Source organism: Musa acuminata, chromosome BXJ3-1 (genome assembly GCF_036884655.1).
Source record: "Musa acuminata AAA Group cultivar baxijiao chromosome BXJ3-1, Cavendish_Baxijiao_AAA, whole genome shotgun sequence".
Taxonomy (NCBI): Eukaryota; Viridiplantae; Streptophyta; class Magnoliopsida; order Zingiberales; family Musaceae; genus Musa; species Musa acuminata.
The window spans coordinates 35,518,989-35,591,077 of record NC_088349.1 but is presented as its reverse complement, the minus strand read 5'-3'; the positions used below and the strand labels follow the sequence as shown (position 1 = coordinate 35,591,077).

At 36.4% G+C, this 72,089-nt stretch overlaps 3 protein-coding genes across 4 annotated transcripts; 2 read left to right on the top strand and 1 right to left on the bottom strand.

Moving 5' to 3' along the window:
• Positions 1-20,291: 20,291 nt before the first annotated feature.
• Positions 20,292-28,510, top strand: LOC108951865 (uncharacterized). The gene is made up of 4 exons (XM_065136434.1): positions 20,292-20,309; positions 22,662-22,937; positions 27,732-27,794; positions 27,900-28,510. The coding sequence occupies exons 1-4, from the start codon at positions 20,292-20,294 to the stop codon at positions 27,921-27,923; spliced, it is 381 nt and encodes a 126-aa protein (XP_064992506.1). The 3' UTR covers positions 27,924-28,510.
• Positions 28,511-29,613: 1,103 nt separating this feature from the next.
• Positions 29,614-32,378, bottom strand: LOC103972888 (pyruvate decarboxylase 1-like). 2 transcript variants are annotated; one of them, XM_065135391.1, is made up of 7 exons: positions 31,794-32,378; positions 31,546-31,709; positions 30,776-31,426; positions 30,574-30,691; positions 30,306-30,494; positions 30,092-30,239; positions 29,614-29,810 (listed from the first exon to the last, which is right to left on the bottom strand). In XM_065135391.1, exons 1-7 carry the CDS (start codon positions 32,310-32,312, stop codon positions 29,794-29,796), a joined length of 1,806 nt encoding a protein of 601 aa, XP_064991463.1. In that variant the 5' UTR covers positions 32,313-32,378; the 3' UTR covers positions 29,614-29,793. The 2 variants fall into 2 exon arrangements, with proteins under 2 accessions (XP_064991463.1, XP_009385546.1); XM_009387271.3 differs by lacking the exon at positions 29,614-29,810 and having other exon boundaries at positions 30,069-30,239.
• A 532-nt stretch (positions 32,379-32,910) lies between these two features.
• LOC135628647 (protein DOUBLE-STRAND BREAK FORMATION-like) lies at positions 32,911-40,596 on the top strand. Its single transcript, XM_065135446.1, has 5 exons — positions 32,911-32,973; positions 33,090-33,297; positions 34,174-34,317; positions 36,941-37,079; positions 39,711-40,596. Exons 1-5 carry the CDS (start codon positions 32,915-32,917, stop codon positions 39,899-39,901), a joined length of 741 nt encoding a protein of 246 aa, XP_064991518.1. The 5' UTR covers positions 32,911-32,914; the 3' UTR covers positions 39,902-40,596.
• Positions 40,597-72,089: the final 31,493 nt, after the last annotated feature.

Genomic DNA, 72,089 nt, shown 5'->3' with positions numbered 1-72,089 from the left:
ATCATGTTGTATAGAATTTATCATGGTTTCTTTAGGAACCCAAATTAATTTGTTCGGACTAATTTTCTTGAATGGACAATAATGTGTTTTGTGTCCAAGTTTGCAACAAAAGTTACATTTGCTTTGGTGTCGAACATGTAAGATGGGGCCTTTTATGAAGGTGGTTGGATTTTGGTGAGGACTTCTCACAAATCCGATTCCACTTCTTTTGGGAACGTGACCCTTGTTTGCAAGGATCATATTCAAAGACTTGCTACCAACCTCGAATTTCTTCAAGGTATCTTTAAGTAGCAAGTTTTCCTTTTGAAGAGTTTCTAGATCATGGCATTTTATGCATGAACCTAAACTATCATGATATTCAGTTTTTAACTTATCAAAATTACAAGTAAGACTATCATGCTCCTTTTTTAGCAATTTGTATTTTCTACTAATAATCTTGCATTCATCAAATAAGTCATGAAAGGCATTTAATAATTCGTCAAATGATAAATCTGCATCTATTAAATTCGTTACCTCCTCCCCGATGGCCATTAAGGCGTAATGAGCAACTTGCTCGGTGTTGGACTCCTCTTCTTCGGACGCGCTCGAGTCATCCCACGTTGCTTTGAGCGCCTTCTTCTTTGATGTTCTAATTTTGACTTGGGGACAATTACTCTTGTAGTGTCCCAGCTTTTTGCACTCATAGCAAATAACTTGGTCCTTCTTGGGTTCAAATTTATTTTTTGTTTCATTCTTAAACTTGTTTCTTTTAATGAATTTTTTAAATTTTCTTGTTAGAAGTGCCAAGTCAACGTCACAGTCCTCATCACTTGAGTTTTCTCTCAAGTGGTCTTCTGAAGTTCTAAGTGTCATATCCTTCCTGTTCTTTGGAAGGATGTCTTCTTGCTCTTCATGAGCTTTGCAAGTCATCTCGTAGGTCATTAATGACCCGATTAGTTCTTCAAGAGGGAAGTTGTTTAGATCTTTCGCCTCTTGAATAGCAGTGACTTTAGGATCCCAACTCTTAGGAAGGGATCTTAGAATCTTATTTACGAGCTCAAAATCCGAAAAACTTTTTCCAAGTCCTTTTAGACCGTTGACGATATCCGTGAAACGGGTAAACATGTCGCCAATAGTCTCACTCGGTTTCATCTGGAAAAGTTCGAAAGAATGTATCAAAAGATTGATTTTTGACTCTTTCACTCTACTTGTGCCTTCGTGAGTCACTTCGAGTGTGTGCCAAATATCAAATGTGGTTTCACAAATCGAAACACGGTTGAACTCGTTTTTATCAAGCGCACAAAATAAGGCATTCATAGCCTTTGCATTAAGAGCGAAAGCCTTCTTCTCCAATTCATTCCAATCGATCATTGGAAGAGAAGACTTCGAAAATCCATTTTTGACAAGATTCCAAAGTTTAAAATCCATAGAAATAAGAAAGATCCTCATTCGGGTCTTCCAATAGGTGTAGTCCATCCCATTGAACATGGGTGGATGTGTAATAGAATGACCCTCTTGGTTTCCGGCGTATGCCATCTCTCTTGGGTTTTAATCTACTTGAGAGTTAACCCCGCTCTGATACCAATTGTTAGTTTCAAGAGCACTAAGAGGGGGGGGTGAATTAGTGCAACGGAAAACTTTCGATGATTAAAAAGGTGTTCGTACGATAAAAGCGATTTTGGTAGAAAAGTTGATTCGTAAATCTCTTTAACTTGTAATCAAGTGAGATGTAGTTAAAGGAAATCTATGAAGGCAGTTTGCAGTTATGATGAAAGTTAAAATGTAAGTGCAAACTGAAATATGATGTTCGTATGATAAAACTGATTTACGTATAAACGCCGATTCGGAAAATACTAAACTTTAAAACACGATTGTAAATGTGCAGAAGGTAGTAAGCTATTGAGGAGGTTTGCAGTAAGGATAAGATGCTCAAAGTAAATGTAAACCGAGATTTAGAGTGGTTCGGTCAATCTTGACCTACATCCACTTTTGGCTTCCTCCACCGACGAGGTCACCGACGTCTACTAGAGGCCTTCCTTCAATAGGCGAAGGCCAACCACCCTTTTACAGTTTCACTCCTTTTGACAGGCTTAGGAGACAACCCTTACAGAATTTTCTCTCCTCTCTTTAAAAATCAGAACTTGGAAGAAAAGAGGGAGAAGAACTTTTGGCCTTTACAACAATTTTAAGCTCTAAAAATCACATAATAAGATCAGGATTTCGGTGTGTTTTTGGTGCTCTTTTAGTGCTGAAAGGGTGGGGTATTTATAGGTCCCTACCCAGTTTGAATTTTGAGCTCAAAACTGTCAATTCCCGAAATTTCAGGATCTGGCAGTTGCACCTCCTGACTGAGGCGGTTGCATCGCCTGGCAGAGCTCGAAGACTGAGCCTCTAGGCGGTGCCACCTCCTGTCAGGGGCGGTTGCACCTCCTGCTAGAGCTCGAAGACCGAGCTCAGGCGGTGCCACTGCCTGACTGAGGCGGTTGCACCTCCTGCCAAAGCTCGAAGACCGAGCTCAGGCGGTGCCACCTCCTGGCTAGGGCGATTCAACCGCCTAGCAGAAATCAGGGTCCGAATGAGTTGATCCATTAGGCCCAATTTGGGTTTTTCAAGGGCCCAATTGCCCCAAGATTAAGTTAATGGGATCACCTCCCATTTCCAACTTAATCATTGTGCTAACTATGATATTTCCTAAGACATTTACTGCAACTTGCTCCAGTGCGTCAATCGCTTCTTCCGGCGAGCTTCCGGTGAACTTCCGTCATCATCCGATGAACCCTCGGTGATGCTCCTACGGACTTCCGGCAAACTCCTGGACTTGCGACGATCCACTTGGCGAGTTCCGACGAGCTTCTTTGGCAAGCTCATGGACTTCTCGGATTTGTTCCCGCAGAACCTCCGACGACTGTCTGAACTTCCGTCGAACTCTCGAACTCCCAACGTGATCATTGTCTTGATTCCGGCGTAACTCCTGCTGCATATCTTACTTTCATCGTAGTTAATCCTGCACACTTATCTCAACATGTAGATTAGATAACAAATGACAATTGACTTCATCATCAAAATCCGAGATTCAACACAGTAGAGGGACGTCGGCGACGCATCACGATCCTACGATCGAGGATGGCTTGTGGTTGAGCATGAATAACTCCATTCTCAGTGGTGTTGGGTAGTTGGATTTGGGGTGACTCGTGTTCTCCCAATTTGGGCTTCAAGCATGACACGTGGAAGACAGGATGAAGTTTGGCATCCTTAGGTAATTTAAGTCTATACGCCACTGCTCCAATACGCTCTATGATCTGATAGGGCCTAAAAAATCGTGGAGATAGCTTCATGGAGGTTCGAGTGTTGATGGAGAGTTGCTTGTATGGTTGTAGGCGAAGATAAACCTAATCTCCTACTGAAAATTCTCTTTCGCTTCGTCGTGTGTCGGCTTGCTGCTTCATTCTGGCTTGAGCTGTAGAGAGATTATCTTTTAACAGTTGTAGGAGTTTGTCCCTATCAATCAATTCTTGTTCAACCTAATCTACCTTGGCCAAGCCAATTACATACTTTGGAATCACAGGGGTCGGTCGACCATACAATACTTCATAAGGGGCACATTTTGTAGATGAATGATATGTATTATACCACCATTCGACCCAGGGAAGCCTTTTTGCCCACTCTTTTGGTCGGTCGCTAGAGAAATACCGAAGGTATGTCTCTAAACACCTGTTTGCCACCTCTGTTTGGCTGTTAGTTTGTGGATGATACGCTGTGCTTATCTTGAGTTTGGTGCCTTGTAACTGGAATAACTCGGTCCAAAATTTACTAGTGAAGATCCTATCACGATCACTTACAATGGACCTTGGCATCCCGTGCAGTTTAATAATATTTTCTATGAAAACTTGGGCAATACTAGCAATAGTGTTGGGACTTCTCACAACATAAAAATGAGCATATTTCGTAAGTCGATCAACCACCATGAGAATTGTGCTTTTACCTTTGGCAGGTGGTAGCCGTTCAATGAAGTCCATGGAGATGTCAGTCCACACCGAGTCCGGTATAGGTAGTGGTTGTAGTTTCCCTGGATTTGCCACAGTTTCACCCTTGTGCTGTTGACATACATCACATTGTGCCACATATTCAGCAATAATTTTTTCATCCCTCTCCAATAAAAATTTTGCTTCACTCTTTTGTAGGTTCTTAGGAATCCAGAGTGCCCTACTGAAAGTATGGAGTGCATTTCATGCAGGATGATTGTGATACAAGGGGAGTCAGGTATAAGCACAATACGACCTTTGTAGCATAGATCCCTCAAATCCCAAGTGTAGTGGGCTATTGCACTTGGATCCTCCTCCAATTTTTTTATAATGTTGCTGATCTCTGGATCCTTCTTCCATTCTTCCCTAATGTCCACGAGGAGACTAGTGGTAGGAAGGGAGATGGCTGAAACCTTAGCTTGCTCAGGTAGCCGTGAGAGTGCATCTGCAACAACGTTTTCTTTCCCCTTTTTGTAAATAATTTCATAATCAAATCCAAGAAGTTTGGTTACCCATTTTTGTTGCTCAGGGAATGATATCTTTTACTCCAAAAATACTTGAGGCTTTTATGGTCAGTTTTAATTTGAAATCGCTGGCCAATCAGATAGGGTCTCCACCTCATTACTACGTGTACAATGGCGAGCATCTCCTTATCATATGCTGACATATTTTGATGGGAGGGAGATAATGCCCTGCTAGTGTATGCGAGTGGTCAACCATCTTGCATGAGAATGGCTCCAATTCTGACTCCAGATGTGTCGGTCTCAATGATGAAGAGTCGGCTGAAATCTGGTAGTGCTAGAACCGGCATCGTTGTCATGGCTACCTTAAGTTTGTCGAAGGCAGTAGAGGCTTTGTCCGACCATTGGAAAGTATCTTTTTTCAGTAGAGAAGTGAGTGGTGCACTGATCTTCCCATAGTCCTTAACAAATTTTCGGTAGTAGCCTGTTAGTCCAAGGAACCCGCGTAGCAATTTCATGTTTGTAGGTTTCGGCCAGCCTTGCATTGTCTCAATTTTTGTTGGGTCTACCGCCACTCCTTCTTCTGATATTATGTGCCCAAGGTACTCTACTTTTTGCTGGAGAAAGCTATACTTTAATTGCTTAACAAAAAGAGTATTCTCCCAAAGGATCGTTAGAACAATCCATAAATGCTGAAAGTGAGTCTCAAGAGAAGGGTTGTAAATGAGAATATCATCAAAAAATACTAGCACAAATTTGCGAAGAAAGCTCCGAAAAATATCGTTCATGAGACTTTGAAAGGTTGAAGGAGCATTAGTGAGTCCAAAAGGCATTACCAAGAATTCATAATGACCATCATGTGTGCGGAATGCAGTGTTTGGAATGTCATCTTCACATACCCGAATTTGGTGGTAACTGGATCGGAGGTCCAACTTCGTGAAGACTCGAGCTCCTTTTAATTCATCAAGAAGTTCATCCACTACTGGTATTGGGTACTTGTCCTTGACGGTGATGCAATTTAAAGCTCGGTAGTCGATGCACATCCGTCAAGTTCCGTCCTTCTTGTGTACAAGTAGCACTGGTGTGGAATAGGGGCTACAACTTGGCTGAATCACCCCTGTTCGCTGGTGGCTTGCCCGAAAGGATTGGAATTCGATGGGCATGTTGTCGAGAAGGAGGAAGACCGCATGGTTCAACAAAAATATCGGCAAATTCAGTAAGCAATTGGGCAAGATTTTGATCTTCAATTTCTATTTTCTTCCCCTTTGGTTACTGTTGGAGGTGCATCAAAAAGCCACCATGTACCTTGTGTAAAACTTTCTTCATTCGTTGGGTCGAAACAGTGGTAACGTTGCTTCCGCGCTTCCCGCGTAGGATGATCTGTTTGCCCTTGCAGTAGAATTTCATAATTAATTTAGAAAAGTTCCAAGAGACATCACCTAGTGTAGTCAGCCATTCTATACCAAGCACTGCCTCATAGTCATCAAGTGGTAGGAGGAAGAAATCGGTGATAATTTCTTGGTCTTGCAGTAATAGTTTCACCTGCAAGCATCTTTGGTCGCACTTTAGGATTCTGTCGTCGGTCACCTTTACATCGAACTTGCTGCAACCTTCAATATGCAGTGCCATCCGAGCAGCAACCTTACTATTTAGGAAGTTATTAGTGCTAGCCATGTCAATGAGAACAGTAATCGGCTGTTGTTTGAGAAGGCCTCCAACTTTCATCGTTTGCGGGTTTGAATAGCCGGCTAGTGCGTGTACCGTAATGTTTGTCGGTTGTGGCTCTTCTTCCATATCTTCTATTTTATATTCAAGGCTCTCTTCTAGATGTTCAATGACCTCTTCTTCTACTGGTTCAATCATAAGAAGTCTCCCTTTTCTACAGCGATGCTCGTGGCTTCACGGCTCGTCGCAATGCCAACATAACCCCTACACAGATCGCTCCCGAAGTTCTTCTCTTGTTAACCTTTTCGGTGCAGGGACTCGGTTGATAGTAGGGGGGCTGAGGGCTTTAGTATTGTAGGTCGAGGAGTGATCCTAGTCCTCCGAGCTTCATGGTTCAATCGCTCCTCTTGAAGTCATGCGAAAGAGATGGCTGCCATAAGCGTGTATGGTTGTCGCGCCTTAACTTCTCCCTGGATCTCCGGCTTTAAGCCCTCAATAAAGGTCCCCAATAGCTATTTTTTAGAACAATCACGAGTTTGATTAGATAACCTTTCAAACCTGGTTTGGTGCTCCTGAATGGTGGAGGTTTGTCGGATCTTTGCTAGTTGTCCGTCAATGTTCTCATAATAAGTTGGTCCGAAGCGGATCAGTAGTCCTTCTTTGAATTGTCACTATGAAAGGACTGCTAGTCATATGTGCCCAGCAAGCCAATCACGTGAGTGATGACACGTGTGACTTGATATAGAATCTTTTTGCTTATTATATTTTGGTGTATATCACTTTATAACTATTGCATATATGCATATATATATTGTGATGTCCTTGGATTTGTGCAATGGGAATCGGATCGTGATGAGATCACGATAATGAGATCGATTCACCTTTAAACACATATCCTAAATAATCCCGGTCATAGGTTACTCGAGAGGGACATCGTGATAACCGGATAGACTGGTGTGCTGTATACCCGTCCATATGATGGATGAAGCTGGTCTCATAGCTGCTCGTGTAGGGACACTAGGGATACAGTACAGGTGCTCATTGGAGAATGAGTTCATTGATTGATCCGCTTACGGAATGCTGGATGGTTGATGATGCCTTATTGTCAGACAGCGATTACGTAGTCCTAGTGGTGTATCTGGTCCTTAGACTTGAGACACCAAGGATGTCCTGTATGAGTGCTACACTCTTTGATACCAGGCTTATAGGTTTGGCTGTCCCCAGATCTAGTACAGCTGGTCATTGGGAGTGGTAGTCGACCTTACGAGGGCTATTGAGTGTCAATAGAGGATCATCCACTCTCGGCGTCATGAGAGGAATATCCTATGTGTTCTTGCTCAGACAAATCCCTGGCCAGGGTCATTCGGGTTGAGAGAGAAAGAGTTCTTCGGGAGAATCCGATTAGAGCGAGACTTGAGTAGAAACCGTATGGGTCTGACAGCACCATGCTCGATATATGGTCTTTGGGATATTAGATGGATGAGGGACTATAGGTACATGGTAACTGAGGACAGACAGGTCCAATGGATTGGATTCCCCTGTATCGTCTGGGGACTACGGCGTAGTGGCCTAGTACGTCCGTAGTCGATGAGTCAAGTGAATTATTACAGAGATAATAATTCACTCAGTCAGAAGGAGTTCTGACAGGTATGACTCACGGCCAGCTCGATATTGGGCCTAGAGGGTCACACACATATGGTAGGCATTGCGATGAGTAGAGGTTCGGATATAAGATATCCGACGGAGCCCTTGTCTTATTGGATGCAGATCCAATACCCACTAGGGAAGGACCCATTAGGGTTTGACACGGGATTTCTATAAATAGGAGGGATTCACAGCCTCATAGGCTAGAGTCTTTGCTTGCCTTTCCTATTCTCCTCTCCCTCTCCACCTCAGAGTAGGCCTGGAGTTTTGAGGAGCGTCGTCACAACCCTGCTGTGTGGATCACCGCTAGAGAGGAGGACGCTTGACCTCCTTCACCCTCTCCTAAGGATCTGCAAGGAAACAGGGATATACGATCTCCCTAGGTAACACAATCTCTATACGCAGTTTTGTGTTTTGCGGATTTTTGCGCACCAATCTTCGCACGACGACGAACATCTTTTTGGGAATCGGGGATTTTGTTTTCTTGTTCTTCCGCTGCGCATATGATGTCGCCCCCAATTATTTCCCAACAGTGGTATCAGAGCCAGGTTGTTCGTGCGAATGATTGGTTTTGAACTGCGTGTGTTATGTTTAGGAAGAATATTGACGTCAAAATCGTTGACGCAAAAGCGAGAAAGGGCAGCAACAGTTGCTGCCCTCGATCTGCGTGCGTGCAGCGCAGCCGAAGGCGGGCAGCGCAGGGGCTGCGTCTGCAGCAGCCGGCCGGCGGCCTGCTTGCAGCAGGCTTGCTGCCGGCTGGGCTGGCAACCCACAGGCAGAGGCGCCGCAGGGCAGCGGCGCCTACCGTTGCAGGGCAGCGATGCGCGACGCCTGCCGCCGCTGCTCCCGCGGGCGAAACCCCCCCCCCCCCCCCCCCCCCCCACAGGGGCGGCCGCCCGGTGGGACAGCACCGCTTGCGGAGGCAGCGACGCCCGAAAGGGGAGCCCACCTGCAGCGGCAGCGCCGCCAGCGAGCGTGCCGCCTGCAGGCGAGGGCAGCACCCTCGCCCCGCCGCACAGGCCGCCGCCAGCAGGGTGGCGACGGCGGCAGCGGCAGCAGAAAGAGGGAATTAGGGTTTTGGGCAAAAAGACAGTTTTGCCCCTATGAATTTGTGAAATTTCAGTTTCTGTCTTTTGTCCAAATTATGAAAATACCCTTAGGAATTGAGAAATTCCCTACATGTCCCTGATTTCAGAAAAATATTAATTAATTAAAAGGTTTAGTTGATTATTATTTTTCATTATTATCTAGTAGTCCTACATGATGATGATTATTTATACATGTGATGTATGATGTGTGGACGGATGATCATGGACCGTGTGATGTGTGTACTTGTGATTATTATTATTGAGGTCTGCGAACCTCCATTATATTTCTCGTTTATTGTCGGGCCTGCATGCCTATGATTAAGTTGTAATCACATGAGGAGGCGTAGCGGGAGCGTGGATGCGATAGCGGGACCCACGAGACGGACGATCGTGATGCATGGAGATGCATCAAGATGTCGACGAAACCGACGAGGACGAGATGGACGATCACAGGGCATGGAGATGCACCGTTGCACACATAGATCTTGATGTGAGTGATTAGGCCTATTGGCTCGGGCCTAATCATATTAGGTTGTGGTCCATGATCATCTGGTGTGATTGCTTATACACATACTAGATATGTATATATATTTGCATGCGATGTAGATATATATTAAATATGTATATGTGTGACATGTCATATTAGGAGACCAAATCATAGAAACATCTCTCGATAATATTAAGTCGGTAAACATGAGGCAATTAGATTGACCCACGTGACCTTCCATCGTTATGAGTAGGAACCGATTCCCGGTGTAGGTTGAGTTGGTCGAGTCCCTCGAGACTCACCTATATCGCGATTCGCTATCTTGCTTACGACATAGAGATGTCACCGGTGACCTGAGGGCATGGTATGCTTGGTCGAGTCCCTCGAGGGTATATCATCAAATCAGACTCATCTTGTAATGAAGGTGTTGACTTAACCGAGCATCATGGTTGGTCGAGTCCCTCGAGGCCATGGTGATTCGGAGGCCGAACAGGACGGGAATCACAAGGAGTTATGATCGGCAAGAGTTGCCTACCTTTTTAGGCTTAGTGTGATTGGTCGAGTCCCTCGAGGTTACATTAAGACGCTGATTGGATCCTGATCCCCACTAGAAGTCTGCCGGAGACTTCCGTTTCACGTGCTGAGGGTGTCGCGTGACTCGATAGTTAAATAGTGGGAGCATATTAAGATAGAAGTCCATATCTTGATAGTTTATTTCTTGCAAAATCTGCATGTTATTCATTTCTGCTACATCTTTATTTTCAGAAAATGTCACTTTCAAATCCCTTACGTGGCATACTTGATGTCAACCGCCTCATTGGTCCAAATTATACGGATTGGCTCTGTAACTTGAGAATTGTTCTCACAGCGGAGAAAATCGTGTACGTCCTTGATATAGTGATGCCTACGCCCGAAGAAGGGGCAAGCGAGGATGAGATCACTCGCTACGTGAAGTACATTAATGACTCCACTCTTGCTCAGTGCTATATGTTGGGCTCTATGACTCCAGAGTTACAGAGACAACATGAAAAGATGGATGCCAGATCCATTCTCCTACATGTCCGCAAATTGTTTGAGGAACAGGGAAGGACTCAACGATATGAGATATCCAAGAGCCTTTTCCGCGCTAGGATGACTGAGGGGACACCGGTTCAGAACCATGTCCTAAAGATGATTGAGTGGATAGAGAAACTCACAGGTCTAGGAATGGTCCTAGAGGATAACTTGTGTGTGGACATTGTGCTTCAGTCCCTACCAGATTCCTTTTCACAGTTCATAATGAATTTTAATATGAACAAGCTTGAGGTGACTCTCCCAAAGCTCCTCAATATGTTGAGGGAGGCAAAGAGTACTATTAAGAAAGAGAAGCCAGTTCTCTACACTGGTGAGACTAGAAAGAAAAGGAAAGCAGAAAGGTCCCTTAAGAAGGGAAAGGGCAAGGGCAAACAAGGTAAAGCAAAGGTTGCTAAGAAAGACCCAGCAAAGGACAAAGGCCAGTGCTTCCACTGTGGTAAAGATGGGCATTGGAAGAGAAACTACAAAGAGTACCTTGCAGAAAGGGCGAAACAAAAGCTTGATGAAGCTTCAGGTACATTCATGATCAGTCTCCATTTGTTAGACTCTTATGATAACACATGGGTATTGGATACCGGTAGTGCTTATCATATATGCAATTCGTTGCAGGTTCTGGCAAGGCCTAGGAGACTAGAGAGAGGCGAGATGGACCTCAAGATGGGTAATGGAGCAAAGGTTGCTGTATTAGCTGTTGGCGAGGTCGCCCTACATCTGCCTAGTGGAGCTTTTATTGCATTAGATGCATGTTATTTTGTTCCTTCTATTATCAAAAACATTATCTCCATTTCATGTTTAACAGTTAGTGGATATAAATTTGTTTTTGAGAACAATGGTTGTTCGATATTATTAGATGATAAGATCATCACGAAAGGAACATTGCATAATGGTTTATTTATGTTAGACACAACTCCACATATCATGAATGTAAATGTGTCCAAAAGGAAATGAGATGAGTTGAACAGTGCATACCTGTGGCATTGTAGGCTAGGTCACATCCATGAAAGAAGGATTCAAAAGTTGCTAAATGATGGATATCTAGATCCATTCGACTATATGTCTTATGCAACTTGTGAGCCTTGCATTCGTGGAAAATTGACCAACTCTCCATTTAGTGGAATTGGAGAGAGAGCCACTGAGTTGTTGGAACTCATACATAGTGATGTATGTGGACCCATGTCAACTCATGCCATTAGAGGTTACTCCTACTTCATTACATTTACTGATGATTTCTCAAGGTATGGATATGTGTACTTAATGAAGTACAAGTCCGAGGCCTTTGAGAAATTCGGAGAGTATAAGAATGAGGTGGAGAACCAGACTAGAAAGAGTATCAAAACTCTTCGATCAGATCGAGGAGGTGAGTACTTAAGTACATAGTTTACTCAGTTCCTCAAGGACTATGGGATATTATCCCAATGGACACCTCCTTACACACCTCAGCTCAATGGTGTCTCTGAAAGGAGAAATCGTACTTTATTAGATATGGTACGGTCCATGATGAGTTTCGCTGACCTACCCATCTCATTCTGGGGATATACCCTAGAAACTGCAGCTTACCTTCTGAACAGAGTTCTAACTAAGTCAGTAGTGTCTACACCATATGAGATATGGAAAGAGAAGAAGCCTGATCTTAAGGTTGTTAAGATTTGGGGCTGCCCAACCCACGTTAAAAGACACAACCCCGATAAGTTAGAATCAAGGACAGAGTGATGCATATTTATGGGATACCCCAAGGAAACTTGTGGGTATTACTTCTATCATCTCGAGGACCAAAAGGTCTTTATAGCTAAGAGAGCAGTGTTCCTTGAGAAGGAACACATTCTTGGCGGAGACAGTGGGAGAATGATAGAGTTGAGCGAAGTTAGAGAACCAAGCTTAAGCACCACTCTACAGCCCGAGTCTGTTCAGGTACCTAATACACAAGTTTCAACTTTACGCAGGTCTGATAGAGTATCTCATCCTCCTGAGAGATATGTGGGACATATTAGAGGAGAGGATGCTGAGGATATTGATCCTCAGACCTACGAGGAGGCTATTATGAGTATAGACTCCGGGAAGTGGCAAGAAGCCATGAATTCTGAGATGGATTCTATGTACTCCAATAAGGTTTGGAACCTAGTTGATGCGCCCGAAGGTATTGTACCCATCGGTTGCAAATGGATCTTTAAGAAAAAGATCGGAGTAGATGGAAAGGTAGAGACCTATAAAGCAAGGCTAGTGGCTAAAGGGTATCGTCAAAGACAAGGTGTTGACTACGACGAAACCTTCTCACCCGTAGCAATGCTAATATCCATCAGAATTCTATTGGCTATTGCAGCACACTATGATTATGAGATCTGATAGATGGATGTGAAAACCGCATTCCTCAATGGGAACCTCGAGGAGGAGGTGTATATGATGCAACCTGAGGGATTCGTGTCCAAGAACTGCCCAGATAAGGTGTGTAGGTTGCTTAGATCCATTTATGGACTAAAGCAAGCTTCCCGAAGTTGGAACATAAGATTTGATGAGGCAATCAGACCTTATGACTTCGTTAAGAACGAAGATGAGCCTTGTGTATACAGAAAGGTAAGTGGGAGCGCTATCACCTTTTTGGTGTTATATGTGGATGACATCCTCATCATTGGGAATGACGTAGGAATGCTATCCACAGTAAAGACTTGGTTATCTAGACACTTCTCCATAAAGGACTTAGGGGAAGCATCCTATATCTTGGGGATTAGAATCTATAGAGATAGATCCAAGAGGATGCTTGGCTTGTCCCAGTCCAGGTACATAGAAACCATTGTCAAAAGGTTTGGCATGGAAAATTCCAAAAGGCAAACATGAATATGATACCTTATGCCTCAGCAATAGGGTCTATCATGTATGTCATGCTATGTACTAGGCCTGATATAGCGCATGCTCTGAGTGTCACGAGCAGGTATCAGGCGGATCCAGGCTTGGAGCACTAGAAAGCAGTAAAGTCTATCCTTAAGTACTTGAGAAGGACTAAGGATCTTTTACTAGTATATGGAGGTAATAGCCTTAAGGTTGAAGGCTTCACTGACTCAAGTTTTCAGTCTGATGTCGATAATAGCAAGTCGAATTCAGGGTATGTGTACACCTTGAATGGAGGAGCAGTGTGCTGGAAGAGTTACAAGCAAGATACCACTGCTGACTCGACCACAGAGGCAGAGTACATTGCTACATTAGATGCAGCAAAGGAGGGAGTCTGGATGAAGAAGTTCATCATAGATTTGGGAGTCGTGCCGAGTAACGAGGAGCCAACTTCCTTATATTGCGATAACTACAGGGCGATTACTCAAATAAGGGAACCTGGGTCTCATCAGAAGTGTTCTGAGGAGGTTCCAACTTATCAGAGAGATCGTAACCCGAGGAGATGTAGCAGTGGAAAGAGTTCCATCTGAAGATAACATTGCAGATCCACTGACAAAGCCATTGTCTCAGATTGTCTTTGAGCATCACAGAAGTCTGATGGGGATCAGACACATAGATGATTGGCTTTAGGTCAAGTGGGAGATTGCTAGTCATATGTACCCAGCAAGCCAATCACGTGAGTGATGACACGTGTGACTTGATATAGAATCTTTTTGCTTATTATATTTTGGCGTATATCACTTTATAACTATTGCATATGTGCATATATATATTGTGATGTCCTTGGATTTGTGCAATGGGAATCGGATCGTGATGAGATCACGATAATGAGATCGATTCACCTTTAAACACATATCCTAAATAATCCCGGTCATAGGTTACTCGAGAGGGACATCGTGATAACCGGATAGACTGGTGTGCTGTATACCCGTCCATATGATGGATGCAGCTGGTCTCATAGCTGCTCGTGTAGGGACACTAGGGATACAGTACAGGTGCTCATTGGAGAATGAGTTCATTGATTGATCCGCTTACGGAATGCTGGATGGTTGATGATGCCTTATTGTCAGACAACGATTCCGTAGTCTTAGTGGTGTATCTGGTCCTTAGACTTGAGACACCAAGGATGTCCTGTATGAGTGCTACACTCTTTGATACCAGGCTTATAGGTTTGGCTGTCCCCAGATCTAGTACAGCTGGTCATTGGGAGTGGTAGTCGACCTTACGAGGGCTATTGAGTGTCAATAGAGGATCATCCACTCTCGGCGTCATGAGAGGAATATCCTATGTGTTCTTGCTCAGACAAATCCCTGGCCAGGGTCATTCGGGTTGAGAGAGAAAGAGTTCTCCGGGAGAATCCGATTAGAGCGAGACTTGAGTAGAAACCGTATGGGTCTGACAGCACTATGCTCGATATACGGTCTCTGGGATATTAGATGGATGAGGGACTATAGGTACATGGTAACTGAGGACAGACAGGTCCACTGGATTGGATTCCCCTGTATCGTCTGGGGACTACGGCGTAGTGGCCTAGTACGTCCGTAGTCGATGAGTCAAGTGAATTATTACAGAGATAATAATTCACTCGGTCAGAAGGAGTTCTGACAGGTATGACTCATGGCCAGCTCGATATTGGGCCTAGAGGGTCACACACATATGGTAGACATTGCGATGAGTAGAGGTTCGAATATGAGATATCCGACGGAGCCCTTGTCTTATTGGATGCAGATCCAATACCCACTAGGGAAGGACCCATTAGGGTTTGACACGGGATTTCTGTAAATAGGAGGGATTCACAGCCTCATAGGCTAGAGTCTTTGCTTGCCTTTCCTATTCTCCTCTCCCTCTCCACCTCAGAGTAGGCCTGGAGTTTTGAGGAGCGTCGTCGCAACCCTGCTATGTGGATCACCGCTAGAGAGGAGGACGCTTGACCTCCTTCACCCTCTCCTAAGGATCTGCAAGGAAATAGGGATATATGATATCCCTAGGTAACACAATCTCTATACGCAGTTTTGTGTTTTGCAGATTTTTGCGCACCAATCTTCGCACGACGACGAACATCTTTTTGAGAATCGGGGATTTTGTTTTCTTGTTCTTCCGCTACGCATATGATGTCGCCCCCAATGATTTCCCAACAAGGACTCCATAAGTGTGTTCAAACTAGTCAAACCATTGTATGGCATCCCCTTCAAGATGTATAGCTGCAATTTCCACCATGGATGCATCCGCAGTTTTATGGTACCGAAAATATTGCTCCGCGCACGAGGTCCAACCAATTGGGTCTCCTTCTTCCCATCTAGGGAAGTCCACTCTCATGCACGAATAGTTGGGGTCGGTCATAGAGCCTCCCCTCTCTTGGAAGTCATCTCTTTGGGCATGATGTGATTGGTTAGAGCTCTCTCCTTGATGTGATTTCTTCGGGCTTGGTGGTCGGCCCAAACTGAATTTGGTAAGGAGAGTCCGAATCTTATCCTCCATTCGTGCCTCAAAGGCTTCAAATTTAGCATTGATTGCCTCCTCAGATGCCATAGTATATGACTCCAAATCTGTGATATTAAGATCTCTCTTTTGTTGATGGGTTAAAGGCATGTATAGGTTGAGAGAAGTGATGGTTGAAAGGGTTGGTGGATTGGTAGATGTAGGCTACGGTTTAGGTTTGTTTTGTGGCTTTTTTGGGTGCAGTTTGAGGGTGTGGTTTGGTGGAGTTTTAGGGCTGTGGATGAAAGTTTTCGATCTGTGGTAGATGGCAGCAAAGGTTTGATAGAAATCAGTGAAAGTTTGCTGCAGAATTGTGTTGTCTTGTAAGAGCAAAATTATCGTCGAAGAAACAGCGGTTTCTCGATGAAATCTCCACCAAAAATTTGAGAGATTTGAGGAGGGAATTGATAGTAATATCTTAGTTTATATGACAGAGAAAATATAGTATCAAGATTAAACAAATAGTGCTATGCGGCTGAAATTCTACAATGTATCTTTCGTTGTAGAGATGAAAACTTTGTGACGAAAAGTTTATGCAGCAATATAGGAACAATTTTTTTTTTTTTGGATTTTCGGATGGGGATAACTAAATTGTAGCAGCAGTAAGGTAGGAAACCAGAACCTATTGCAATTCACGAGATGATCCGCGGTGGTAGAGATGATGGTAGAATTTAGCGACAATCTTTTAAGCAATTGTGGGAATTGCTTTGGGCGGCTATGGAGGGCTGATGGATAGCTATAGAAGGGCAGTGAGATGCCAAGAACTCTGCTCTGATACCAGGTGTTAGAACCCTTACAAATTCTAAACTTAGGGTTGATCTCTTTAGGGGATCGGCCTCCTTGGAACTCTATAGGGGTTCCTCCCTCCAAGTTGCTGCTCAAAGGCTGCAGAAAAGATTCAGTTATTGCTTAAGAAAAGAGGAGGAATACATGGCTATTTATAGAGCTTCTAAACCCTAACTCCTAATAGGACTCCTACTTAAGACTCTTACTTCTAACCAACTCCTAATAGGACTCCTACTCAAGACTCCTATTCCCTTACAACTTCTAATTCTTCTCTAAGAAAAACCTCCTAACCCTAGCCGGCCTCTTCATCTCTTTAATAGGAGTCGACTTAGGTAGGTTTTACATGAATGTCTCTATCAATTAGGACTCTTCTAGCTAGAGTCCTAACAAACAACCCTTAGCAAGCCTAAGCGATGGCACCACTAGGGCTAGCGATGGCACCACCTAGGACTTATCCTCCCAGGTTGTCTGGGCGGTGGTACTGTCCAAACATAGTCTTCAAGACTATGTTAAGCGATGGTACTGTTAGACTGGGTAATTGTTAGGATTGGAGTGGCACTAAGAGGGGGGGGGGGGTGAATTATTGCAGCGGCTTAAAACGTTGGTTTCGACAAATCTTCCGTACGATAAAAATCGGAATCGGAAGTGCTTAACTTGAAAGCGTATTCACAAAGTTGTGTAGTAAATGTAATGAGGAAATAAAGCAAGTAAGAGGGTTTGCAGTAATGTAAATAGCAGTAATGAAATGCAAACCAGAGATTACGCCGTTTTTAAAGTGATTCGGTCAAGTGACCTACATCCACTTGTGAGGCCCCTCTTCGATGAGGCTCCCACCTTCCACTAGCAAATCTCTTGAAAGGGAAGGGTAAATACCCCTCTTACAACCTTTTACAAGCGGTTCACTCTCTTACAGATTTTTAGCAAGAAAGAAGGAGGTGAACACTAGCAAATTGAAAACAAGACTAGCAAAGACTTTTCTAAGACCTTTCTCTCAAACAATTGCTGCTCAAAAAATTGTATTCTCAGCTGAGACTTGAGGGGTATTTATAGGCCTCAAGAGGATTCAAATTTGGGCTCCAAAAAATTTGAATTCTCTTATGTTCCCGATGCTGGCAATGCCACCGCCTAGCCAAGCGGTGCCACCGCCCAGCACTCGGGTGGCTGGGCGGTGCAACCGCCCAGCCCAGGAGGTGTCACCGCCTAGCTCTCGGGTGCTGGGCGGTGCCACCGCCTAGGCCAATTCAGCTCACTGGTTGGGCTCCAAACTTGGCCCAAACCAGTCCGAACTCGGGCCCAATTGGCCCCTACTTGGGTTATAAGATTAACACCTAATCCTAACCCTAATTAATGTGATAACTACGAATTTAAAGACATTTTCTAAGCTATTATAAAGTCCGTAAGTCAAGACTTCTTCCGGCGAGCTTCCGGCGAACTTCCGACGGTCTTTCGATAAACTCTCGGAAACCATTCTGCGGACTCCCGGCAAGCTCCTAGACTTCACGATTTGATCTTGGCGAGTTCCGATGAGCTTCTTCAGCAAGCTCCGATCTTTCTCGGCGAGCTCCGCGAACTTCCAACGAACCTTCCGGCGAGCTTCCGAAAAACCCTTCGGCAAGCTCCCTACTCATTCTCGGCTAGTTCCGACAGCATTCCCGACGAACCTTCGGACTTCCGTCGAACTCTCGAACTCGCAACAAATCCTTCGCGCTTGACTCTAACACTTTGTTTCGCTTTATGTCTTCATCGTTATCGTAGTTAATCCTGCACACACAAGCTAAAACTCTACTCCGATCTAGAAAATTATTACAACGCGAATTGACATTCTGTTGCCCGGCACGTCATTGGTTGGCGCTTCGTCCGATTCTTCAGCGCATCGTCCTCTCTTACGGCTTGTTACCCAATCGGCGGTTGACCTCCACAACCCTGATATCCTTGGCGCAATTCCGCTCTCCTTGACCTGATGCCCGACGTCCGAAGCCTTCTGCCGTCCAATATCCTAATGTGATATCCTCTGGCGCAACGTCAATTCCTCCTGCGTTAACTGTCTAATCCTGATTGAGTAGACCTGCATCACTCAAAATGCAATTAAACATAAACATAATTATCAATTGGTTTCATCATCAAAATACGAGATTCAACAGTAATGGTACTGATCAGTGTCAGTATCAGACATGTAGTGGTACTGCTAGCAGTCAGTCTATCAGGAGTTGGTACCACCTAATAATGGCGATGGTACTGCTAGGACCCAGGAAACCCAAGATGAGACCTTTTTTTGCTTCATTTTGAAGCCATTTGGGGTCTATAAATACCCCAATTATTTCTGCATGGATAAACAAGAAATAAAGTAAAAAGAGAGAAAATATAATTAAAAAAGAAAAGTTATAATCTCTCTTGAAGTGTAGGGTCACTTCTTCCTAATATTTAAAAGTTCTTCTAAAGGAGGAAGTGAGATCTAAGAAAGAGAGGTTGTAAAGGTTCTCTCCTAAGCCTATCAAAAGGAGAAAGAGTTGTAAGGGTAGTTGATCTTCATCCGTTAGAAAGAAGATCGGTAATGGAAGCTGGTGGTCTCGAGTGAAGAGGAATCAAGAGTTGACGTAGGTCACGATGACCGAACCACTATAAATCCAGTGTACTCGATTTGCATTTCTGTTCTACTTTTCATTCTCATATTGCAAACTAATTTACTTGCTTATTACTCTCATTATGCTTACGAATGTGCTTTCAAGTTAAACTCTTTTTTGATATCGATTTTCATCGAACGAAGATTTTTAAACTATTGTTTTTATGAAAGCACTAATTCACCCTCGCCCCTCCCCCTCTCCCCCTCCTCCTCCTCCTTAATCAAGAGGGTCTTTCTATTGTTCATCCTCTTATGTTCAATGAAATAGATTACACTTGTTGAAAAACTCGAATGAGAATGTTCTTGCTTTCTATGGATTTGAATTTATGGAATATTATCGAAAGTGGTTTTTAAAAGTCTTCTAATCCAACAAACAAATAGAATAATTTGGAGAAGAAAATGTTTTCTTTGAATGCTAAAGCTATGAATGTTCTATTTTGTGCTTTGAATAAAAATGAGTTTAATTATATTTCTTTATGCAAAACTGAACATAAGATTTGGCATATACTAGAAGTAACTTATGAAGGCACGAATAGAGTAAAAGAGTCTAAAATAAATCTTTTGATATATGATTTTGAGGTATTTCGAATGAAGCCAAATGAAACTATTATTGACATGTACGCCCGTTTTACGGATGTCATCAATAGTCTAAAAGCTCTTAGCAAATATTTTTTGAATCTTGAACTTATTAATAAAGTCTTACGATCTATTTCTAAAAATTGAGATTTGAAAGTAACTGCAATACAAGAGGCAAAGGACCTAAATAACTTTCCACTTGAAAAACTTATCGGGCCTTTGATGACCTATGAAATGACGTGCAAGGCACATGATGAACTTGATAAACATGAGAACAACCTTCCAAAAAACATAAATGATTTATCACTTAGAACAAAAGAAGACCACTCGAGCGAAAGCTCAAGTGATGATGACTTTGAACTCCTCACAAATAAATTTAGAAAACTCATAAAATAAGAATCAAAGAATAAAAATAAACTTAAAAAGAAGAAGCTGCCAAAGAACAAGAAAGCACTCAAGGTGACTTGGGACAAAACAAGTGTATCCGAAGACGAGTAAACCGATGAAGACGAAGTGGTGAACTTCGTTTTGATGGCTCTCAACAATGAGGTAAACAACTCAAATAAATCTTTTTTATCTTATAATAAATTATTCAATGCATTTAATGATTTGTTTGATGATTTTAAATTAGTTAGTAAAAATATAAATTGTCAAAAAAAAAAGCATGCTTCTCTTGCTAGTGAATTTAAAAAAATTAAAAAATGAGTATGATAATTATATGTTAACTCATTACACTAAATGTGAAGAGAGTTAGACTTAGTTCAGAATGAAAATGTATTACTAAAACATGTTAGAAAATTTTAAAATTAGTAGCAAATCATTAAATATGATTCTTGCCAATAAGGTCATGTACATAGAAAAGTAAGAATCAGTTTTGTGGGTAGTAACACTCAACAAAAACTGAATTTATTTATTAAATGACATATATTATATATTTTTCATAAAAATAAATATATTTTTTATGGTAAGTGTGAATATTTTACGTATAAATGTCCATTCAAGAAGCATGTATAAATTAGTTTGGGTTTGAACCATAAATGACCTTATGCCAAAAAGCAAGATAGATAAATCTAATCGTGAGGAACCCAAAGCTAAATGGGTACCTAGAATAAACTCGTCCTTCTTGTAGACATCTCCAAAATTGAAAGCTAGGAGCCAAAAATGATTTTTTGATTGTGGATGCTTAAGGCTTATAACCGGAGATCTAATAAACTTCACAAAGCTCATTAGCCGAAACAAAATTATTTTGATTGAATATGTTCATGATTAATGAGTTTATATTTTGAAGTTATGAATGATGATTTTTGTGATTTATGGCTTATTGATCTTGATGATTTTTTTTTGTGATGATTTTTTTATTTTTATTTTTTGTTTTAATCAATAATGCATGGATTTGGCATAGAAAACAAGGATATGCTTGTATCAAATCAATCACTAAAATTGAAATAAAAAAAGGGAAGAATGTATTTTTCTTAAAAATATCTCTAAAGCTTTTTTATTTTTTAACAAGTAATTCTTAATTATGAATCTACTTTATGTTATCTCTTGAATTAAGAAAGTGATTTTGATGATTTTGATGATTTGAATTTAATGAGTTTTATCAAAATCATGAACTTGATTTCTTGATATTTATAACTTGAAATCATTTATGAATCAAGATCTCTTATTATATGTTCTGTATCATTTCTTCTTATTGAGATTTCTTCTAATTGAGATTTATCCAAATGAATCACGATTTCTCTTTTGATTTCTCGGAATCATAACTTGAATTTGTTTATGAATCACGATTTTTTTATGATTCATTCTTTTACTAAAGAGGAGAATTATGCAAACAAACCATGATCTTGATAATTATAACTTGAGATTTTTATATAAATCAATATCATTCACTATGATTCTTTTGTTTTACTAAATAGATTTTTTATTCAAATTTTTCTCTTGATTTTTCAGAATTTATAACATAAAATTACCTTTGAAGATCATTGACTATTTAATCTCCTAAGATTTCATTTCACCGTTTACTAAAGAGGAGAATTATCCATATGAATCATGGTTTATCTTGATTTGTTGATTTTCAATGACTTGCATTTTTCATTTGAATCAAGATCGTTTACTATAATTCATCTTTTCACTATTTGATTTATCCAAAAGAATCATAATTTCTCTTTTGATATTCACAACTTGACATTTGTATTATATCTCATTATCAAATTAATTTTTCTTGATATATTTCATGTGATGATTTAAAAAATAATGTAAATAGAAAAGTTTTGCACTATTGTAATATTTCCTTCTTTTTTACAATGATTAAGAGGGAGAAAGATTTACTAGTTTGTATAATTCAAGAAAAAAGAAAAACTTGTAAACTTATAAAATTTCTAGCTTACATCGTTTCAAAATAGAAGTAAAGCTTGCTAACTTATACATTTCAAGAAGATGTAAAAATTTTACTATATTACATATCTCAAGAAAAGTAAAATTACCAAACTTACATATCTCTAAAACTTAGTTTAAAATCTTTGAGTTAATACTACCAGAAAACTTATTATTCACCATGGGCTATATGCTCCAAGCATTTAAGTTTATCACTACAAGATAATTTGTGCACGTGATTATCCCTATACCAATTTTTAGTGATAAACTATCATTTGTCACTAATATATATTCTCATTAAAATTTTCATATATACATATTAGTCATTGTCACTAATACCGTCACAAATATTTTTATCTATGATAAAAATATTATAACTATCACAAATAATATTTTTATTGACGAATATAATTATTATTATCATTAAAACTAATATTAGCGACCGATAATATATGTTGTCATGAAAAATCATACGAGTCGACTCGCTAAACACGATCAACTCAAGCGAGTCAACTCGAGTTTGCGGAGTCGACTCAAGCAAGTAAATCCAAGACAATAAATTTGTATTCTCTAACATATATTTTATCGGTTCTCTTTTTACTACTACGGAGTGGGGGGAGTAGGCAAGGCATCGCGTCGGAGCCCGAGATTTCGGTGGAATCACAGGAGAAGCTGCCGCTCCAAATCGGTGGCAAGGCCACCTGGATCTGGATCTCGGCCGATCACGCATCGCCGGGAGGCTCAGTGCTGCTGCTAGAGACAACGCGGGAGGCAGGAATCTCGCCTCCTGACCGGCATCAGATGGTAATTTCATCGGGGTTCCCTATAGGTGCCAGAGCAAGGGCGAGGAGCCAAACCATGCATCTGCAAGCCTTTCTGAAATAGTAGGGATATAAATGTTAGTGGAAAAGTTATTCTTAACATACTGAATAACCAAATTTAGTGCATGCTGGATTTTGACTTTTCTTCACCAAGCATTTGTTACTTTTATTGCTCAACTACATATTTTGTTTTCCTGGCAACTATTGTTTATCAGGCTAGGAATTTTAGATGCCTAAACAAAACTATTGCTTGCAAAATCTTGTGTACCTCCCTTTGGTACTATTCTTCATGCCCGAAGATATGTTGTATTTCTCCATTCCAATTATATTGAAGCCCCAAAAGCTAAACTGCTTAGCTGATGGGTATGGTGGGGAATATGTTGTTTATTGATGAGATTTAATGGATGTTTAACACGCTTTTTCCCTCCACTTACTAGAGTAACGATGGTCAATTATGTATCACAACATAGTTGATAAACTGGTGGTGTTAAAATTATACTCTATAAACCTTTTGAGTCACTATTGTACGAGAATAGCTCTTGTATTAGGGAAACGAAGTTGGTCCTACCTGATGGCCATAATTGTTACATCTGAAATCTTGAAGATGTTCAAGATATGCCTGTTCATCTGCATATTTGGATAATTTATTCATATTATACTTATATTTTCGGTGTTATTTACCATGCTCTTAATTTTTTTTATATTCTGCTGGAATCATTTTAAATTAGTTTTGCAATTACATAGTTCGATGATGCGATTCTCCTTTAGTTATAAATATATTGATGCTACTCTCCTCTAACATGAATGTAGTGTTATGATATGATTCCAGAATGATTGTTTATTCTATTTAAGATTTCCCTATAAAGGTTACATTGTCAATTGGTGTACGGTGGTCATGTATTGTTGGAGTCAAATTTTAATAAGACAATTAAATAGCCCACATTGTTTATAATGATCTTTTATACTCATTACAATTGTCATATTTTCCTTTTGTTAAGGTGTGGTAACATTCCATGATTTCTTAGACTCTGTAATTATAAGTTATTAATTCAATCTCTGGTAGAAATGAACTGACTACTACATAGAACACTTCCAAATTATATTAGCATACCTTTCATGATTCATTTAACTTTGTTTTTGATGTAATGGATAGTTTGGTTGTATTTGTCTATAATTGGCGGAAAGGAACACTGGGTGAAGGGATTATTATTGTTCTATATACACTATAAAATATATCCATGGGTAAACTCCTTAAGGGTCACATTTTGCTTATCTTTCCTGGAACTTTGAATGTGGATCTGGAGACTGAAGCTTTAGTCTGGTTCCGGTGGATCAGTTTCAGCATTGACAAGTGGTCACAAGCTTTTTCAAGTCTTTCATCCTTACTTCCTTGCTACTTCAATGGATGACATGACATTGAGAACCCACTGAAATATCAATAAGTTATTTTATTTGTGGAGATGTGACATGAAAGAGACTAATGGGATTGACTTACCAGATACCCCTAATTTTTTCCTCAAATGATCGTTAGATATGGCAAGTCAACTTGCCACCTTTCTTAGATGGTACCTAACCAATAAAAAAGTATTAATAAAATTTTTTCTTGTGGTCTACTTAGGTTTTCTAGCAATGATTCTGCAATGAAAATGATGTTATCAACCAAACATTTTTTTTCCAATACATGTGAATATATGTGTAAATTCATTAATCATGATTTTCTGTCATGTTTTAAATTAAATGACACATTTTTATGTCTAATTTCTGTTGACCTATGGCTGATGTAACAAAAATTACAATAAGCAAGTATAGCCATTACTATATTACTATAAAATTTGATCAATTCATAAAAAGACACATGATGATATGTTTCTCTTGTATTATAAGTATATGTAGCATTTTGGTCAACATATTATTATAAGTTTTTGCTCTACTCTTATCATGTAAGAATGTGATCATGATTGGTATTAAACGTTATGAGTGATATATTTTATATTTGTCGTTTTTCCTTTCAAAGTAATTTTTTTTAGCTATCTGCAGATGAAGTGCAAAGTAATGAAAGAAACATCTGAATGATAAAATTATATCTTGATTGACATATATAGTTGCATTGTTAACTTTTATAACATTTGAAACGTGGGGGAATAAATTAAAATAAAAGATCCTTTTTAAATTGCTTTCTTTATTTTCTAAAATGGATGATAACTTCTCCATATGCAAATTTTATTTGAACAATATATATATGTTCCCTTGTCATTTAAATGAAATACTTGGGTTTTGTATCTTAGCGTGCATGTATTATGTTTTCTAATTCTTTTTTTTTCTTAAAAAAAATAAGCTTCCATGTAAATCTATGACTGCAACATAGCTACAATGACCTTGATCACTAGAACCATCATTGTTTTTTAATACCTTAAAATGGTAATGATTCATGCATGCCTTGAAATTATAATTTACTTCTTAGTACTTCATTTCTCTCTTATTTGATACCTTGAATGTCTTGAAATGGTAAAAAAAATTACTCATTTAAAATTTACTTCTTAGTACCTCATTTCTCTCTTTATTTATTCATCATAATTCCCCAAATCCCATGTCATGATATGTATATTAGTCACCATGCTATAACTTTGACATTATTTTAAGTTGTGATGAATTTATTTAAAAATCATTAATCTGGTATGTTTAAGAGGAGAATATATGCAAATTTTCATGGTTTTAAGTATTTAATGGTTTCTTTTCTTTTCTAATTGTTATGTGGTTCATTTTGTAAGAACTTCATGATTATCCATTTAAAGTAGTATATGTTAACTTGATGTGGGGGAGTACTCATGGGTGTCTCCATGCTGCATGTGGTAGATTGTTGGTAAGTTTTGGTGGTTGGCACGGTGCAAGAATATCAAAACAAGTGACAAATTCAAATAATCTTGATTTGCACTTGCTGATTATTTCATGTTTAGCAGTTTGATTCCAATCTAGTCTTGATTTATTTTACTTTTGAATTTGAGGCTTTTTCTGTTATCTTATCCCTTCAAATTGTGTGGTTAAATAATTAAAATTGTTAGATGTTTGATACTTATGGTAATCAAATTGAAGAAGGTATAGCAGTGTTCATTCTTGTGCATCCTACTTTATATATTTTTTTATTGTCAATCTAACGACTTATTTTTATGTAAGTATGTAACTATGACCTCATTTAGATGCAAAAGATAATGTAGAAGAGAGTGCCTAGGAATGAAGAAAAAAGAACATAGAAGTATATCTTTTTTTATCCTTAATATAGGATGCAAAAGACGATGTAGTAATTTTGTTTTTGATATGACATGGACTTTGTGATTGTATGAACTTTAATATTGACTCTTAGACAAAATGATGTGGATTTTGTGATTGTATTATCTTTAATATTCATGTGGATGTTTTTGTTATAAAAAATTCTGATATGATTTTAAAATTATTAAAAATTCAGAGGTTGTCAAGAAAATTATTATTGACAGTTTTTGTTGATAATATGTCACTAGTGTACTTTATCACTAATGTTGTTTTTGTTAATAGCTTGTCGCTAATGAACTACCTCACTAATATTATTTTTGTCAAAATAAATACTAGTGATAGATCCAAGTAATTGTCACTGAAGCTTTTTATCCAAAATTTTAGTGACAGATTAGTTATCATTGAATTATCATCATTATTTTCATTAATTAGAAATTAGTGACAGATCAAGCTGTCACTAAAATTTTTTGTCATGACATTTAATGACAGAATCATCCTTCACCAAATATTGTCACATACATTACCTTGTCAATTTATTTATTTATTTTTAATGATAGAATTTGAGTATATTAATAAAAAAATAAGTCATTAAAATTTATAATTTTGTGATAAGTGTGCCTATTGTGTTCGCTAAAACTTTCAATCATGATACTTAGTTCGACTGAAGTTGGTGATAGCTCGCATCGTCACTAATTCTTTTAGTGATTTTTTTTTAACTTTTGGTGATAATTTTCATCCATTACTAATGAGCAAGTTGAAATTTATGTTCAAAAGTATACTTTAAGGGGAGGACTAAAGTTTAAAGTTATATCTTTTAAAGGATCTTAAGATTTTTATCTTCTAGATAAATTGATTAGATAGAGTTTTAATTGATTAAAATAAAAGATGTGATAATATTCTCTTAGTTTAAGGTGTTATTTTACACTTATAAATAGATGATACCATAGACGTGTAGATTTATTCAAGTCTTAAGTATCCAAGCATATAGGACTCAAGTCTAGAGTTAGATCAAGATCTTGTGAGTATTTTTTTTTATTTTCATCTTGATTTCTTCTTTTTTATTTGGTTTAATCTTGTACTAATAGTACTTTATTATTATTATTTAAGAAAGGATTATAATTATATGTGATCCTCTCTTTCTTCACAATAATAATAATATCAAAGTTGTAGTAGTAAGAATCAAATATAAGGTTATCCCTTAGAGTAATTCCATCCAATAACTCCAGTTGGATCAGGCAGTTATTTCCTAAAGCTTTTGAGCATCTTAAGAATGGTTTTTTTCGATTGATTAGACCTGGGACTTCCACTGACATTTATTCTGACTCCTGGATATTCGAAATGCCCTTTTATTCAAGCCTACTTCCATCGATATCTCTTCTGGCATGGATTTTGAATCATTCATGACACTATTTGGTTCCCTAAGTCCCCAAGGAAGATACATGGCATTGGAGGCATAATGTGCATGACAAATCTTCTATCATATCTGCCTTCAAATTTCTTCCACCCTTTGCAGGTTCAAGCCTTCCATCAGTTGGCACGGATGGCACGTGCTTGGAGACTTTTCATCGTTCCTCAGGTAAAATTTTTTTTCCTTGGAAATTCTAGGTTCATGATCCTCCTAACTTATCGAAACTATTGCTCATCTAATTTTGTTGCTACTTGCTTTTGGAATTTTGTCCAGCTTAAAGTAGGGGGTGCATCTTGACCACTTTTCTATTTGGATGATGTCCTCCTCCTGCAAGGGCTGTTGGGGCTTTTTATTGCCATTGTTTTTTGGTTTCTTCGGAAGGTGCAAAACAATAAGCTATTCGACAATGCTTGTGTCTCTACCACTTCCTCTCCTTTGCATGATGAGTGCTATTTCTGAGGAGCAGTCCGGGAGTGCATTAGATTCATGGTTAAATGGAATTCTCCACTCGGTTGGGCCAAGTTAATGGAGGCTGTGTTTTATGTGGTTGCAGGAGATTAAGCAACCATAATATGAGGTATTAAAGAGGGCATTCAGGCTGCTTTTGGAATTGGGATTCAATTGCTGCTCCACGCTGAGCCTGATTCCATGGCTATGGTGGATTGTCTTTACAAAATGAGCCTTCTCAAATACACTGCTGCAAATGTTATCAACGTTAGGTTATCTATCTTTCGTGAGGGTAATTGTCCTGCTAACTAGCTTACAAACCACACGTGCTGTCGTCAATTTTTGTACTTGGTCATCCGGTTTGTAGTGATGCGAATGGAGATACGTGTAGTAGACATGCTTAATCCTCCTTAATACAAGCTCTACTTTTTATTGGAAGAAAAATTACAAGAGAAAGCTTGCAATACAAATGTTTTTTCAAATAAAAAATAAATAATTATTAACATAAATCTTTTTTTAGTAAAATAAAAAAGTCGAATAATTGACTTTGATCGATCAAGAATTGACTTGATTTATTTTATAAAAAAATTAGGAAACTTCTATGAAATATTTTTATGGAATCAACTAATTATCTTGATTGTGAAATACCTTTGAGAAATATGAATCTGTATTATTATTTTAATATTTAAAAAATAAAAGAAATACATTAAAAAAGAGTGAAGAGAGAAAAAAAAAGAGAATAGTACATTCGATTGATCCCATATTATTTTAAGATTAACTTGAATATAAGATTGACTTGTAAATTTTTATAAAGATTAATTTAAGTATTTTACTAGTGATTTGGGAGGTTGATGGACCAATTAACTTATCAAGTCATGATAATTTGGTATAAATTAGGGTTTAATCTAAATCAAGAAGGAGAAATTATAATATCCTAATTAGTCTCACATCAAAAATGAGTAAGATTAAAATTGACTTATAAATATATGGTAAGGATACTATTCTAAACTTAATCTTAAAAATTTTAGTGAAATTGATGAACCAATATATTTTCATAAGTTCTTTGCTACATGTTCATTCCTTAAGAAGAATTATCTCAGTGTGAATATATTTTCATTTTAAATTATTTTCCATGGAGAATCTTTAGATTTATCTGGTTTTACATAACCTTCATTTTTCACACCCCACAAAATTTCTGCGAGCTAAAAAATTTGACCATTTTAGAATTTCAGTAATCACCATGTTTGCAAATAAAATATTGTTTTTATCGGTAAACATATGTATAGATAATGATGACACCAAACTTATTTTGATTTAAGTGAACGCTCGATGTGTAGAAGAACTACAATTACATATACATTATGATAGATCTGTAGAAATAAGCCTATAATGAATTCAATCAATCACTCAAAAAACATTAAAATAAAAATAAAAATAAAAAAGATCGACGCAGGAAAATTACAATTACCTTCCGAACATTTTTAATATTTTCAATAAATTACTTGTGTGACATCTCCACCATTTTGTGCAGCAAATTGATGTCCAACTTGTTCCAAACTCACTCTCCCAGAAATCTTCAAAATCAAATGCTCAGAAGAAACTCTCCAATCTTTATCTGGATACTATTTTATGGACAGGTCGAAGGTTTCGTTCCCTACGCCTCCATGGATGATGAGGCACCAAACAGGAAGCCTCCGGTCTGCTTCAATCCTCCGGTTCCTCAACTAGAGGGAGGGGCTGAATGAATGCAAGAAACCATTTCAGAAACACATAATAATTTATATACTAAAAGAGACATTTGCTTATTCACAATAAATCTGCAAAATGTTTTTCTTATTCCTGCTGGATTTGAATTGAAGTAGCAGCACAAAATGGTTAAAACTAGTCTGTGCAACATTTGGCTACCAACTTATACATGAAATTCCTAAAAGCACAAGAATAATAGTGGAGGAGAAGAAGCATTATTAGAAAGCGTTCATGACGATTGCCAATAGATCACTGGGGATTTGGTGGCCTACTGTTGGCAGCAGAAACCCTCGAGCCCCACTCCAGCAGTTCTTTGCTCGTGTCATCCTTGTGCACGACGACGTCAATGAAGCACAAGCAATCACTCTTCTCGTTGGTTGCCGTCTCGATTGCCTTCTTCAGCTCCTCCTCGCGTTGCACCTAAAACGGAACAGTCGGTTCTCTTCTGGAGAGATCATGCAATCGATCAGACGCCAACGAATTTACCTTTGTCGTCCAACATTTGCCTTCGCCGTTGTGGATGGAATCGACCAAGGCGGTGTAGTTCCAGTTCTTGATAACGTTGTATGGGCCATCATGTATTTCGACCTCGATGGTGTACCCTCCGTTGTTTATGAGGAATATGATGCTCTTCTGCTCGCACCGCAGCATGGTGGAAATGTCCTGCGCTGTTACCTGGGTCCAATGCAGAAGACCGAGCTCTTCGTAATCCCAAGTTTCATCAGCATCAATGTTTCGCGTGCATTTATCGTACCTGAAAGCTTCCGTCACCGATGCAGGCAATGACACGCTTATCCTTGGCCGCCTGCGCGTATCCTAGTGTTGCTCCCACCGACCATCCGATGGAACCGTACTGCATTTGGAATTCATATCTACGACGATGGAAACATTAATCCGTGGGGTTTGCTGTTACTTGAGCGGATAAAAGATGGGAGCGGGAAGGAGGGGGGACTCACCCACATCCCTGTGGCAGATTCAGCTTCTGGCAGTTGAACCATGAGTCGCCGGTCTCCGCGATCACGGCCGTAGCGCTCGACAGCATGTTTTGGATGTGCTTGAACAGAATGTTCACCCTTAGTGGCTCGTCGGGTTGGCATTCGGGTGGTGCCCCCCTGGGCACGAAGATCCGGCTATAGTTTTCGTAGGCCGTCTTGTTGCAGTTGAGGCGTTTGGCCAGCGCCCGAAGGAAATCCTTCATAAGGATGCACCCGAACGCCGGCCCGTTGGCCACCACCACCCGGTCAGGCTGCACGATGATCGACTTCTCCTTCTTGAGGAGGAGGGAGTATCCCACGGAGCTGTAGTCATTGAAGATAGGCCCGGCGAAGACGTAGGCATCTGCGGACTCCACGATCTCGGCGCAGAAGGCAGTGCTGACGGCGCCCCAATAGGTGCCGATGAACCTCGGGTGGTGCTCTGGCACGAGCCCCTTCGCCGCCGGCATGACGGCGATCGCGTAGCCGCACGCGTCGGCTAATTCCACGAACGCCTTGCCTGCCTTGGCTACCCTGATCTTGGGGCCTCCGACCATGACCGGCTTCACAGCCTTGTTGAGGAACTCAGCTGCAGCTTCCACGGCCGCATCTAAGCCCATCTGATTGCTCAACCTGGAGAGCTCAACGACACCAGATCATTCACAGAGCACAAAAGTGATGACATGTCCAAACTAAGAAGGTTACCACTCCAGCGATTGATGCGGAACACTGGAGCAATAGAGATACTAGACCTGGGGGAGAGAAAGAAGGGAACGGGATCCCGGCTGAACGTGGGATGCGGAATGGCGGGAAGGTTACAGCTGATGCTGATATAGACGGGCTTGCTGTCCTTCATGGCGGTGGAGATGGCGGTGTCGAGGAGCTCGTGAGCGTTTTCGAGATTGTTCACCACCGCCTGCTTCGCCCACCCGAAAGGTCAACTCCGGGGCTCCGAATGGCGAAAGGTGAGACTCGGGGAAGATGGAGACGGAGGAAGTACCTGGTAGCAAGTGACGGTCTGGAAGCAGCGCACCTCCTGGGAGAAGTCGGGGAGGCCAATGGTGTGGTGCAGGATCCTGTTGGTGCCGTAGTCGTTGGTGTTGGGCCCGCCGACGATGCAGATCAGGGGAAGGTTCTCGCTGTACGCGCCGGCGATGGCGTTGAGAACGCTGAGGCCGCCGACGGTGAAGGTGACGACGCAGGCGCCGACGCCACGGGAGCGGGCGTAGCCATCGGCGGCGTAGCCGGCGTTGAGCTCGTTGCAGCAGCCGATGAGGCGGAGGCCGGGCTCCGCGATGAGGTGGTCGAGGAGGGTGAGGTTGAAGTCCCCGGGCACGGCGAAGACGTCGGTGACGCCCAACTGGACGAGGCGACGGGCGAGGTGGCGCCCGAGGGTGGCATCCGAGGAACAGGCCACCGCAGACGGCGAGAGGGTGTGGCACGTCGCCGACGGCAGCCCGCCCACGTCGTTGCTCACTGGCTTCGCCACCCCGTCCACGGATCCCACTTTGGTCTCCATAAAGATGTCTCAGAGGCGGAACAATCCTTGCTGCCGAAGAGGAAGCGGAAGACCTACTTATAGAGGTTGATGTATCTGCCTCCGACCTTAAAGGCATCGATCAAGTCGCCGCCATACGCACCTCGAACGAGTGTGATGGAAGTAGGAACTCTCTTGCCGTAGCTTTGGTCTTGTGTTCCCGCATCAAAGGGAGGAAAGAGTGCGTGGCATTCCGCTAGCTATGTGGTGATTCCTCCGGGTCGTGAGGAACAGGCTATCTTGAATGCTTCTCTCTTTACGAGGAATGCATACTGGAACGCAAACTACAGAAAATTAGAATCCCTGCAGCCGTCTCAACCCTACATGTAATTGGAATCAACGATAGGCTTATATATATATATATATATATATATATATATATATATATATATAATATTGATGGGCCAGTGAAAGGATAGCGTCTTATTTGAATAGGCCGGAATCCGACCCGGCCTGGATAGGGTTCGGTCCAATGAATCTGAACCGGTGGATCAGGTAAGCATCGTGGCACACCGTGGTTGCTCACTCGTCCTATAAATACGCGCTCAACTCATGCCGCCATTTTGCTCGATCGCTGCGTTCCAATGTCCGACTCGATCTCAGAGAGCGTCGCTCTCGTCCGCTCTCAGCTCGAGAAACGAAGGTGCGCCTTTCGTAGACCCTCTCCTCGGCCTCAGCTGTTCCTCCGCTTGGCCTCCGCCGCCTCGATCGCCTCTTATCCCGACGCCTATGATCTCGATGACTTCTTTTCTCCGCCAGACTCGACGGACGAACCCTTCAGATCTTGGAATCGGTTCTGGTCGCGCGTGATGTGCAGTCGCTTCTCGAAACCAGGTCGGCCTTGCGGCAGCTCTTTCGATCCGAGGCCTTGTCGGTCATGGGAGGAATCTCGGGCATGACGGTGGATCGGAAGCTCAGCACCGTTCAGTTCTTCGTCTGGGCCTTTGCTCTTGTCGGGGATGTCGAGGTGAGCCTTGATCTTGTTGTTTATTTGGTTTGGGTGATTCAATTTTGATGTTGCCTCGTGTCCTTTTCTTCAAATGCTTTGGGTAGTTTCCTATTAGTAAAAAAGCTTTTGGGATGACGAAGATCTAGTTCTGTTAAGTTTCGTTGATTCCAGTGAATTAAATCGAAATAATAATTTTGCATTTTATTGTGGAGAACTTAATCTCTTTGCTTCTGATCTTGAATGATGTAAGTTTAAACTTGTCATCAGCTGGATGTGTTAGTTTAACTACCAGACTTTTTAGAATAGGATTTGATAGAATTGTATCAAGTTTGAGTAGTTCTTGATTTGATTCGACTGCAAAATTCCATTTTGCGTTGGTTGAAGTCATGAGAGAAGGCCACTTGCCTGTTGGATGACAAAGTTTCATCCAAATTTGAGTCGTCCTACCAATTTCTTATTAACATGATTGGCCGACAAAGTTTCAATTAGGTAATTCACAGATATGCAATCTGGCATACTAGTATGATGGCTATCACATTGATCTTGTCTGTTGTCATGCAGATTATGAATTCATAAGGACCAATGTTAGATGATATTGGATGCTGTGACAGGGAGCTAATGAATAAATCTAGGGTCCTTAGTTTTTTGTACATGTATAAATAATTGTGGAATCGTGGGTTCATGTTTGAACCTGCTGGACTCATTTGATCATTCACTATTGCAGCTTTATCTGCAGAATCAACGTTCAATTTGGAACCTGCAGAACTCATTTTAACATTTAAAATTGCATCTTTGGCTGCAGAATTGAACCAATTATCGGCATTTTTTTCTGAGCTTTATTTCACTAAAATTTGAAGATAAAGTAACTATTAACTAAATGTTTGCTTTTCTCAGAGTTGTTTGTTGCTCAAATATGAAGCTCTGGTTCTACGGGAGTCAAAGCATCTTAAAATTCATGGTCTAGAAGTTTCATATGAGGAATGGTTGACTTTTGCCAAGGACTCACTTGATAATGGATTTTACCCAGTTGCCATACAGGTACCACAGCTTGTCTTTTCTCATTAGTAATTACCATCTTTTTATTTTCTTGTGTGATTCTTTCTCTGTGCCAATGTGCATCTTCTAGATTCACAATTTGTCACCCCCACCTTTAGCCCTCTAATTTCAGACTACCATTCATAATTCTGAAATGCTGATGAAATTTTACTGCTATAGTTTAATTTGGATCCCCATCATCTGGAAGATAAAGGGTTCTTGATTTTCATCAAAATCAGTCATGGTCACATTTGTGTTCTTGGATGTTGGTTTCTTTCATTGCTTAATGTATGTGCTCTAGATCTTTTGATCTTCCTGACTTTCTGCAGTGGTCGTAGCTACAACTGCACTCTCCCTAGAAAATTCATTGTTTTATTTTTTGACTCCTAGTTACTAGCTACCATAATCATGCTCTTAGTTATTTGAGTTTTTCTTTCTTTACTTTATTCCTCCTTGATTGTTCTAACTGATTGTGCCGCTCGTACACTTTAAATTCTGAGGTGTCTCAGGATATAAAATGTGTAGATATACTTTCTACCAAGTAAGATGTGTAGAATATATTTGATTCATTAATTATTCTGTATGGCATCCACTATAGCTTGATGCGTTTTTATTTTGTTTTCTATATCTTAAATGACTACTATAAACAAAATTACAGCAATAGGAGTGTAAAAGATGTGCATGGATGCTTGTTTTTGATAATAAACATAAGCTAGTCTATTCTTTCCTAGTTTGCATCAAATGATGCTTCAGTGAGAAGTTCAAAAGATATTTTCGCTAAACGCAATATATGTTGGTTTGGATCAGCACAATGATTCTTGGAATTTGAATGTATAAAACAATTCTTAAGTTTAAGTCACTTCATTTTACTTATCTTTTTTTGGAAAATGGTCTTAGTGTAACTAATTTTGACTATTAATGTAATGCAATTCTTTATTAACATATGATGGCTATTCATTTGTACAATACTGGTTTATTGGAGGATGTTCATGGAATTTAATTAAGTTCTCAAATGAGAAATGTCTACCTACTTAGTATGATTTTTAGTAGTTTCTTTCTCAGAATGCATATATCAGGAGTTAGCAGCTACTTATGAAAATGATTGGCAGACTAATCCTTGATGTTACATCATTTTCAGTTTCTTACACAACTAAATTTCCCTTAAGTTGATTTGATGTTTGAGTTCACACGGTACATAAAAAAATGATGTCAGAGTTTTTATTACCAAGTAAATTCCCTTGGTATAACTATCGAGTGTAACACCTTTTGGCAAATCATGCTGTTCCCAATTTCACGTGATATTGGGTTGGATTACTATTATGCATATCCTGATGTTACACATGCTATAACTATTTGGTCTCGTGTTCATGATTCCATTAAAAATGTAGCTTAGACTTTTGATTACAAAAATGGAAGTCAATTGATTGTTATGAGTTCTAGTATTGACAAATCAGGTTGTATTCAGTGCTTGCTTTTCTGAAATCAGCATGTATTGTTCAGGGCACTTAAATAAGTCGAAGAATTTAAGTTAGGTTGTGGCAAGTTGGCAATTGATCCACCTTAGAAGTTACTCAATAGTCAAATATAACAAGATATGTCATGTGGCAACTGATCCACCCTAGAAGTTACTCAATATAACAAGATATGTCATATATATGTTGTATTATTTCACATAATATCATTTTGTGTGCACATATAGGGAGGGGAACTAGTACGCTAACCAGTTAGCCAACTTTGCTAGAGTTAATAAGTTTAATTTTTTTGCTGGAAAGACCATTGGTCCAAGGGCTTGTGCTCACTCCTTACTTTTTGATAGGCAAGGCATCGGTTGTTACAGAACTGTGAAGTAGTAAATTTATGTGTTTCTTTGGAAAATAAAAGAAATCAGTTCTTCGCGAAGCCCATAGCAGTTGTTAAATTGATACCTTGCAAAAATAAAGTCCTAATAGTTATGGGCTTGACACCCTGCTCAGAACTTGAGTGGCCATCCTGCTTGCAGGTTAGAGTAGACAAAGTAAAGAAAAATACAATTTTGTTATGAAAATTCTAAGATGATTTTCTGTATAATGTTAAACTACTTTTAGAAAATAGATTCAATCTAGATCCTAGAATCTAATGCTTCACTGGAACTTAAGAATTTTCTTTAGCATCCAAGAACTTATATCAGAAAATACATCCATTCATCAATTTTTAGAACTTGAATGTGTTAGTTGTTTTAATTCTTTCTTTCTCCTAATACACTCCTGCTTTTAAGGACTCGTCGTTATGAATCATTCTTTAGTATACTCTGATATGGAATGAATAACTAGTTTAATTATGTCACTCTAAAGGTATCAAGGTTCACACCAACCAATTCAGAGAACAATATGATTATTTTTTCTATTATTTTACTGAGTTGTAATTTGTGTATAAGGCTTAATGTATATGAGGACTTCTTTTAGCTCAAAGTTGTTGCTTCACCATGCTTATGAATGATCCACATGGGTGCTAAAGTGGGTTCATTTTTTTTTCCAACAATTACCTTGTTAATTCCATTTAATAATATTGATCTCTAATTATCCGAGTACACATTATAGGATTATCATAAGTAGTCTGAAACATCATCTTTTCTCATCTCATTTCATAGGGTTTTGAAAGGGCACTTCATTGCTTCCAAACCGAAAAAATTGAAGATCCAGAGTTTATGTCATCCGAGGATGCACATATTATCAAGTATATAAAAAAACTGAAAGATGTTGCAGCATCATTAATTGCATCATGTTCTGGTATGTGTCTTATTTGGCTAGAACTGAACTACTTGAAAGAGATTAGCATATTCTTGCTTAACCATCATTAAAACTCTATGAAAATGAAAAAGATGAAAAAGTAATTGAAGTGGCTTCAAGAATATTAGTTTTATAATACAGTCATACAGAAGCTGGAACAGATACTGTCACCTGTAGCATCAGATTGATATTGTACATGATAAATTTGTGTGTATACTGAATAAAACAATAGGAGCTAAACAACCAAGCAAGTGCAATTACATTTTTGGCATAAGGCATCCCACTAGAACGCATGCCTTAAATCAGTCATTAACCAATAACCTCAGTGCAGATATACAAGCTTATAAAATAATTATCTTATACCTCTTGGCACAGATATACAAGCTTATAAAATTATGCTTGTGATGAACTAGGCCTAAATAGAGGGTGAAACTTTGTGTCATGATAAGGTTACTGCATTGTGGTCTATCTAACAGATATGAGCAGGATCAGGCTATGTAGATCAGTCCTTCTCAAGGCCTGCATTGGCGGGAGCCTTGTACAATAAGCATTTTTTTGTTGACATGGCAATATAATGAGAAAGATTGAGCAACTTATTGGAGCTAGAGCAAATTCATAAAGACCAGTGACATTTGACCCACTTTACTATGAAGTAGGGAAGAAGGCATGATAATCATTCAAAAATATGGAGAAAATAGGCTAAGTCAAGGGCCAACAAAACAATCTTTAATGATCAAATAGGCAATAAGGAGAGCTTTCAGTGTTACTTCATGGTGGTGTCAATCAAAGATTCAATAATGTGATTACTTACTGTTTCATGAGTTGTATCAATAATATTCATTCTAGTTCTTAATATTCTCTCTAATTTTTCTCTATCTTGGTCATCCTCATCTCTCTTCTTTCTACTCCTTTGAGGTGTCTTTTTCCTAGAGGAAACAAGACACTCGATGTGTAGCTTTATATTCTATCAATAATCATAACAGAGTCCCAACATATCATGCAGAAGCTTCCAGAGGACAAATAAAACAAAACTTTGAAAGAGAAGGGTCCGCTAGGACTAATTATTTAAGTTAACAGTATTTATATTATATTTCTTGCAAATTGAATTTTTTGATCTAGTTACGAATAAAACAATGTGGATTTCTTATGGCAAAAAAAGTTGATCAAATGTGCTTAAGCAACTCCTGGACATCAGAGTGATGAATATTAGTTTATTGTTGATTAAAGTCAGCATGAGATATAAAAGGAACACACGGACGCAAACACACACATGTGATAATGTAATCCAACAACTTGGTCATTGCTTGATGAGGGACACTCAACAAAAGTATATCATCGATCACAATCAGTTAATTTTAAAAGGAGTATCTTGTCCGTTCAAGATTGGTGCCTTGATCAAATACCTAATGTTGTAACTAGATATCTAGAAGCACTTATATATTTTTTAACAATAGTAATTATTACAAAAAAAAATTATATTATTCTGAACCAATCTGAAAACATTAATTTAGGGGAGAAACTAATTCTGTTGGAGAGAGGACCAAAATATGAGTGGGAATCTTGCCTTTGCATTTTTAGGATTATTTGTTTTTTCATTTATTAAAGCAGAGTACTCTATGAGAAATAAAAATTAATGTTTCTGTTGGAGAAACATTAATTTTTTTATTTTTTCAGTCATATATCCAATCCAATTGGATATTGGATTGATTCTACTATTGCGATTGAGGCTGCTTGATGCTTTAGGGCGCATCTAAACTCACATGGAGCCTGCCTTCTCCTTTGCTCTTTCTAGCTTGTGTCTTAGTATCCGCCCCTTCGAAGTCCTCTGGTGGGATACAGTAATAAGACAGTAAGTGCAGCTGAGCGCCTTTTCCTCGCTACAATATATGGACACTCCATTTAGTGCTATAGGGCGAAGCGGGACATGTTTGACCTCACGCCTAACCAGTGTCAGGTCGAACGAGCCCGCTAGTTCTAGTTTTAAGACCGGAACATTAGCAACATTGGATTAGGATGAATATTTGAAAAGCGCTATATTATAGGCTTTTCTAGGGAATTCATCCTATTTTTAACCTTATAAACTACTATGTGTCCTTGCAATGATAAAATTATGGTGCCTACTGAGATAAATAGCTTGTGTTGGTCAAGGGAAATCTTTGTATTATCTGGTGTAAGTTGCTTAAATTAACAACAATAATCATTGTGCTAGTTATACTAAGTTTTGTGCATCATCTAGTCAATCTTCAAAATCATATTTTAGTCCTCAACAAAATGTGGATGAGTAATATAATTAAATTACTAGCAATGAATGGACATGATTATGCAAACTCAATTTATGATTAATTATAAGATCATATTTTTGGATAGAATTTCTGTATCAATTTGTAAATAACAGGATCCTATTGTATAGTAATTATTCAGGGATGGTTATTATCTAATTGGCTTTATGCAATCTACTTATATATTTAAAATTGATACAAATGGGTGTTGCAGTAGAGTGTGAATGCTTCTATGATTCTGCAGTCATATAGTTCTACTTTTCATAAAGCTTAATGTCTTAAATTTCTAGCTGGTTTTGTAGATTTAGGTGAAAGATATTTCTGCTAATATCTGAATTTTGGGGCAAACCAGTTCAGACGCAGTCTGCAGAATATTTGAAAAGAAAAGGCACACAAGAAAATATATGCATTTCGTGCTCAAGTAGGACAAATCATGTAGCCAGTTCAATGTTCAGATGTGGTATAAAGAAAAGGAACATGCAAAAGCTGCAAAGAAGTCAAGGTCTGCCGAAGGAAATAGGGTTAACTGGTAAAAAGTTTTGATTGCTTTTTAAAGCAAAGTTCTGAAGCTCAACGTCAGCGCGTTTTGACCAACATTTTGCATGTTTTCAGTAGAATTTGATAAAAACTTCTTTGCATTGTAAAGGCATTTAGTTCTAGGTTAACTTGGTCAGAAATCATTCGGAGTAGGATGGCATGTTAGTTCTTTGTCTTTGCTTTATGGACTTCATTGCTGTTGAAATTGGCACTGTACAACAGTCTGTATCATTGCTTGAAGATTCACAAAGGGACCAAGTTGCTATGTTTTCTGGATTCGGAAGGGGAAGTGGCTACTTACTGATAGTTTTATTGTGCTTGAGTCTATTCCCTCGGGAAATGGCCACTGCTGCTAGTAAGATGGATGGCTTGGTGATATTACTGAAGTGGTATTTGTCTGCAGTGTATCTAATCCTCTTGAAGTCAGAGTGGGCATCATATATGTATGTTGATAATCTTAGTCATTACAGCTAATTACTGGACTCATCTATGACTGTGGCCTACATTTTTGGCTTGCGACATGCCGGGGTTCTAATGATATATATAAGGGTGGTAATTTGTTGCAATTTTTGATGATAATGATCCACTCTGATCCTCTGGTAGATCTTAGTATAGCAGCTGATCAGATGACTGAATTAGGCAAACTTATGCTGTGGAGCTCTCAATTTCCTATTGATGTTAGTGATTGAGATCGGACGGACTGATGGTTAGTATCATATGGATTTCTATTTTGGACTTCTCTGGTCTTAGAAAGCAATTTCTTTTTCATTACCTGTTCAAAAATTTCAAAGACCCATTCCTTTTATTTTTTCTCCTTATAATTACTGCACTGAGAACTTTACCTCCTCCTCTCTTTACCTAACCTCCATAGGGATTGTGGCTTTGCTTTGTCAAAAGACAAAAAAAAGGGAAGGTTCAATCATTGATGTTTGCTTCATGCTCATCCTGGCTCATAAATCATAAGTTATTTTAGTTGATGAAGAAGTTTATCTAGGTTCCAGAATTGAGGTTTTGATTCAGTCAAATTTGAAATCAGAATCGGCTCCAAATGGTTCTGGTTTCGAACTTCATATATTTTAATTTTAATTTTTAATTTTTATTTTCTTAAAATGCTCCTTCAATTAAATATTTATTAAATTATTAGAAGGGACACATTCATCATTTGCAGGGGCATTTGATCATTTAGATTTTTTTTTATCAGTTCAAAACTGAACTATCATAATTCGATTTTGACTTGATTGAACCACTGACTCGATTTGATTTTGATTCATGATAATTCATTAGGAAGTTGTAGAATTTAATCTTGTGTTTACCACATATGATTTGTAGAAAAATAAAAAGAAATTTTAAAGTATTCTGCTGATGATTATTCTGCAGGAGTTTGTGGTGTCGAGAGTCTCTCAGATTGATATCGCACAAAGAAAGAAAGGATCAATAGAAGGCTACTACCCTATCTTGTGAGTTTCCCTACCCATATATATATATATATGTGCCTTGTAATCTTCATTCCAACGCTGCTAATGTATTAATGGTCTTCCTACAAGCACGCCATCCTTGCAGCTTTTAACTTCGTTCTTCTTTATAAATGATTTCTTGTGGAATTTAATCGCAGAACCGAAATGATGATTTATTAGTTGAGAAGGCAATCTTGTAAAAAATATATATATATATTTCAAGTCCACATGATAGCATCCTTTTCTTGATCCTCAACTCTTTAACCCATGACAAAAATATATATATGTTAATGTTATGAATGTTGTTTCAAATTATCAGCCATAAATTTACCTCTCAAATTGGATCTGTCTCGTCATCAAATTCTGTAAGAAGGTCATACATATTATAATGTAGTCGTAATGCATCTTAGCTCTCCTTTGGTATTAATCATGTCTTTCTTTTGAGAATGCTGACGTTCAAAGAAGATTATGTAGACTCTTCCAAATAATAATAATAATAATAATTTTATATTTAGATTATGATGAAAATGATATCGAAATAGCAATCATTTATGGTGCATAGGGAAACCTAATGGATTAGAGTAATCCATTTTTTGTTATTTGATTTATATTTATGCAACAATCTAATTAGTTAGTTCATTTGTAAGGCTCCGTCAATGTAGAATTTGGGAAGGATCGATGTGCATAAGTCACATACATAAATCAATTGAAATATTTCTCATGTCAAAGGCTCCTCATGGCCTAATAGTTGTGACCTCTATCCATTCTTTGTATAAATACCCCCTCTGCTCAACCTTTCCTCAAACCCTTGCCAACTTGTGTAACTCAGCTGAGCAACTCTCCACATGCCTTCATCCACCTTCCCCCTCTCCCTACTTTGACTTGCACCTTAAGGATGGCAAAAGTATGGAAGCATCCATAAAGCTCAGGAGGGATAGCGCCATTGATGACAAGGAAAGACCTGGGATTGCTCTTTCATCTGCTGCGCTATCTATCCTGAGTTCCATGGGCTCTTCCTGCTCTCACAGACCGGCATTCCATATGTTGATCTCTTCTCGTCTTGCTTCTTTCTTCTCCCTTCGGTCTACTCTGCAACGCAACTTCCACTTGTTGATTCTGTCGCAGTGAATCTCTCTACCCCTTTTTTGTTTCTCTGTTTTTTTTTTGTTCTGGTCTCTTACTTTCTTAATTCATCCTCATTGTTGCTGCTGTTATTCAATTTTGGGGACTACGGTCCATTTTCTCATTCGTGAAACTTTAGGCTTATGGCACCAGAGCATGTCAGTCTCTGTTCTTCGTTGGAAGGTACCAAGCTAACCTTTTTTTTATCTTCTTTTGGGATGAATGTAGCAAGCTAGCTCGGATATTATGCTCAAGACATATTATATTCCATCACTACTGTTAGTATTTCCTTCGTGATGCTCCATTTATTGTCTCCATAAATTCTTCATCTAATTCCCTGATACGAAAATAATTAATTAATGCAAGGCATGTACTGAAACTTTATCCTATTGACTCTTAGACAGCTAAGTTGCAGCTTTTCCATGGTTTAGCCTCTTGAGGTACTCGAGATGTTGGAATTAGACTTGGTTACATATGAGCATATTTGATCTAGACTAGTGATTGGACTTGTAATCTGTCTGTCTGTCTATCTGTCTGTCTGTCTGTCTGTCATGGACTCAGCATTTTTTCATCGCTTAATCCACCCATATACAGATGAAGTTGTGGTTCTGCTATTTATACTTTGTTCATGTCAGTCACATAAAAAAAAAAAAAAGAGAGAAAAATCATACACCAACGAGATAAGTTGGTGCAACTCAGAAAGTGTGCATCCAGTAAGTTACTGTCTGCAGCTCCAAGAACAGGAATATCAGAATAAAGAACAAAAGAAAGCCACATGCCTTGTTGCTGGGATCGATGAGGAGGTTGCAAATTGGAATTGATATCAGCACAGTGGATGGCAGCCATTAAATGATGGGCCACAAATGTCTGCACATAGGCAGATAGCTGTGCTATCTCCTGCTGCACAAACCCTGTGAACTTGGCAGACCCTAGTGCACATTAATGAACTGCCATCCTTTTATTGTCATCACATGGATCCCAATGGGTCAGGGCACTACTAACATGCCAATATTCCGTGGCAAGAACTGTCACAAAACACTGTAAAACTCCATGTCCTGGTTGCAGAGCAGACTCTGCATTCCTGAAAGATACATAAAGCAGCATCTCCATGTGAGCAGAGAGATGGCCAGGCATATGTACCTGAAACATGCAAGATATGGAGTAGCATCGAGGTGGTGCTGCTGCTGCTGTCCCATTGCTTCTTCGATACCTCTGCATTATGCTGCAACATAATTGCTCCCAGGTCCATTTTAGGGTCTCGTTCTTCATAACATCGATAAGAGCTCATGCGGTGCTTATCTCAGATGAGAGGAAGCATCCTCTTATATCTGCTTCCTGTGCTGTGTTTGTTTCTTTCTCAACACAGGATTGTTTGTCCACATACCAACAGCCTCTTGTTTTGTTCAGTAAATTGTCTGCAGAAATCCATGTGCTTCTCCATAGCTGAGCTCTTGTTTTGTTCAGTAATTTGTCTGCAGTAGTCCGTGTGCTTCACCGTGGCCAAGTTGGTCACTGCTATTTAGTGGATGCAGATTATGGTAACACAGTATGAGACAACAAAATTACATAAAGAAGCAACCAAAAAAAGTCAAATGGTAGCAGAATCCATTTTCCTGTAGCTACTGACAAATAAAACACCAATAGAGAAACTATCTCTGATTTGCCACAAAAGTTCACATTTATAGTGGAATCACCAAGAATGCAATCCATGCCCCCTGAGTATCACTCATCACAGGTGCTCACCTGAAATCTGGAGGCAGTCTCATTGTGGGCACAATTCTTATCGATTGCGGAGGTTGCAAATAGTAAGAGATTAGTTGATTGCTACTGTAAAACTTCAGGAATTACATGTTGAAAATTCATAATTAATCAGCTATTCATTCATACAACTTGAGCTTAAACTTTTGGGTTACATGGTGCAAGCCATGTTTGATCCAAGTTATTGAGCTATTTGGATGTAGGATATTAGGTCATCAAATGAAATCACTCGGAGATAGTTAACTTCTCTCCATCATTTTGAAACCTCAGATGTGAGCTTCATGACACACAAGGAGACAGCATCAATGACGAGGCAGGAGAATTGAATTGATGCGGGTAGAAATGAGTTGGTCGTCTTTATATCTTTATATCATTTATATTTTTTACTCACTCGTTTAGCTCTCATGGCATGCTAAAATTGAGTTTTAATCAAATTGATCCGAATTAACATTTATCAAACTTATTATGCGGAAAAATTATTATAGTGGAATGATTTTTTTTCCTGTGTATCAAAATGGGTTATTCATCAAAATATCAATTTGTTACTAAAAGCAAATATTAATCAAAGTGTAGAACAATGAATCAATCACAAAGTGATACATCGAATTTTTATATAAAAATTTAATGTGAGAAAAACCATTAGACCGTAGTCCACTTCAAACTTCTACTATCATAAATAATGATAACATGTTTACGATAAATCTTTTCTAGAATAACTAGAGGATTACAAAAATATCAAGAACACATATCTTAACTCAACAATAGTATAAAACCTTCCAAAGAACATGAGAAAAATATTTGTCTCTTGAGAACAATCTTCCAAAATTGGAAACCTAGTTGATGATCCTCTTTGTTCATTATTTTATATCAAAAGCATAAAACATTTCAATAAACATCAAGTATGTCATAATAATTTGAGTCATAATATGATGTTATCATGATTGTATACAAGCATGGCAAAGTTAGAAATATTTGTAAAAAAAATATTTTGTTTTGTGTTAATTTGTTTCTCTCATACTAAATAACAAAGATGAATTTTAATAATCAATTATATAAATGAGTAAACTAAAAAGTCAAATATAATCAAAATCTAAGAAGATAAAATTGATATTTCATTAAAATATCTTAAATATTTGGTTTGCCTACTTTGACATTACAATCACTTAAATTTCAAGATGAGCAAATTCTAATGCTCTAAGAGTATTTTATTATAGGTAACTTATAATGTATTGACAGTTTTTTTTTATAGAAATATTTTGACTTGGTACATACTAGTGACTTGAACTGAGAATTTGTTCATTTAAATAGCGACTAAGTTATTCATTATCAAAACCTAGTAACTAATAATATAATTATACTTTAATAAAATTAGTGTTATATACATTGGTTTGCATTTGTAGAGGAAATTAAAAATCTACCCCTATTACAAGAATTACACATTTACAATAATAAACTATATAATTGAATAATATCGAAAAAAATATCCATCTTATTAGAAAATTTCTTAAATATAATGATATAACTTGATTTCATGTGATAATAGTGATGTCAAAACTTCTTTTCTTATAAACTTGGATGTTTCTATTTCTAGAAATAGAAAGAGAGCATTCTTTAATATAATAATACTTATCATGATTATAGACAATCTTCAAAGTTAATATTTATAATTTCATTTGGGTCATTTTTTCCTCAAGTTAACATCTAATCATATCAATTTTATCGATAATACTAGAGACTTTTAATTTATCATTTTTTATTCATCACATATTAAGATAATGATAATGCATAATACATTACAATTTATTTTTTATGATATTAGAAAAATTAGCACAAGGTGATGTAAGGTGTATTGGATTATAAAGGGGAGGTATGATTAAAGGTTTAATATCAATAGATCCGATCTCATTTCCAACTATCACCTCTTTGATAGCAATGACTAAAAAATAAAAGTAATTTATGTTAGTAAAATATTTTAAAAAATATCTAAATTTTAATAATCATACGATACTATCTAAAATGTTGAATAATAGGGAAAAATTAGTAAAAAAAAAGATATCTAGATGGCATTAAAAAAACTAGACAAATTTTCACAAACCACTTATCTGTATGGTCCACATTAAGGTGAACTTGGTGTTATTGATCATAAGTTTTAACATCGAAATAGGCATAATGCTTGATCATATATTATTTCAAATATCATAAGCAAGTGAAACAATATTACTACTAATATAAGATTTTAGCCAACTATTCTAATTCTCAAGATGATATTGGAGCAATATCTTTATATACCAGTGTAAAAAATTACATTGTTGTTAAGAGAAAGGAAGATCGTTAGGCCAATAAGAAGTTGACTTCGAAACGTGATAGACTAACATTTGATTATTCATAGAAAAAATAAATTTTGCATTATTAAAGTAATGTCTAGATGGATGAATTATTCACAAGAGTGAGGTAATATAAAGATTAAGGTCAATTGAATTTTATGCATAGGGCTATATTATTTTAAAACTATCCATGCAAACTGAAATCTTCATTGTATATAGCAACTTCCTTAATATCTAATAATGTATAAAATGGTAGAAGTGAAATGTATAAAAGTTGAATAAAGAATTATGACATCATACAATTTATAAACTATACTTGTTATATCCATAAAGTAAATATTTTATAAGAATATTATCATCTTTTAATATGATACTTATACTTTATATAACACTATTAAGATTTAAATTTAAAAAAATTTATTTCATATCTTTCAAGTGCGTAACTAAGAGAAGAATTAGAGCTTACTTTATGAATTACCAAGAAATACCTTAGTCGTTTAATATATTATGCTCTACTTACGATGAAGTATATAATGCATTGTGTAAAACTCTCAACGCATAGAATTTTTATTTAAAAAGAGAACTAACTTAGTTTTTTATGTGGACAGTTTAGTATTCTTGTAATATGTAAAAAATCTAAATGTGGATTGAAAATTCTCACTATTATAATTTTTTATTTGAATAATATCTTGTTCACATTGTCTAGGAATATAGTTGATGATCCTCTTTGTACAAATTAAACATATTAAAATTAGATGTATTGATTGTTAGCTTGACTTGTTCGAGTCCTTTGTTGATTATTTTATATCAAAAAAATAATATTTTACAATAAACATATATTATCTCATGGTAATTTAAATCAAAATACAATGTTATCATTATTGTATTTATGGATAGAAAACCTGAAAATATTTGTAATTATTTATCTTTGCTTTTATGTTAATTCTTTTACTCATATTCTAAAAAAGATAAATTTTAATAATGGATTATTAAAAGGAGTGAATTAAAAAGTCAAACATATTAAAAATCTAAAATGTCACAATTGTATAAAAATTTACAAAACTTTAGTTTTGCCTACTCTAAGATTATAATCACTTAAAGTTTAGGATAAGTGTATTTTAATAGTCCAATGTTAGTTTATCATGAGCAATTAATAAGAAATTTATACTTTCTTTTTATAGGAATGTTTGAACTCATTACCAACTAGTGACTTAAAATTAAAATTTTTTCATTTAACTATCATGTAAGTTATTCATCATTAAAATATAAGAGATAAAAATATTATTATAATATAATGGAGTGAGGATTTTGTGTGTTGGTCTGCTTTTGTAGTGGAAATTGGAACTCTAACCTACTGTCACGAATTATCAATTTATGGTAATAGACTATATAATTAAATAATATTGAGAAATAATACATCATATTGGAAAATTATGCTATATAAAGACATAACTATATTTCATGTGTTAATAGTTATATCCAACATTCTTTTAAAGAAAACATCAAATCGATTATTATAATAATGCTTATCACGGATGAAAGTTAATATTTGAAATTTCATTTGGGTTAACTTTTCTATAATTTCACATTTAACCATTTCAATTTTATCGATAATAATAGAGAGACATGTATTTTAATAATTTTTAGTTCATCTCAAAGTAAAATAATAACAACGCATAATGCATTATAGTTTATTATTTATGATATTAATACAATGAGCCTATAGGTGTGTAGGGTGTACAAGATTATGTAAAGGATGAATGATAAAAGGTTTTATATCAAATGATTTGATGTCATCTCCAACTATAACCTCTTTGATAGTAATATCTAAAGAACAAAATTAATTCAAGTTAATAAAATATTTTGAAACATGATCTAAATTTTAACAAGCATATGAAGCAATAAAAACTATTATCTAATATAGCAAAATTAGTAAAAGAAACAAATTTTTATATTTGCATGAAAAGAATTGAAGATAACTCTTTACGTTACATATTTCCTATATGGTCCACATTTAGTAGAACTTGGTGTTATTTATCATTAGTTTTAATATCAAAACTACCATAATACTTGATTGTATGCTATTTCAAATATTATAAATAAATAAATAATAATTATTACTGACCTAAGATTTTTGCCAACTCTTCTAATGAAGATGATATTGGAGTAAGCTCATCAGATGCTACCGGGAAAAATTACATTATCTTTAAGAGGATAAAGGCCATTAGGCAAATGAGAAGTTGTCTTAGAAACATGATGGTCTAACACTTGATTAAATGTAAAAAAATTATAATATTGAAGTAATATATCTTGATGAACGAATTGTTCATCACAAGAGTGAGTTTGATGCATAAGGTTTTAGTTTTTTGAAATTGACCATGATCGTCTAAAAACTGAAATATTCATTGTATATTATAACTTTCTTTATATGCAATAACATATCTCATGGTAGAAGTGAAATGTACATAAATTAAATAAAGAATTGTGACCTTATACATTATGCTTGTTATATTTATTAATTAAATATTTTATAGAAATAATGTCATCTTTTAACATAATGCTTATACTTTATGTAACACTCTAAGATTATTGTATGTTAAGTTGGAAAAAATCTATTCCATATCCTTCAAGTGCATAAATATAATTGAGCGAGGAATAAGTATCTCTTTTGTAAATTGGCTAGTAATCCTTTAGTCATCCAATACTTTATACTCTTTTTGGGATCAAGTATACGAGGAATGGTTCTAAACTCCACACATAGAAATCTTATTTGAAAATAGAACCAACTTAATTTTTTTGACGATCAACTTTTTTGTAATTTCTGAAAATCTAAATATAGTGCAAAAATTCTCATTCTTAGAAATTATGATTTGAATAATATCTAGTTCACCTTCTCCATGAACCTAGTTGATGATCCTCTTCATATAAGTTAAAAATATCAAAATGTAGATGAAATTATTGTCAATTTGAATTATTTGAGATGTTTGTTCATTATTTTATATCAAAAGCACAAAACATTTCAATAAACATCAAGTATGTCATGATAATTTGAGTCATAATATGATGTTATCATAATTGTATACAAGCATGGCAAAGTTAGAAATATTTGTAAAAAAAAATCTTTTGTTTTGTGTTAATTTGTTTCCCTCATGCTAAATAACAAAGATGAATTTTAATAAACAATTGTATAAAGGAGTGAACTAAAAAGTCAAACATAATCAAAATCTAATAAGACAAAATTGATATTTTATTAAAATATCTTAAATATTTATTTTGTCTACTTTGACATTACAATCATTTAAATTTCAAGATGAGCAAATTCTAATGCTCTAAGATTATTTTATTATAGGTAACTTATAATGTATTGATAGTTTCTTTTTATAGAAATGTTTGTACATGCTAGTTCCTTGTACCGAGAATTTGTTAATTTAACTAGCAACTAAGTTATTCATTATCAAAACCTAGTAACTAATAATATAATTATACTTTAATAGAGTTAGTTTATGTACATTCGTTTGCATTTGTAGAGGAAATTGAAAATCTATCCCTATTACAAGAATTGCACATTTACAATAATAACCTATATAATTGAATAATATAAAAAAAATCCATCTTATTGGAAAATTTCTGCAACAAAATGATATAACTTGATTTCATGTGGTAATATGTCATTATATTATATAATTGTTCTAATATAAAAAATTATTTCTCAATATTATTTAATTATATAGTCTATTACCATAAATTGATAATTCGTGAGAGCCGGTTAAAGTTTCAATTTCTACTACAAAAGTAGACCAACACACAAAATTTTCACTCCATTATATTATAATAATATTCTAAGCTCTTATATTTTAATGATAAATAACTTACATGATAGTTAAATGAAAAAATTTTAATTTTAAGTCACTAGTTGGTAATGAGTTGAAACAATGTTATAAAACGAAAGTATAAATACCATGATAAACGAGCATTGGACCATTAAAATACAGTCATCCCGAACTTTAAGTGGTTATAATCTTAGAGTAGGCAAAAATAAAATTTTCTAAAATTTTTATACAATTGAGACATTTTAAAATTTTAATATGTTTGACTTTTAAGTTCACTCCTTTTAACAATACATTATTAAAATTTATCTTTTTTAGGATTTGAGTAAAAGAATTAACATAAAAGCAAAGATAAATAATTGCAAATATTTTCAAGTTTATTATCCATAAATACAATATTGATATCATCATATTTTGATTTAAATTATCATGAGATAATAGATATTTATTATAAAATATTATTCTTCTGATATAAAATAATCAACAGAGGACTCTGAGCAATTCAAGTTGACAAACAATACATCCGCATTTTAATATTTTTAACTTATATGAAGAGGATCATCACTTATATTCCTGAACAAGGTGAATAAGTTATTATTTAAATATAAAATTATAATAGTGAGAATTTTTAATCCACATTTAGATTTTTACATATTACAAAAATACTAAATTGACAACATAAAAAATTAAGTTGGGTCTCTTTTCACATAAAAATTCTATGCGTGGAGAGTTTTACACAATACTTTACTTACTTCATCTCAAAAAGAGCATAACATATTAAACTACTAAGGTATTAATTAGTAATTCACAAAGCAAACTTTCATTCCTCTCTTAGTTACTTTTATGCACTTGAAAGATATGAAATAATTTTCTTTTAAATTTAAATCTTCATAGTGTTATATAAACTATATGTATCATGTCAAAAGATGATAATATTCTTATACAATATTTACTTTATGGATATAACAAGCATAGTTTATAAATTGTATGATGTCACGATTCTTTATTCAACTTTTATACATTTCACTTCTTCCATTTTATACATTATTAGATACTACATAAGTTGCTATATACAATTAAGATTTCAGTTTACGTGAAAAGTGTTAAAATAATATAGCCTTATGCATAAAATTTAATTGACCCTAATCTTTATATTACCTCACTCTTGTGATTAATAATTCATCCATCTAAAAGAATTAACATAAAAGCAAAGATAAATAATTGCAAATTTTTAGGTTAATTATCCATAATACAATATTGATAACATCATATTTTGATTTAAATTATCATGAGAAAATAGATGTTTATTATAAAATATTATTCCTCTTATATAAAATAATCAAAAAAAGACTCGAGAAAGTCAAGTTGAAAATCAATACATTCTTATTTTAATATTTTTAACTTGTACGAAGAGGATCATCAACTATATTCTTGAATAAGGTGAATAAGATATTATTCAAATATAAAATTGTAATAGTGTGAATTTTCAATCCACATTTAGATTTTACATATTACAAGAATACTAAATTGACAACATAAAAAATTAAGTTGGGTCTCTTTTCAAATAAGAATTCTTTGCGTGGAGAGTTTTACACTATGCTTTATATACTTAATCTCAAGAAGAACATAATATATTAAAATAATAAGGTATTAATTAGTAACTCACAAAGTAAACTTTAATTCCTCTCTTAGTTACTTTTATGCACTTGAAAGATACGAAATATTTTTTTTTAAATTTAAATCTTAATAGTGTTATATAAACTATAAGTATCATGTTAAAAGATGATAATATTCTTATAAAATATTTACTTTATGCATATAATAAGCATAATTTATAAATTGTATGATGTCATGATTCATTATTCAACTTTTATAGATTTCACTTCTTCCATTTTATACATTATTAGATACTATGTAAGTTGCTATATATAATGAAGATTTCAGTCTACATGAAAAATGTTAAAATAATATAGCCTTATGCATAAAATTTAATTGACCCTAATATTTAAATTACCTCACTCTTGTGATCAATAATTCATCCATCAACACATTACTTCAATAATGCAAAATTTATTTTTTTATGAATAATGAAATATTAGTCCATCACGTTTCAAAGATAACTTCTTATTGGCCTAATGATCTTCCTTATTTTAACGACATTGCAACTTTTTGCGCTAGCATATAAAGAGATTGCTCCAAAATCATCTTAAGAATTAGAATAGTTGACTAAAATCTTATATTAGTAATAATATAGTTTCACTTGCTTAAGATATTTAGAATAATATACGATCAAAATAGTTCGGGATGAGATTAGGTCTATTGATATTAAACCTTTAATCATATCTCCCCTTTATAATCTAGTACACCTTACATCTCCTTAAGCTAATTTTTTCTAATATCATAAAAAAATAAATTTTAATGCATTATGCGTTATCATAATATATGATGAATAAAATATGATAAAATAAAAGTCTCTAATACTATCAATAAAATTGATATGGTTAGATGTCAACTTGAGGAAAAAATGATCCAAATGAAATTATAAATATCAATTTTGAGTAGTTATAGATTGTCCATAATCATGACAAGTATTATTATATTAAAAAATGTTCTCTTTCTATTTCTAGAAATATAAACATCCATGTTTATAGGAAAAGAAGTTTTGACATCACTATTACAAAATAAAATCAAGTTATATCATTATGTTACAGAAATTTTCCAACAAGATGGATAATTTTTTAAATATTATTCAATTATATAGTTTATTATTATAAATGTGCAATACTTGTAATAGGGGTAGATTTTCAATTTCATTTACAAATGCAAACCAATTTACAAAACACTAACTCTATTAAAGTATAATTATATTATTAGCTACTAGTTTTTGATAATGAATAACGTAGTCGTTAGTTAAATGAACAAATTCTCAGTTCAAGTCACTAGCATGTACCAAGTCGAAACATTTCTATAAAAAAAAACTCTCAATACATTATAAGTTACCTATGATAAAATAATCTTAGAGCATTAGAATTTACTCATCTTGAAATTTAAGTGATTGTAATGTCAATGTTGGCAAAACAAATATTTAAGATATTTTAATAAAATATCAAATTTCTCTTCCTAGATTTTGATTATGTTTGACTTTTTAGTTCACACCTTTATACAATTGATTATCAAAATTCATCTTTGTTATTTAGCATGAGGGAAACAAATTAACACAAAATGATAGATATTTTTTTTAAAATATTTCTAATTTTGCCATGCTTGTTTAAAATCATGATAACATCATATTATGACTCAAATTATCATGATATACTTGATGTTTATTGAAATGTTTTATGCTTTTGATATAAAATAATGAACAAACATCTCCAATACGTCAAATAGACAATAATTTTATCCACATTTTGATATTTTTAACTTGTACGAAGAAGATCATCAACTAAGTTCATGAAGAAGGTGAACTAGATATTATTCAAATCATAATTTTTAAGAGTGAGAATTTTTGCACCATGTTTAGATTTTCAGAAATTATAAGAAAGTTAATCGTAAAAAAAATTAAGTTAGTTCTATTTTCAAATAAAATTTTTATGTGTGGAGTTTATAACTATGCCACATGTAATTGACCATAAAAAGGGCAAAAATATTTGATGACTAAAGGATTACTAGCCAATTTACAAAAGAGATGCTTATTCCTCTCTCAATTATATTTATGCACTTGAAGGATATGGAATATATTTTTTTCAACTTACCATACAACAATCATAGATTGTTACATAAAGTATAAGCATTATTTTAAAAGATGACATTATTTCTATAAAATATTTAATTAATAAATATAACAAGCATAGTGTATAAGGTCACGATTCTTTATTTAATTTATATACTTTCCTTATTACCATGAGATATGTTATTGCATACAAAGAAAGTTATAATATATAATAATGATTTCAGTTTCTAGATGACCATGGTTAGTTTCAAAAAACTAAAACTTTATGTGTAACGTTTAATTGATCCTAATATTATCGATAATTGGGGATGAGATCAGATCTATTGATATTAAACCTTTAATCATACCTCCCCTTTATAATTGACTACACCTTACATCTCCTTGAGCTAATTTTTTCTAATATCATAAAAAATAAATTTTAATGCATTATGCATTATCATTATCATAATATGTGATGAATAAAAAATGATAAAATAAAAGTCTCTAATACTATCGATAAAATTGATATGGTTAGATGTCAACTTGAGGAAAAAATGACCCGAATGAAATTATAAATATTAATTTTGAGTAGTTATAGATTGTCCATAATCATGACAAGTATTATTATATTAAAGAATGTTCTTTTTCTATTTCTAGAAATAGAAACATCCAAGTTTATAAGAAAAGAAGTTTTGACATCACTTTTACCAAATGAAATCAAGTTATATCATTATGTTGCAGAAATTTTCTAATAAGATGGATATTTTTTTCGATATTATTCAATTATATAGTTTATTATTGTAAATGTGTAATTCTTGGAATAGGGGTAGATTTTCAATTTCCTCTACAAATGCAAACCAATGTACATGACACTAACTCTATTAAAGTACAATTATATTATTAGCTACTAGTTTTTGATAATGAATAACGTAGTCGTTAGTTAAATGAATAAATTCTCAGTTCAAGTCATAAGCATGTACCAAGTCGCAACACTTCTATAAAAAGAAACTCTCAATACATTATAAGTTACCTATAATAAAATATTCATAGAGTATTAGAATTTGCTCTTCTTGAAATTTAAGTGATTATAATGTCAATGTTGGCAAAACAAATATTTAAGATATTTTAATAAAATATCAAATTTTTCTTCTTAGATTTTGATTATGTTTGACTTTTTAGTTCACACTTTTATACATTTGATTATTAAAATCCATTTTTGTTATTTAGCATGAGGGAAACAAATTAACACAAAATGAAAGATTTTTTTTCAAATATTTCTAACTTTGCCTTTCATGTTCAAAATCATAATAACATCATATTATGACTCAAATTATCATGATATACTTGATGTTTATAGAAATGTTTTGTGCTTTTGATATAAAATAATGAGCAAACATCTCTAATAAGTTAAATTGATAATAATTTCATCCACATTTTGATATTTTTAACTTGTACGAAGAAGATCATCAACTAGGTTCATGAAGAAGGTGAACTAGATATTATTCAAATCATAATTTTTAAGAGTGAGAATTTTTGCACCATGTTTAGATTTTTAGAAATTACAAGAAAGTTAATCGTCAAAAAAATTAAGTTAGTTCTATTTTCAAATAAGATTTTTATGTATGGAGTTTAGAACCATGCCTCATGTAATTGATCACATAAAGAGCATAAAGTATTGGATGACAAAAGGATTACCAGCCAATTTGCAAAAGAGATGCTTATTCCTCTCTCAATTATATTTATGCACTTGAAGGATATGGAATAGATTTTTCTCAATTTACCATACAACAATCATAGTTTGTTACATAAAGTATAAGGATTATTTTAAAAGATGACATTATTTCTATAAAATATTTAATTAATAAATATAATAAGCATAGTGTATAAGGTCATGATTCTTTATTTAATTTATATACAATTCCCTTCTACCATGAGATATGTTATTGCATACAAAGAAAGTTACAATATAAATGATGATTTCAATTTCTAGATGACCGTGGTCAATTTCAAAAAACTAAAACCTTATGTGTAACGTTTTATTGATCCTAATCTTTAAAGCAACTCACTCTTGTGATGAACAATTCATCCATCAAAATATATTACTTCAATATTATAAATTTTTTTTATAAATAATCAAGTGTTGGCCCATCATTTTTCTAAGACAACTTCTCATTAGCCTGATGATCTTCCTCCTCTTAACGACAATGAAATTTTTCATGGTGGAATCTGATGAGGCTGCTCCAACATCATCTTTAGCATTAGAAGAGTTGGCAAAAATCTTAGGTCAGTAATAATTATTATTTATTTGTTTATAGTATTTGAAATAGCGTATGATCCAGCATTATTGTAATTTTGATATTAAAACTAATGATAAAGAAAACCAAGTTCTATTAATCGTGGATCATATAGGAAATATGTTACATGAAGAGTTATCTTCAATTCTTATCATACAAATCTAAAAGCTTGTTTCTTTTACTAACTTTGCTATATTCGACAATAGTTTTTATTGCTTCGTATACTTATTAAAATTTAGATCTTGTTTCGAAATATTTTACTAATTTAATTAATTTTGTTCTTTAGCTATTTCTATCAAAGAGGCTATAGCTGGAGATGACATCAATTCAGTCGATATAAAACCTGTTATCATTCCTCCTCTACATAATCCTATAGTCCCTATACACCTATAAGCTCATTGTCTTAATATCATAAACAATAAATTGTAATGCATTATGCGTTGTCATTATTTTACTTCGAGATGAACTAAAAATTATTAAAATAAATGACTCTCAAATATTATCGATAAAATTGAAATGGTTAAATGTGAGCTTGTAGAAAGGTTAACCCAAATAAAATTTCAAATATTAACTTTCATCCGTGAAAAGCATTATTAAAACAATCGGTTCTATGTTCTCTTGAAAAGAAGGTTGGATATAACTATTACCATATAAAATATAGTTATGTCATTATATTACATAATTGTTCCTATATAATGTATTATTTCTCAATATTATTTAATTATATAGTCTATTGCTAAAAATTGACAATTCGTGCTCGCGAGTTAGAGTTCCAATTTCCACTATAAAAGTAAACCAACACACAAAATCCTCACTCCATTATTTTATAACAATATTCTAAACTATTATATTTTAATGATGAATAACTTACATTATAGTTAAATGAAAAAATTTTAAATTCAAGTCACTAGTTGGTAATGAGTTGAAAATTTCTATAAAAAGAAAGTATAAATACCGTATTAGTTGCCCATGATAAATTAGCATTGGACCATTAAAATACACTCATTCCGAACTTTAAGTGGTTATAATCTTAGAGTAGGCAAAACTAAAGTTTTGTAAAATTTTTTTGCAATTGTGATATTTTAGATTTTTAATATGTTTCACTTATTAAAATTTATTTTTTTTTAGATTTTAGTAAAAGAATTAACATAAAAGCAAAGATAAATAATTGCAAATATTTTCAGGTTTATTATCAATAAATACAATATTGATAACATCATATTTTGATTTAAATTATCATGAGATAATAGATTTTTTTGTAAAATATTATTCTTCTGATATAAAATAATTAATAAAGGACTCGAGCAAGTCAAGTTGACAATCAATACATCCATATTTTAATATTTTTAACTTGTATGAAGTGGATCATCAACTATATTCCTGAACAAGGTGAACATGATATTATTCAAATATAACATTATAATAGTGAGAATTTTCAATCCACATTTAGATTTTTACTTATTACAAGAATACTAAATTGACAATATAAAAAATTAAGTTGGGTCTCTTTTCAAAAAAGAATTCTATGTATGGAGAGTTTTACATCATGCTTTATATACTTCATCTCAAGAATAGCATAACATATTAAACTACTATGGTATTAATTAGTAATTTATAAAGTAAACTTTAATTCCTCTCTTAGTTACTTTTATGCACTTGAAAGATATGAAATAATTTTTTTTCAATTTAAATCTTAATAGTGTTATATAAACTATAAGTATCATGTCCAAAGATGATAATATTCTTATAAAATATTTACTTTATGGATATAACAAGCATAGTTTATAAATTGTATGATGTCACAATTCTTTATTCAACTTTTATGCATTTCATGTTTCGAAGACGTCTCCTTATTGGCCTAACGATATTCTTTATTTTAACAACAATGCAATTTTTTGCACTAGCATATAAAGAGATTGCTCCAATATCATCTTGAGAATTAGAATAGTTGACTAAAATCTTATATTAGTAATAATATAGTTTCACTTGCTAAAGATATTTAGAATAATATACGATAACGCATTATGTATGTCTCGATGTTTAAACTTATGATTAATAACACCAAGTTCACCTTAATATGGACAATAAAAATAAGTGGTTTGTGAAAATATGTCTAGTTTTTTTAATGCCATCAAGATAGCTTTTTTTAACAAATTATGCTATATTATTCAACATTTTAGATAATATCATATAATTATTAAAATTTAGATATTCTTTCAAAATATTTTACTAACATGAATTACTTTTATTTTTTAGCCATTACTATCAAAGAGGCGATAGTTGGGGATAAGTTCAGATCTATTGATATTAAACCTTTAATTATACCTCCCCTTTATAATCCAGTACACCGTATATCTCGTTGAACTAATTTTTTCTAATATCATAAAAAATAAATTTTAATGCATTATGCATTATCATTATCATAATATGTGATGAATAAAAAATGATAAAATAAAAGTCACTAATACTATCGATAAAATTGATATGGTTAGATGTCAACTTGAGGAAAAAATGACCCAAATAAAATTATAAATATCAATTTTGAGTAGTTATAGATTGTCCATAATCATGACAAGTATTATTATATTAAAAATTGCTCTCTTTCTATTTCTGGAAATAGAAACATCCAAGTTTATAAGAAAAGAAGTTTTGACATCACTATTACTAAATAAAATCAAGTTATATCATTATATTGCAAAAATTTTCCAACAAGATGTATATTTTTTTCTATATTATTCAATTATATTGTTTATTATTATAAATGTGCAATTCTAATAATTGGGGTAGATTTTCAATTTCCTTTACAAATGCAAACCAATTTACATAACACTAACTTTATTCAAGTAAAATTATATTATTAGCTACTAGGTTTTGATAATGAATAATGTAGTCATTAGTTAAATGAACAAATTCTTAGTTCAAGTCACTAGTATGTACCAAGTCGAAACATTTCTATAAAAAGAAACTCTCAATACATTATAAGTTACCTGTAATAAAATAATCTTAGAGCATTAGAATTTGCTACTCTTGAAATTTAAGTGATTGTAATGTCAATGTTGGCAAAACAAATATTTAAGATATTTTAATAAAATATCAAATTTGTCTTCTTAGATTTTGATTATGTTTGACTTTTTAGTTCACACCTTTATACAATTTATTATTAAAATTCATCTTTGTTATTTAGCATGAGGGAAACAAATTAACACAAAATGAAAGATAGTTTTTTTCAAATATTTCTAACTTTGCCATGCTTGTTTAAAATCATGATAACATCATATTATGATGCAAATTATCATGATATACTTAATGTTTTTTTGTAATATTTTGTGCTTTTCATATAAAACAATGAACAAACATCTCCAATAAGTCAAATTGACAATAATTTCATCCACATTTTGATATTTTTAACTTGTACGAAGAAGATCATCAACTAGGTTCATGAAGAAGGTGAACTAGATATTATTCAAATCAGAATTTTTAAGAGTGAGAATTTTTGCACCATGTTTAGATTTTCAGAAATTACAAGAAAGTTGATCGTCAAAAAAATTAAGTTAGTTCTATTTTCAAATAAGATTTCTATGTGTGGTGTTTAGAACCATGCCTCGTGTAATTGATCACAAAAATAGCTTAAAGTATTGGATGACTAAAGGATTACTAACCAATTTACCAAAGAGATGTTTATTCCTCTCTCAATTATATTTATGCACTTGAAGGATATGGAATAGATTTTTTTCAACTTAACATACAACAACCATAGATTGTTATATAAAGTATAAGCATTATTTTAAAAAATTACATTATTTCTATAAAATATTTAATTAATAAATATAACAAGCATAGTGTATAAGGTCACCATTCTTTATTTAATTTATATACATTTCCCTTCTACCATGAAATATGTTATTACAAACAAAGAAAGTTACAATATATAATAATGATTTCAGTTTCAAAAAACTAAAACCTTATGTGTTACATTTAATTGATCCTAATCTTTAAGGCATCTCACTCTTGTGATGAACAATTCACCGATCAAGATATATTTATTACTTCAATATTATAAAATTTTTTTATAAATAATCAAGTGTTGGCCCATCATGTTTCTAAGACATCTTCTCATTAGCCTGATGGTCTTCCTCCTTTTAACGATAATGTAATTTTTTCTGGTAGCATCTAATGAGCTTGCTCCAACATCATCTTCAGCATTAGAAGAGTTGGCAAAAATCTTAGGTCAGTAATAATTATTATTTATTTGTTTATAGTATTTGAAATAGCGTATGATCCAGCATTATTATGGTTTTGATATTAAAACTAATGATAAATAACACCAAGTTCTACTAAACGTGGACCATATAAGAAATATGTTACGTGAAGAGTTATCTTCAATACTTTTCATTCAAATCTAAAAGCTTATTTCTTTTATTAATTTTGTTATATTTGACAATAGTTTTTATTGCTTTGTATACTTATTAAAATTTAGATCTTGTTTTAAAATATTTTACTAATTGAATTAATTTTATTCTTTAGCCATTGTTATCAAAGAGGCTATAGCTGGAGATGATATCAAATCATTCGATATAAAACCTTTTATCATTCCTCCTCTACATAATCCTATAGTTCCTATACACCTATAGGCTCATTGTCTTAATATCATAAACAATAAATTGTAATGCATTATGCGTTGTCATTATTTTACTTCAAGATGAACTAAAAATTATTAAAATACATGTCTCTCAAATATTATCGATAAAATTGAAATAGTTAAATGTGAGCTTGTAGAAAAGATAACCCAAATGAAATTTCAAATATTAACTTTCATCCATGAAAAACATTATTATAACAATCGGTTCTATGTTCTCTTGAAAAGAAGGTTGGATATAGCAATTACCACATAAAATATAGTTATGTCATTATATTACATAATTGTTCCAATATAATAATATTATAACAATATTCTAAGCTCTTACATTTTAATAATGAACAACTTACATTATAGTTAAATGAAAAAATTATAATTTCAAGTCACTAGTTGATAATGGTGTTTAGAATCATGCCTCATATAATTGATCACAAAAAGAGCATAAAGTATTGGATGACCAAAGGATTACTAGCCAATTGACAAAAGAGATGCTTATTCCTCTCTCAATTATATTTATGCACTTGAAGGATATGGAATATATTTTTTTCAACTTACCATACGACAATCATAGATTGTTACATAAAGTATAAGCATAATTTTAAAAGATGACATTATTTCTATAAAATATTTAATTAATAAATATAACAAGCATAGTATATAAGGTCATCATTCTTTATTTAATTTATATACATTTCCCTTCTTCCATGAGATATATTATTGCATACAAAGAAAGTTACAATATATAATAATGATTTCAGTTTCTAGACGACTATGGTTAGTTTCAAAAAACTAAAACCTTATGTGTAACGTTTAATTGATCCTAATCTTTAAAGCAACTCACTCTTGTGATGAACAATTCATCCATCAAGATATATTACTTCAATATTTTAATTTTTTTTTATAAATAATCAAGTGTTGGCCCATTATGTTTCTAAGACAACTTCTCATTAGCCTGATGGTCTTCCTCCTCTTAATGACAATATAATTTTTCCTGGTTGCATCTGATGAGCTTGCTCATGTTGGGAAATCTAGGATGACATTATATGCACAGTGGAAGAACAAGAAAACAATATCCCCTATTCCCAAAGAGATGTTCGTCGTTGTGCAAAGATTGGTGCGCAAAATCCGTGAAACTTAAAACTGTGTATAGAGTATATTGTTTTACCTAGGGAGATTGTATATCCTTGTTTCCTTGCAGATCTTTAGGAGAGGGTAAAGGAGGTGATCCACATAGTAGGGCGACGACGCTCCTCAAAACTCCAGGCCTGCTTTAAGGTAGAGAGGGGGAGGAGAATAGGAGAGACAAGCAAAGGCTCTAGCCTATGAGGCTCTGAATCTCTCCTATTTATAGAGGTCCCCTATCAAAACCTAATGGATCCTCCCCTAGTGGGTATTGGATCTGCATTCAATTGCCCAAGCCTTATAGATTAGTGGATCTTTATCCAATAATCTCTGATAGGCTCTTATTGGATCTCAACCATGGGATCCAATAATTCAAGAGCTTATTGGATATCCAATAAGATAGGGGCTCCGACGAATATCTCATATCCGAACCTCTACTCATCGTAATGCCTACTATATATGTGTGATCCTCTAGGCCTAATATCGAGCTGGCCGTGATTTATACCTATCAGAACTCCTTCTAACTTAGTGAATTATTATCTCTATAATAATTCACTCGACTCATCGACTACGGACGTACTAGGCCACTACGTCGTAGTCCCCAGACGTTACAGGGGAATCCAATCTATTGGACCTATCTGTCCTCAATTACTATATGCCTATAATCCCTCATCCATCTAATATCCCAGAGACCGTATATCGAGCATGGTGTTGTCAAACCCATACGGTTTTTACTCGAGTCTCGCTCTAATCGGATTCTCCCGGAGAACTCTTTCTCTCTCAACCCAAATGACCCTGGTCAGGGATTTGTCTGAGCAAGAACACATGGGATATTCCTTTCATGATGCCGAGAGGATGATCCTCTATCGACACTCAATAGCCCTCGTAAGGTTGACTACCACTCCCAATGACCAACTATACTAGATTTGAGACATCCAAACCTATAAGTCTGGTATCAAAGAGTGGAGCACTCATACAGGACATCCTTGGTGTCTCAAGTCTAAGGACCAAATACGCCACTAGGACTATGGAATTGCTATTTGACAATAAGGCATCATCAACCATCTAGCATTCCAAAAGCGGATCAATTAGTGAACTCATTCTCCAATGAGCACCTGTACTGTATTCTAGTGTCCCCACACGAGCAACTATGAGAACAGGTGCATCCATCATATGGAAGGGTATATAGCACACCAATCTGTCCGGTTATCATGATGTCCCTCTCGAGTAACCTATGATTGAGATTATTTAGGATTTGTGTTTAAAGGTGAATCGGTCTCATTATTGTGATCTCATCACGATCTGATCTCATTGCACAGATCCAAGGACATCACAATATATACATGCATATATGCAATAATCAATATAAAGTGATAAATACCAAAATATAATAAGCAAAAAGATTCCATGTCAAGTCACACATGCTATCACTCATGTGATTGGCTTGCTGGGCACCTATGACTAGCAATCTCCCACTTGACCTAAAACCAATCACCTATATGTCTGATCCCCATCAGACCCCTATGACGCTAAAGGACAATCTGAGACAACGGCTTTGTCTTTAGATCTACAATGTTATCTTCGGATGGAACTCTTTTCTTTATTACATCTCCTCGGGTTACGATCTCTCTGATAAGGTGGAACCTCCTCAGAACATGCTTAGATTTCTGATGAGACCTGGGTTCTTTTACTTGAGCAATCGCCCCGTTATTGTCACAATATAAGGAAATCAGCTCCTTGCTATCCAGCATGACTCCGAAATCTATGATGAACTTCTTCACCCAGACTCCTCCTTTGCTACATCTGATGCAGCAATGTACTCTGCCTTTGTGCTCGAGTTAGTAGTAGTATCTTGCTTGGAACTCTTCCAGCATATTGCTCCTCCATTCAAGGTGTACACATACCTTAAATTCGACTTGCTATCATCGACATCAGACTAAAAACTCGAATCTGTGTAGCCTTCAACCTTGAGGCTACTACCTCCATATACTAGTAAAAGATCCTTAGTCCTTCTCAAGTACTTAAGGATACACTTTACTGTTTTCCAGTGCTCCAAGCTAGGATCCGCTTGATACTTATGCTAGTCATAGGTGCCCAGCAAGCCAATCACGTGAGTGATGGCACGTGTGACTTGATACATAATCTTTTTGCTTATTATATTTTGGCGTATATCACTTTATAACAATTGCATATGTGCATATATATATTGTGATGTCCTTGGATTTGTGCAATGGGAATCGGATCGTGATGAGATCACGATAATGAGATCGATTCATCTTTAAACACATATCCTAAATAATCCCGGTCATAGGTTACTCGAGAAGGACATCGTGATAACCGGATAGACTGGTGTGCTGTATACCCGTCCATATGATGGATGCAGCTGGTCTCATAGCTGCTCGTGTAGGGACACTAGGGATACAGTACAGGTGCTCATTGGAGAATGAGTTCACTGATTGATCCGCTTACGGAATGCTGGATGGTTGATGATGCCTTATTGTCAAACAGCGATTCCGTAGTCCTAGTGGTGTATCTGGTCCTTAGACTTGAGACACCAAGGATGTCCTGTATGAGTGCTCCACTCTTTGATACCAGACTTATAGGTTTGGCTGTCCCCAGATCTAGTACAGCTGGTCATTCGGAGTGGTAGTCGACCTTACGAGGGCTATTGAGTGTCAATAGAGGATCATCCACTCTCGGCGTCATGAGAGGAATATCCTATGTGTTCTTGCTCAGACAAATCCCTGGCCAGGGTCATTCGGGTTGAGAGAGAAAGAGTTCTCCGGGAGAATCCGATTAGAGCGAGACTCGAGTAGAAATCGTATGGGTCTGACAGCACCATGCTCGATATACGGTCTCTGGGATATTAGATGGATGAGGGACTATAGGTACATGGTAACTGAGGATAGACAGGTCCAATGGATTGGATTCCCCTGTATCGTCTGGGGACTACGGCGTAGTGGCCTAGTACGTCCGTAGTCGATGAGTTGAGTGAATTATTACATAGATAATAATTCACTGAGTTAGAAGGAGTTCTGACAGGTATGACTCACGGCCAGCTCGATATTGGGCCTAGAGGGTCACACACATATGGTAGGCATTGCGATGAGTAGAGGTTCGGATATGAGATATCCGACGGAGCCCTTGTCTTATTGGATGCAGATCCAATACCCACTAGGGAAAGACCCATTAGGGTTTGACACGGGATCTCTATAAATAGGAGGGATTCACAGCCTCATAGGCTAGAGTCTTTGCTTGCCTTTCCTATTCTCCTCTCCCTCTCCACCTCAGAGTAGGCCTGGAGATTTGAGGAGCGTCGTCGCAACCCTACTGTGTGGATCACCGCTAGAGAGGAGGACGCTTGACCTCCTTCACCCTCTCCTAAGGATCTGCAAGGAAACAGGGATATATGATCTCCCTAGGTAACACAATCTCTATACACATTTTTGTGTTTTGCGGATTTTTGCGCACCAATCTTCGCACGACGACGAACATCTTTTTGGGAATCGGGGAATTTTATTTTCTTGTTCTTCTGCTGCGCATATGATGTCGCCCCCCAATGATTTCCCAACAGTGGTATCAGAGCCAGGTTGTTCGTGCGAATGATTGGTTTTGAACTGCGTGTATTGTGTTTAGGAAGAATTTTGACGTCAAAATCGTTGACGCAAAAGCGAGGAAGGGCAGCAACAGTTGCTGCCCTCGATCTGCATGCCTGCAGCCACCTGCAGCGGCAGCCGCAGCCGCAGCCAGGCAGCACAGCGCCGGCGCATGCGCAAGCGCTGTGCCTGCAGCAGCCGGCCGGCGGTCAGCTTGCAGCAGGCTTGCTGCTGGCGGGGCTGGCAGCCCACGGGCAGAGGCGCCGCAGGGCAGCGGCGCCTGCCGCCGCTGCTCCCGCGGGCGAAACCCCCCCCACAGGGGCGGCCTCCCGGCGGGACAGCACCGCCTGCGGAGGCAGCGATGCCCGAAGGGGGAGCCCACCTGCAGCGACAGGGCCGCCAGCGGGCGTGCCGCCTGTAGGCGAGGGCAGTGCCCTCGCCCCGCCGCACAGGCCGTCGCCGGCAGGGTGGCGGTGGCGGCAGCAGCGAAAGGGAAAAGGGCATTAGGGTTTTCTAGGAAAAAGACAGTTTTGCCCCTCGGAATTTGAGAAATTCCAGATTCTGTCTTTTGTCCAAATTACGAAAATACCCTTAGGAATTGAGAAATTCCCTATATATCCCTGATTTCAGAAAATATTAATTAATTAAAAGGTTTAGTTGATTATTATTTTTATTATTATCTAGTAGTCCTACATGATGATGATTATTTATACATGTGATGTATGATGTGTGGACGGATGATCATGGACCGTGTGATGTGTGTATTTGTGATTATTATTATCGAGGTATGCGAACCTCCATTATATTTCTCGTTTATTGTCGGGCCTGCGTGCCTATGATTAAGTTGTAATCACATGAGGAGGCGCAGCGAGAGCGTGGATGCGATAGCGGGACCCACGAGACGGACGATCGTGTTGCATGGAGATGCATCAAGATGTCGACGGAACCGACGAGGACGAGATGGATGATCACAGGGCATGGAGATGCACCGTTACACACATAGATCTTGATGTGAGTGATTAGGCCTACTGGCTCGGGCCTAATCATATTAGGTTGTGGTCCATGATCATCTGATGTGATTGCTTATACACATACTAGATATGTATATATATTTGCATGCGATGTAGATATATATTAAATATGTATATGTGTGACATGTCATATTAAGAGACCAAATTATAGAAACATCTCTCGATAATATTAAGTCGGTAAACGTGAGGCAATTAGATTGACCCACGTGGTCTTCCATCGTTATGAGTAGGAACCGATTCCCGGTGTAGGTTGAGTTGGTCGAGTCCCTCGAGACTCACCTATATCGCGATTCGCTATCTTGCTTACGACATAGAGATGTCACCGGTGACCTGAGGGCATGGTATGCTTGGTCGAGTCCCTCGAGGGTATATCATCAAATCAGACTCATCTTGTAACGAAGGTGTTGACTTAACCGAGCATCATGGTTGGTCGAGTCCCTCGAGGCCATGGTGATTCGGAGGCCGAACAGGACGGGAATCACAAGGAGTTGTGATCGGCAAGAGTTGCCTACCTTTTAGGCTTAGTGTGATTGGTCGAGTCCCTCGAGGTTACACTAAGACGCTGATTGGATCCTGATCCCCACTAGAAGTCTGCCGGAGACTTCTGTTTTACGTGCTGAGGGTGTCGCGTGACTCGATAGTAAAATAGTGGGAGCATATTAAGATAGAAGTCCATATCTTGATAGTTTATTTCTTGCAAAATCTGCATGTTATTCATTTCTGCTACATCTTTATTTTCAGAAAATGTCGCTTTCAAATCCCTTACGTGGCATACTTGATGTCAACCGCCTCACTGGTCCAAATTATACGAATTGGCTCCGTAACTTGAGAATTGTTCTCACAACGGAGAAAATCGTGTACGTCCTTGATACAGTGATGCCTACGCCCGAAGAAGGGGCAAGCGAGGATGAGATTGCTCGCTACGTGAAGTACATTGATGACTCCACTCTTGCTCAGTGCTATATGTTGGGCTCTATGACTCCAGAGTTACAGAGACAACATGAAAAGATGGATGTCAGATCCATTCTCCTACATCTCCGCAAATTGTTTGAGGAACAGGGAAGGACTCAACGATATGAGATATCCAAGAGCCTTTTCCGCGCTAGGATGACTGAGGGGACACCGGTTCAGAACCATGTCCTAAAGATGATTGAGTGGATAGAGAAACTCACAGGTCTAGGAATGGTCCTAGAGGATAACTTGTGTGTGGACATTGTACTTCAGTCCCTACTAGATTCCTTTTCACAGTTCATAATGAATTTTAATATGAACAAGCTTGAGGTGACTCTCCCAGAGCTCCTCAATATGTTGAGGGAGGCAGAGAGTACTATTAAGAAAGAGAAGCCAGTTCTCTACACTGGTGAGACCAGAAAGAAAAGGAAAGCAGAAAGGTCTCTTAAGAAGGGAAAGGGCAAGGGCAAACAAGGTAAAGCAAAGGTTGCTAAGAAAGACCCAACAAAGGACAAAGGCCAGTGCTTCCATTGTGGTAAAGATGGGCACTGGAAGAGAAACTGCAAAGAGTACCTTGCAGAAAGGGCGAAACAAAAGCTTGATAAAGCTTCAGGTACATTCATGATCAGTCTCCATTTGTCAGACTCTTATGATAACACATGGGTATTGGATACCGGTAGTGCTTATCATATATGCAATTCGTTGCAGGTTCTGGCAAGGCCTAGGAGACTAGAGAGAGGCGAGATGGACCTCAAGATGGGTAATGGAGCAAAAGTTGCTGTATTAGCTGTTGGCGAGGTCGCCCTACATCTGCCTAGTGGAGCTTTTATTGCATTAGATGCATGTTATTTTGTTCCTTCTATTATCAAAAACATTATCTCCATTTCATGTTTAACAGTTAGTGGATATAAATTTGTTTTTGAGAACAATGGTTGTTCGATATTATTAGATGATAAGATCATCACGAAAGAAACATTGCATAATGGTTTATTTATGTTAGACACCACTCCACATATCATGAATGTAAATGTGTCCAAAAGGAAACGAGATGAGTTGAACAGTGCATACCTGTGGCATTGTAGGCTAGGTCACATCCATGAAAGAAGGATTCAAAAGTTGCTAAATGATGGATATCTAGATCCATTCGACTATATGTCTTATGCAACTTGTGAGCCTTGCATTCGTGGAAAATTGACCAACTCTCCATTTAGTGGAACTGGAGAGAGAGCCACTGAGTTGTTGGAACTCATACATAGTGATGTATGTGGACCCATGTCAACTCATGCCATTGGAGGTTACTCCTACTTCATTACATTTACTAATGATTTCTCAAGGTATGGATATGTGTACTTAATGAAGTACAAGTCCGAGGCCTTTGAGAAATTCAGAAAGGATAAGAATGAGGTGGAGAACCAGACTGGAAAGAGTATCAAAACTCTTCGATCAGATCGAGGATGTGAGTACTTAAGTACAGAGTTTACTCAATTCCTCAAGGACCATGGGATATTATCTCAATGGACACCTCCTTATACACCTCAGCTCAATGGTGTCTTTGGAAGGAGGAATCGTACGCTATTAGATATGGTACGGTCCATGATGAGTTTCGCTGACCTACCCAGCTCATTCTGGGGATATGCCCTAGAAATCGTAGCTTACCTTCTGAACAGAGTTCCAACTAAGTCGGTAGTGTCTACACCATATGAGATATGGAAAGGGAAGAAGCCTGATCTTAAGGTTGTTAAGATTTGGGGCTGCCCTGCCCACGTTAAAAGACACAACCCCGATAAGTTAGAATCAAGGACAGAGCGATGCATATTTGTGGGATACCCCAAGGAAACTTGTGGGTATTATTTCTATCATCTCGAGGACAAAAAGGTCTTTGTAGCTAAGAGAGCACTGTTCCTTGAGAAGGAACACATTCTTGGCGGAGACAGTGGGAGAATGATAGAGTTGAGCGAAGTTAGAGAACCAAGCTCAAGCACCACTCTACAGCCCGAGTCTGTTCAGGTACCTAATACACAAGTTTCAACTTTACGCAGGTCTGAACGAAGATGAGCCTTGTGTGTACAGGAAGGTAAGTGGGAGCGCTATCACCTTTTTGGTGTTATATGTGGATGACATCCTCATCATTGGGAATGATGTAGGAATGCTATCCATAGTAAAGACTTGGTTATCTAGACACTTCTCCATAAAGGACTTAGGGGAAGCATCCTATATCTTGGGGATTAGAATCTATAGAGATAGATCCAAGAGGATGCTTGGCTTGTCCCAGTCCAGGTACATAGAAACCATTGTCAAAAGGTTTGGCATGGAAAATTCCAAAGGGCAAACATGAATATGATACCTTATGCCTCAGCAATAGGGTCTATCATGTATGCCATGCTATGTACTAGGCCTGATATAGCGCATGCTCTGAGTGTCACGAGCAGGTATTAGGCGGATCCAGGCTTGGAGCACTGGAAAGCAGTAAAGTGTATCCTTAAATACTTGAGAAGGACTAAGGATCTTTTACTAGTATATGGAGGTAATAGCCTTAAGGTTGAAGGCTTCACTAACTCAAGTTTTCAGTCTGATGTCGATGATAGCAAGTCGAATTCAGGGTATGTGTACACCTTGAATGGAGGAGCAGTGTGCTGGAAGAGTTCCAAGCAAGATATCACTGCTGACTCGACCACAGAGGCGGAGTACATTGCTGCATTAGATGCAGCAAAGGAGGGAGTCTGGGTGAAGAAGTTCATCACAGATTTGGGAGTCGATACAGATAGCGACAAGTCGACTTCCTTATATTGCGACAACTATGGGGTGATTACTCAAATAAGGGAACCCGGGTCTCATCAGAAGTGTTCTGAGGAGGTTCCAGCTTATAAGAGAGATCGTAACCCGAGGAGATGTAGTAGTGGAAAGAGTTCCATCCGAAGATAACATTGCAGATCCACTGACAAAGCCGTTGTCTCAGATTGTCTATGAGCGTCACAGGAGTCTGATGGGGATCAGACACATAGGTGATTGGCTTTAGGTCAAGTGGGAGATTGCTAGTCATAGGTGCCCAGCAAGCCAATCACGTGAGTGATGGCACGTGTGACTTGATACATAATCTTTTTGCTTATTATATTTTGGCGTATATCACTTTATAATAATTGCATATGTGCATATATATATATTGTGATGTCCTTGGATTTGTGCAATGGGAATCGGATCGTGATGAGATCACGATAATGAGATCGATTCACCTTTAAACACATATCCTAAATAATCCCGGTCATAGGTTACTCGTGAAGGACATCGTGATAACCCGATAGACTGGTGTGCTGTATACCCGTCCATATGATGGATGCAGCTGGTCTCATAGCTGCTCGTGTAGGGACACTAGGGATACAGTACAGGTGCTCATTGGAGAATGAGTTCACTAATTGATCCGCTTACGGAATGCTGGATGGTTGATGATGCCTTATTGTCAGACAGCGATTCCGTAGTCCTAGTGGTGTATCTGGTCCTTAGACTTGAGACACCAAGGATGTCCTGTATGAGTGCTCCACTCTTTGATACCAGACTTATAGGTTTGGCTGTCCCCAGATCTAGTATAGCTGGTCATTGGGAGTGGTAGTCGACCTTACGAGGGCTATTGAGTGTTAATAGAGGATCATCCACTCTCGGCGTCATGAGAGGAATATCCTATGTGTTCTTGCTCAAACAAATCCCTGGCCAGGGTCATTCGGGTTGAGAGAGAAAGAGTTCTCCGGGAGAATCCGATTAGAGCGAGACTCGAGTAGAAATCGTATGGGTCTGACAGCACCATGCTCGATATACGGTCTCTGGGATATTAGATGGATGAGGGACTATAGGTACATGGTAACTGAGGACAGACAGGTCCAATGGATTGGATTCCCCTGTATCGTCTGGGGACTACGGCGTAGTGGCCTAGTACGTCCGTAGTCGATGAGTCAAGTGAATTATTACAGAGATAATAATTCACTGAGTTAGAAGGAGTTCTGACAGGTATGACTCACGGCCAGCTCGATATTGGGCCTAGAGGGTCACACACATATGGTAAGCATTGCGATGAGTAGAGGTTCGGATATGAGATATCCGACGGAGCCCTTGTCTTATTGGATGCAGATCCAATACCCACTAGGGAAGGACCCATTAGGGTTTGACACGGGATCTCTATAAATAGGAGGGATTCACAGCCTCATAGGCTAGAGTCTTTGCTTGCCTTTCCTATTCTCCTCTCCCTCTCCACCTCAGAGTAGGCCTGGAGATTTGAGGAGCGTCGTCGCAACCCTGCTGTGTGGATCACCGCTAGAGAGGAGGACGCTTGACCTCCTTCACCCTCTCCTAAGGATCTGCAAGGAAACAGGGATATACGATCT

Coding starts and splice junctions, on each gene's coding strand:
- LOC103972888 (XM_009387271.3), bottom strand. CDS start 32,312: ATGGAGACCAAAGTGGGATCCGTGGACGGGGTGGCGAAGCCAGTGAGC. Junction 31,710..31,793: donor AGACCGTCACTTGCTACCAG/GTACTTCCTCCG, acceptor TGGGCGAAGCAG/GCGGTGGTGAACAATCTCGA. Junction 30,692..30,775: donor AATCTGCCACAGGGATGTGG/GTGAGTCCCCCC, acceptor CCATCGTCGTAG/ATATGAATTCCAAATGCAGT.
- LOC135628647 (XM_065135446.1), top strand. CDS start 32,915: ATGTCCGACTCGATCTCAGAGAGCGTCGCTCTCGTCCGCTCTCAGCTC. Junction 32,974..33,089: donor TCTCAGCTCGAGAAACGAAG/GTGCGCCTTTCG, acceptor TTTCTCCGCCAG/ACTCGACGGACGAACCCTTC. Junction 33,298..34,173: donor CTCTTGTCGGGGATGTCGAG/GTGAGCCTTGAT, acceptor TGCTTTTCTCAG/AGTTGTTTGTTGCTCAAATA.
- LOC108951865 (XM_065136434.1), top strand. Junction 22,938..27,731: donor CTCCTGACCGGCATCAGATG/GTAATTTCATCG, acceptor CACCCTTTGCAG/GTTCAAGCCTTCCATCAGTT. Junction 27,795..27,899: donor GACTTTTCATCGTTCCTCAG/GTAAAATTTTTT, acceptor AATTTTGTCCAG/CTTAAAGTAGGGGGTGCATC.